General features: G+C 47.0%; 1 protein-coding gene across 1 annotated transcript; it reads left to right on the top strand.

The window, feature by feature from the left end:
- Positions 1 to 14,707: 14,707 nt before the first annotated feature.
- Positions 14,708 to 66,979, top strand: LOC141193932 (high-affinity choline transporter 1-like). The gene is made up of 8 exons (XM_073662185.1): positions 14,708 to 15,082; positions 21,609 to 21,722; positions 26,609 to 26,764; positions 38,826 to 38,974; positions 52,183 to 52,326; positions 58,491 to 58,644; positions 60,398 to 60,615; positions 62,313 to 66,979. Exons 1-8 carry the CDS (start codon positions 14,905 to 14,907, stop codon positions 62,811 to 62,813), a joined length of 1,614 nt encoding a protein of 537 aa, XP_073518286.1. The 5' UTR covers positions 14,708 to 14,904; the 3' UTR covers positions 62,814 to 66,979.
- Positions 66,980 to 72,089: the final 5,110 nt, after the last annotated feature.

Below are 72,089 nucleotides of genomic sequence, written 5' to 3'. Positions count from 1 at the left end.
CCAGTGCTGTAGGGGCAGATAGGGGTTGGTTCCCGAGCGTAGTAAGGAGCCCATTGGTTGCTGGTCACCTGGGCTCATGGTCAGAGGGAGGTATATAAGGTGGGCACCATCTTAGTTCTGAGAGTAGAAGAAGAGAAGTCCAGTCAGAGAAGACAGGGAGCAGAGGCTCTGTAGGAGCTCTGCTCAGAGGCAGGCCTAGAGAAAAGGCCAGAGCCTGAGAGGAGAAGGAGAAGTGGGCCTGGAGAAGAGGCCAAGGGAAGGAGGAGAAGACAGAACAGGAAAGAAGGAGAAGAGAGAGAAACAGAAGGGCTCAGGAACAAGAAGGTGGAAGGGACCCTAAGAACCCACGAGAATCCAGGGTGAAGGGTCAGGCAGATTAAGGGTGCCGGATCCCAAGTTGGTGGAGGAGAAACTACCCTCAGCCAAAGACCGGACGTCGTAATCATTTATTGGTGCGACACCTCATCAAACCTGCTAGGAAGGCACCATATAGGACAGCGGAGGACGGGGCCCACGTTTAACCGCACAAGTCCGCGGCAGCTGGACAAAAGTGGGTCACTGGTGAGGCAGGCCAGAGAAAGGACAAAAGGGGGTCTTGAGCCATACTCCTGAGCTGCCTGGGAGTTGACCGAGCCGCTCACCTGGTGGACGCCGCACGGCTCGGGCAGTCATTCCCTGCAGAAGTGACTTGGATATTAACCGTGAGTAAAGACCCTGGACTGCAGTACGTTGTCTGTGTGCTTTTTCGCTCCTCCGGCACTACCGGTACTGGAACTCTTACCACCATCACTCCCACCATCCACTACACTGCCCTGGGGCCGCACTCTTCCCGTGGGGAGTCACACCATCTCAGCTGCATACATCATCGGCCCTAGCGGTCTGCCCTGCAGCGGCGGTTCCTAATAACCGCAATCCACGGTTGGCGTAGTCGGACATTATTTCAAACATCTAAAAGACTGCCACGGGTCTGACCACCCTGAGCCCCGGAACCGGGTCGCCACTACTACCCCCATCGTCTCCCTATTGCCCGGTTCCGAGTACCCCACGGCCCAGGGGGCGAGTCAACTTTGGCGTAGTCGGCAGGATTTCGTGCCCGCTAACAACGGGTACTGCGCGCCTGAAAAGAGACTGTTTCACTGTACTAAAGATGGCGCCCGCCCCAGAAGAACGAGCGCCATAATGTGCGCGCCAAAAGACCACAGGAGGCCGCCTCCCATCGTGGGCCGGGTCCCGGAATGGTGCCAAAGAGGAGGCCCGTACCCAACAACCATGAGCACGGCTGTAGAAATGTCCATCAACGTGGGGGGGCTGCCCCTGAGAGTGATTGTCAGCAGAATGCCCCAGGACCACCCCCCATGGGGGTGGAAAGAGAAGAAAACTGCGGGGCAGGGGGTGGTCTGGATCAGTCCAGACAGACCGCACCAGGGAATGGACGCCTTCAGTAGCACCAGCCTCCTGGCCCGAAGCCTGCTGTGGGCCGAACCACCCTGCAGCTTAGCAGAGGTCTTAGCGCAGCTCCCCCGGGAATCGGAGCGTGCGTAAGCTGCACTGGAGGATCTGGAGAGCAAGATGGTCCAAGCGCAGCGGGGTGCGCTCAGCGAGTGGAGAGAAGAACTGGCCCAGCAGGCTGGAATCCACAAGCGACAAGCCTCAACCGCACCCCGGAGTTTGCCTGCCTCTGAAGACGGCGCAGGAGGAGAGAGGACCGGAGGCGACGCCGCGGAGGGAGCCACGAGGACTGAGGCAAGTGAAGGGGACGTCACCACCCCAGGCCCAGCAACCGCAAGCCTGCCCCGGCCTCCCGTCGCGGCACCCGAAGCCCCACTCACCGCACCTGTTGCCGCGCCGCCACTGCTCCCAGCTAGGCCTTAAGCGGCGAGCGCCGCGGCCACGCCCTGCCCGACGCCACGCCCCTTGACCCCGGGCGCCGTAAAGCGAGAAGCGTCATCGGCCCGGTCGCAAGGCCTGGATGACCCGGGCGCCATTGCTCAGCCTGCGCTCCTGTCCCAGATGGGACTACCACCTAGCGCAGCCAAGAGACCCCCGGCCTGGTCGCAAGGCCGAGTGCCCCCGGGCGCTGCTCCCAGATCAGGTCCCTCTACTATACCACGGCTGGGTGTGGACCTGATTGCACATCATTCCGGTCCGGATGGACTGCCGCTGGAGTGGCCGGCTGAAGTGACCAGCAGTCAGCCATGGAAAACCCAGCCCCCGCGCGAGCCTCTGATACCGGCTCCAGAACCCGTAGAGGTCACCCTACCCCCACTGGAGGACGTCCAATTTGAGTGGGACCCCGCCGGCGAGAACTTGATGGGGTTCACTCAAGAGACCCGGGCAGACGCGGTCCGTCGTCTGGAGGCCTGTCATCAACAACTGGCGACCTTTGAGCGGGAACGACGAGAGAGGCGCGTCAGAGAGGAGCGGCTGCAGGCCCAGAGTGCCGAACAGAAATGCAAGACCCGCCAAGACCCCCGAGCTGCCCGTGGTCCCTGAATCACCGGGACCATAGTCAAATTCCACATGGAAAACGGCTGGGGTTTCATCAGGGGCCCAGAAACCGCAGGCGACGTCTTTGTGACCCGCAGGGACATTGAGAGTCATCTACCTGAGGGACACCGTGGCCGTGACTTGTACCCTGGTGATGTGGTCACCTTCACCCACCACGTAGGCGCAAAAGGACCGTACGCCCTACATGTTCATCGGCTCACTGAGGAGGAACTACAACACCGCGGCCATGAGGAGAGCCAAGAGGACCCGGACGGGTCTGAAGAACCATATGAGGAGGAAGTAGGAGCATATGGAGGACACCGCTACTAGTAAGTAGCCACGTACCTGTGTAAATAGTTACCCGTCAGGGTACAGAGAACTGATTACTGTTAAGAGACTGTTACCTGTGTGCCCCTCATCCCCTACCAGGCTGAGGACTGTGAGCAGCCATTCCCCTTCCCAAAACTGGCCGAGGACTGAGAGCGGCCAATCCCCTGTAAATAGTTGCGCTTCCTAAAGCGCCCCCTACTGGTTTTATAAAAAGACTACCACGTCTACCTCGGGACAGCAAGTCCCTCGTGTTTACAAGTTTGCCAAAGTTCCTGCACTTACAAGAAGAAAGAACACCTGGTCGCAAGTTGCACCGCGGCCATGATTCAAGAATACAAGAATGTGCTTTACTTAAAAAAATGTTTGACATGAGAAAGTTTTATATGCTGCTAGGTGATAATGCAAGAGTTTTATAAGATGTTTTATGTCAAAAGAGTTCCAGAAGTATTAGTAAGCGTTTTATAATAGTGTGACAAGAAAAGAAAAGTGTTTCCCATAAAGGGAACTGAACCGTGTTGCCTGTTTCCTGATGTGAAAAGTTTTAAAAAGTTTGCATGTCCTGTAATTAACTGTTTTTGCTCTTTTCCAGCCCGAGGACGTGCTGTGCTTTACCAGGGGGGAATGTAGCGCCCTGAGGGTTCGGCCGCTACAGGGGTATTGCACCTCTGCCAGAGGTGTGGTATTCCACTCCCGGGTAAGGATGGAGTATGGACCAGGGCTCAGTTAGCTGCGTACAGCACACACACCCCATTTCCGAGGGACAGCTTAACGGTGCTCCCACTAGACAGAAGTGCAGGCACGACCGACTATGTCCCTGACTGGAGTGGGGAGGGGGGTGGAACACCCAGTGCTGTAGGGGCAGATAGGGGTTGGTTCCTGAGCGTAGGAAGGAGCCCATTGGTTGCTGGTCACCTGGGCTCATGGTCAGAGGGAGGTATATAAGGTGGGCACCATCTTAGTTCTGAGAGTAGAAGAAGAGAAGTCCAGTCAGAGAAGACAGGGAGCAGAGGCTCTGTAGGAGCTCTGCTCAGAGGCAGGCCTAGAGAAAAGGCCAGAGCCTGAGAGGAGAAGGAGAAGTGGGCCTGGAGAAGAGGCCAAGGGAAGGAGGAGAAGACAGAACAGGAAAGAAGGAGAAGAGAGAGAAACAAAAGGGCTCAGAAACAAGAAGGTGGAAGGGACCCTAAGAACCCACGAGAATCCAGGGTGAAGGGTCAAGCAGATTAAGGGTCCCGGATCCCAAGTTGGTGGAGGAGAAACTACCCTCAGCCAAAGACCGGACGTCGTGATCATTTATTGGTGCGACACCTCATCAAACCTGCTAGGAAGGCACCATATAGGACAGCGGAGGACGGGGCCCACGTTTAACCGCACAAGTCCGCGGCAGCTGTACAAAAGTGGGTCACTGGTGAGGCAGGCCAGAGAAAGGACAAAAGGGGGTCTTGAGCCATACTCCTGAGCTGCCTGGGAGTTGACCGAGCCCCTCACCTGGTGGACGCCGCACGGCTCGGGCAGTCATTCCCTGCAGAAGTGACTTGGATATTAACCGTGAGTAAAGACCCTGGACTGCAGTACGTTGTCTGTGTGCTTTTTCGCTCCTCCGGCACTACCGGTACTGGGACTCTCACCACCATCACTCCCACCATCCACTACACTGCCCTGGGGCCGCACTCTTCCCGTGGGGAGTCACACCATCTCAGCTGCATACATCTTCGGCCCCAGCGGTCTGCCCTGCAGCGGCGGTTCCTAATAACCGCAATCCACGGGTGGCGTAGTCGGACATTATTTCAAACATCTAAAAGACTGCCACGGGTCTGGCCACCCTGAGCCACGGGACCGGGTCGCCACTACTACCCCCATCGTCTCCCTATTGCCCGGTTCCGAGTACCCCACGGCCCAGGGGGCGAGTCACAACACTTTCCTGGCTCCAGACCAGCAAGGGGAGCTCCTCCTCTTAGCAACTGGGATCTGGAGGCTGGGTTACTTAGAGTTAGTGAGAGGACTTGAAGACAGGAGATCGAGGAGGAAAGACCTGGGGAGTGGAGCTGCACGGCAGTTCACCCCAGAGAGAAGCGCAGAAGAACCGGACCCCGGAGTCTGAGGTTGTGGGGCACTGAAGGCACAGCAGCAGAAACCGGAGGGCAGAAGACCGGAGGTCTCCTGGCTCCATCAGATGCCCGGAGGCTCAGCAGCTCCATAGGGCCCAGCACCGCCACGTGGGAGTGACACTCCAGGAAGGCCCGAGCTGCCTGCCATACGGGTGAGCACAAAGACGTTTTACTCAGGAACGAGGGCCACAGCACAGCTATAAGCAGCAGGGCCAAAGACATTAGCGCAGAGGGAAGGCTTACAACTTCACCTGGCGAGGTTGATTCCCAACTTGCTTCCTGGCCGCCTGGACCTCTACTACCAGCTAGTACCCGTGCCCCGGTCTGCCTAACCACCGCAAGTAAAGATAAGAGGAAACCGCCATTAAGTTGTGGACTGGTCATTTTCTGCTCCATCCCCTGCACTACACTGCACAGCAACATCTATAACATCACCACTTCCTGTCCTAGAGCTAAGCTCTGCCTACTGAATCAACTCTGCTGCGTCATCATCAGCTCCAGAGGATCTGCACCGCAGCGGCGGCTCCATATAGCCGCATACCACAGGTGGCGTCACAAATGTTATATGTATAAAACTTTAATTCCCCTTTTCTCAACATCCCCTTTTATTGACCACCCTGGCTCTCGGACCGGGTCACCGCCACTGTGACACCCCCAGCACCGACCGGCTACCGAGTACCCCACGGCCCAGGGGGCGCGTCATTAACCCAGTGTGCCGTCAGCGAGATGTGCCGTCCCTGCCCACAAGCACTTGCCCACGTGTTCGTGGTTAGGTGGACTTTCCCTGTAACTGTATTGCTGAGGGCACAGCTAATGTTGCGGGACACGTGCTTGTGTAATGCGGGGATGGCACACCGGGAGAAATAGTGGCAGCTGGGGACCGAGTACCAAGGGACAGCTGCCGCCATCAGGTTGCGGAAAGCTCTCCACGAGCCTAAAAGGCAACATTTCGATCGCAAGCAGTCGCGAAATGTGGGAATTTAGTAGCGTGGCCTGTGGGGCGTTGGCTGCGTATTTGCACTTGCGTTCCAAGGACTGGGGTATGGACAACTGAACGCTGCGCTGGGACAAGGACGTGCTTGATGATGGTGCTAGTTGAGAATGTGCAACGACAGGTGCAGGGCAGGAAGCATCTTCGCATGCACTATGGACAGGGGATTGGCTTGCACGCACAACAGCGGAAGAAGCAGTGGTGTCACCCACAGACACTGTTCCTGGACCCTGGGGTTCGGCCCACAAAGTCGGGTGCTTTGCTGCCATGTGCCTGATCATGCTGGTGGTGGTCAGGCTGCTAGTTTTGCTACCCCTGCTGATGCTGACCTGGCAGGTGGTGCAAATGGCCTTTTTGGGGTTATCGGCAGAGTCTTTAAAAGCAACCAGACTCGGGAAGACCTAACAGTTGTACTGTCAACTTCCGTCATGTTGGTGTTACGGGGATCAATTGCTCGCCTTCTGTCTGCGGCCACCACACTGCTTCTTCCTGCCTGTGGTGTGCTCTGCCTTCCTCCCCCTGTGTGCTGCTGTCCTCGCTCTGCATGTCCCCCTGCCAGGTTGGGTCAGTTACTATATCATCCACCACCTCGTCTTCCACTTCCACACCCTGGTCCTCCTCCTGACTTTCTGGCATTTGTGTCTCATCATCGTCCACCTCTTGTGACACTTTCCCACCGTCGCCTTCATATGACCGTGGCTGCTCAAATATTTGGGCATCGCTGCATGCGATCTCCTCTTGCCCCGCTTCAAGTGGACCAGGCGAGAGGTGCGAATCTATAAATGGAAAAGTGAACAGCTCTTCGGAGTGTCCAAGTGTGGGATCAGTTGTCTCTGGGCACTCGGCATGGTGGGAGGAAGGAGGATCAGGGTGAGGAATATGCGGTCCAGACTCACGGCTACTGAGACTTGACCGTGTGGAAGACAGGGTGGTGGTGGTGGCTAATTGACTGGAAGCATTATCTACTATCCATCCAATAACCTTTTCACACTGCTCTGTGCTCAATAGTGGTGTTCTGCTGTCCCCTATTAATTGGGACAGGAAGGTCGAGCGAGAAGATGTGGGTGTTTGTTGTGGCACAATTTCAGCTTGCCCACGGCCTCAGCCTCTGCATGCACCATCACCATCACGTCCAGTTCCCCGTCCCTTGCCACATGCCTTGACCATTTTAAATGGAGGACAATATCTTCCATGCTCACTACAAATGGCTGAATTTGGAGCGAACTTATATGTGATCCGTGTCACGGACAAAGCACAGTTTTAAATAGCTGACCTGTAGGTAACTATTTTTAACAGCAAACTGGTGTCAATAACTTCACTGACACACTGAAACAAAATTTTAATGGAGGCCAGAAATGGCAGAATTTTCAGCGCAATTATATGTTTTCCGTGTGACAGACAAACCACAGTTTTTAATAGCTGGCCTGTAGGTAACTATTTTTAACATTGCTGACCTTGTGTCAATAAGGTCGCTGACACACTGCAACAGAATTTCAATTTAGGCCAGAAATTACAATATTTTCTGCACAATTATATGTGATCCATGTCATGGACAAACCACAGTTTTAAATAGCTGGCCTGTAGGTAACTATTTTTAACAGTACACTGGTGTCATTAACTTCACTGATACACTGAAACAAAATTTTGGAGGCCAGAAATGGCAGAATTTTCAGCACAAGTTTTAAATAGTTGGATTTTTAGCGCTGTAATATGGAAAGGACCTGGCTGTATTCTGCAGTGCCAACAAGCAAATGGCGCAGAAAAACTGTGTTCTCTGGATTGCTTTTTAAGAAAATAATCAGGATTAAGATAAAAAAAAAATTATTCCTGGCCCTTGATACCTGGGGCTATTTCTACAAATATCTGTAAAAGCAGCAGACAGAACTGGAATGGAGCCTCTTGCTATGTGCACTGCATTCGGCTATATACCCTGCCTGCCTGCCTATATACACTGCCTAGCACTGATATCTGTGCAGCTGGATTAGTCCTCAGAAGGACTGTTCGTTGAGATGGATATGTGTCTCTAATACAGTTTGGTACACCTACACTAACTAGAAACAAGCAAATCTCTCCCTGACACAGCAGCACCTCTCCCTACACTGTCTGATTCCAGAGTGACTGTGACCAGCACGGCGGTGCCAGGTCTGATATAAACCTGATGACGCTGTGCGGCCAGCCAATCACTGTAATGCCCACAACCAACATGGCTGTGGCATTAGTGTGTGGCAGACAATCCCTGTATGTTGATTGGCGCTCTAAAGAGCGCCAAACATGCAGGGAGAAGACCCGAGCTCCCACCGAGCAACCCGGGAAATGCTCGGCGAGCGCCGAGCATCTCGAGCAGTGAGATGCTCGGGCGAGCACCGAGCAGTAGTGAGCATGCTCGCTCATCACTAGTGGTTAGGGCTATCTCAGAAACCGCTAGGGACTGAGGGGTCAAGATCTCTAGTCTGTACAGGAACCGGCAGGGTCAGTTGAAGTGTTTAGATTTACCTATTATTCCGAGTGAGTAGCTACACTAGCATAACATATGCAACAATGTCCATCATTGAAGACGGGGATAACTCTTTAATGCCTATGAAACAGCACAAAACCTTTTTTCTTTGTTCAGTCCTACCCCATCACTAGTACTGTATCCAATGGATTTGCCTCCCTGGTGTAACTACTGCAAAAATAGACTCATCCATCGTCAACGTTTTGGCTGCTATGGGTAACTGATCTGTTCTTATTTACCAGTCTTCATAAATAGGCCCTAATATACGTTTTAGTTCAGTATGGCAGGAGGCCAGACCAGCATTGTGTGTACGGGTTAATGATTGCCGAAATGAGATGTTGATCTGATTTTGTACAATAAGGACTAACAAAGAATTCTTGTGCCTCGAGCTCGTGTACAAAAAGTTAAAAAGCAACTGTTAATTGCTGGCAGACGTCGACACTTCTGAACACTGCATGTATTATGCTGATGAAGAGGATAATCCCCTAACCCTGGTATCTACCACTGGGGGATGGAAAGGGTCTGTAGTTACTGTTGTGTTTTGTGATTTTTTGGGGAAGTTTTGTAACTTTTTCTTTGTTACCATTCTCGGGGGTAATTGCAATTCCTGGCTCGTATCGTGTAGCAGTGAGGCCAAGTCACTTGTCACAGTAAATTGTGGTAAATGAATGCGGTTTCATCCTTTATTTGTGTTGTAAAGCAACGCGGATTTTGTGATTTAAGAATAGAAGGTCCGTTTATGAGATGCTCTTTTAAAGGGATACGTCAGGAAAAAGCTGTGTGATGAGAAGAAGAAGAAGCTGACATAGCATAGGGCTTCAAAGGGCAAAAAACCCGAAAATCTCTCTGTCATGCAGCACGCTGCAGTAGGCATGCTATATGGACAAAAGTATGTGCCACCTCCACATTTTTCCTACAGCAACTTTTCTGACCTCCTATTATAAACCCACAGGCATTAATATAGAGTTGGTCCCTTTGCAGATATAACGGCTCCCACTCATCTGGGGAGATTTTGCAGGGGTCTGAGAATTTTTGCCCCTTTATCCAGAAGAGCATTAGTTAGGGCAGACACTGATGTTGGAGGAGAGACCGAGATCACAATCTCCGTTCTAGTTCAAGGTGTTGGATGGGATTGAGGTCGTGGCACTGTGCGACCGGTCATGTTTTTCCAACAAACTCCCCTCCATGTGTTTATGGACCTTGTGCACTGGGCACAGCTATGGGGAACAGAAAAGGGCCTTCCCCAAACTGTTCCTGACTCGCCCCCTGGGCCGTGGGGTACTCGGTAGCCGGGCCGGTCGTTGGGGCTGGGGATGTCACAGTGGCAGTGACCCGCTCCATGACCCAGGGCAGTCAATTCAAAGGGAATGCTTTAATAAAGGGAATTTAAAGTTCTTTTAATGTTCGTGACGCCACCTGTGGTATGTGGCTAAAGGGAGCCGCCGCTACAGAGCAGGTCCTCTGGAGCTGTTGTTAATGCAGCAGTGTTGGTTCAGCTCTTCACAGGTAGAGCTTAGCTCCAGGGCAGTGTAGATGTTGTAGATGTTGAGGTAGCGGTTGTGGTGCAGTGTAGTGCAGGGGGTGATGGCGCAGCAGTAATAATTCACAGAGACAGTGGGGTGCAGTCTTCCGGATTTACTCAAAGTTCTTACTTTGCTCCTGGTTACAACTGCAGATCATAACTTCCCACGTTGTGCTGCGTTCACCGGGCAGGGGTTCAGCAATCCCTCAGGTATTTCTAGAGTGCCTGACAGGACCTCGTTCTATATGCCCGTCTCAGCGTCTTCCTGCACTGGCTCTCACCCTTCTTGCCCTGTTCCTCGCAAACAGTGTCCAAGCCGGTATCCTCGGATCTTGGTGGGCAACCTGGAGTTCCCTGAATCCTAAGTGGTTATGTGTCACCCTGGCCTGGATGCCACAAGTATAATAAAGCACACAGCTGAGAGCAAGGGGGAGGTTCTCTAGTCAGGGGAACATTAGCATGCAGTACCTCCTGTCTCAGGCCAGTAGGGGGAGCAGGCTGCCCCTATAAAAGCTGGAACTGGGGGCAGGGTTAGAGAGAACTGGACGACCTGTCTCAGCACTGAGAAGTGTCCCAGAGCAGAGAGGGACAGCTGTATTGCACCCTAAGAGGAAGTGTGGCAGAAGGAGAGCCACAAGTCAGAGACAAGAGGCAAAGTGAGCCTGTCTTGGCAGACAAAGAACACAATTTACCAGACTTTGGTGTCTGAGGCTGGGAGGATTCCACATCCCACAGCAGATAACCAGTCCGCAGGGGACTGTATGTTCCTTTGCCTAAGAAACCTGGAGGCTCTGCCACAACAGGAGGGACCAGTAAAGCCGTACCAGGCCGGGAGCAGAAAGGAACCCACGTCGCAGGCCATACAGGCGAGAGTACACGGAAAGCTCGGAAACGTGGGCTGTTACCCTATAAGGAGGAGATAGCCAGAAGGAGCACAGAAAGCACGGTAGGCCTACACCCTCACCCTGACCAGGGCCAATTTCCCAATTGCTCTCAGACATCCAGGTCCCCTCCTAGCCGGGACTGTTTGTGGGTCAGTTCATCTGTTTTAGTAAAGACCCTGGACTGCAACCTGTTGTCTGTGTGCTCCTTGCTCCTCCAGCACTATCAGCAAGGGGACTCTCACCACCATCACTCCCCCCATCCACTACACTGCCCTGGGGCTGCACTCTTCCCGTGGGGAGTCACACCACCTCAGCTGCATACACCATCAGCCCCAGCGGTCTGCCCTGCAGCGGCGCTTCCTAATGACCGCAAATCCACGGGTGGCGTAGTCGGACGTTATCAACAGCACTTAGCAGACTACCATTGGCCTGACCACCCTGAGCCACGGAACCGGGTTGCCACTACTACCCCCATCATTCCCCTATTGCCCGGATCCGAGTGCCCCACGGCCCAGGGGGCGAGTCAGTTACCTTTTTGGCGACTTGAGTGCGGATGTGGCAACTGCACCCTGAAATTACAGAAGCCTCCGGTTTCTAGTTGAACTTCGTAATTCTCACTAATTAGGGGCCGGTCCCCTTCTGCGGCTCGATCCCTCCACTGCCTGGTAGATTCGGGCATACGGGTGGCCTCCAGCAATGCCCATACCCCTGGGATCCCTTCTTCACTCCTGGAGCCTTCCCTCTGCTCCCGTTCCTTCCTCCTCTCCTTCTCCTGGGCCTCCTCACTCAGGCCCGCGCCTCCCTGAGCAGAGCTCCTGCTCCCAACTCTTCCTCTGACTCAATCTCCTCAGACTGGAACCCTTCTAGATTGTTCCACCCTCTCTTTTATATCGCTTCTTACTGAGCTCCCCTGAACTACTTCCTCCACCCATACCCACTACATGGTTCCCCCTACTTTCGTTCCCCCCACTCCAGCCAGGGACAGGGCTCAGCAGAGGAGCAGCGCATCTTGCCCCTCCTGCCGGTCTGGAGTAGTGTAATGTTGGATGCAGGTGTTAGGGTCCCGGGCAGCACTCAATCCATACCTGAGAGTGAGATACCACATCTCTGGGTGAGATGCAGTACCTCTGTGGCGACTGAACCCGCAGGGGCGCCACATTCCCACAAAAGTTACAATTGTCCACAATGTCTTGTGCTGAAGCATTAAGATTTCCCTCCAGTGGCACTAAGGGACTGAGACTGAACCTGGATAACAAGCCCATTGTTATTCTCCTCCACCAAACTGTACAGCGGGCACAATGCAATCAGGCAGGTAACGTTCTCCTGGCATTCACCAAAAGCATCAGACAACAGATATAGAAGTGTAATCCGTCACTGCACAGAACACGTTTCCTCCAGAGTCCAGTGGTAGCGGCTTTACGCCAATCCATCCGATGCCCGGTATTGTGCTTGGTGATGTATGGCTGCATGCAGCTCCCGTGGGGGCGCAGTGTTTGTGCTGATGTTAATACCAGAGGAGGTCTGGACTCTGGAGCGTTGGTGACTTTTCTGTCCTCTGCTCCTCAGCACTCGGCCCCCCGCTCTGTAACATTACGGGGTCTCCACTTTGTGGCTGAGTTCCTGTGGTTCCTTCCACTTTTCAATAATATCACTTCCAGGTGATGGGGGAAGATTTAGGAGGGAAGACATCTCATAAATGGACTTTTGTACGCGTTGTGTATAGTACACTGTATCAGTTTTATGTGAAATGTTCCTTTAAATTTTGACAAGGTATTTGATTTAAAAGGTTTTTCTAAAATTTAAAAACATGGTTACATTGTTCCAAAAATACTTTTAATAAAATCAAGCTTTGAAATTGAACAGTGGTTAAAACAGAGAAGAGAGATCCATGATGTTGGTGCAGGCCTTTGAGTATATCATGGGTAGCGTAATGAATTTACAAGGCCTGGCCAACCAGAACACTTCTAATGATTCTGAGGCTTAATTGGGACAATCAGTGGCATAACTAGAGTCCGATGGGCTCCGGTGCAAAATTTGAACCTGGGCCCCAAACTACATGTTGGACAGATGTATGGGCCATTGTAACGTTCTAGATCCTCTAAAGACATACATGTTCACCCCCCATGTAATAATGTGCTCCATCCTGTAATAATGTCCCCCATCTTGGCCCCATCCTGTAAAAAATGTCCTCCATTCTGAGCCCCTTCTTGGTATAATGTCCACCTTCCTGGCCCCATCCTGTAATAATGTCCCCCTTAATGGGCCCCATATTGGTATTATGTCCCACATCCTGGTATAATGTCCCCCGTTCTGGGATCCTTCCTGATATAATGTCCCCTATTCTGTAATAACATCCCTCATCATGGGCCCCTTTATTTAATAATGTCCCCTATCCTGGTATAATGTCCCCCCATGCTGGCCCCTTACAATAATAATTTCCTCAATTTCCGCCATCATGGGCCCCTTTCAGTAATAGTGTCTTCCATCTTGGGCCCCTTCCAGTAATAATGTCCCCCATCCATCCTGGGCTCCTTCCTGGTATAATGACCCCCACCCCCGACCCTTTCTTGTTAAATTGTCACCTATCCTGACCCCCTTCCTTTAATCATGTTCCCCCCTCTTCTCCAACACACTTTAAAAATGTGTTACCTTCTTACCTTCCCCCGCTCCCACGATGTGTGGCATCTTCTTCTCCAAGGAGGTTTCTTCACAGAGGCTGGCAGCTAAGTTCATCAAGCTAGCCATGGGTGGCGCATGTCGTCACTGCCATGCGCCGCTCAACGTCAGCTGCCAGCCTCCGATTGGCCAATGGTGTGTATTGTAGCGTAGGGATCCAGTGGGTTTCTTTTCTGCAATATATTTCACCTGAAATAGGTGATAGAAGGGGGCTGGTTTTGCTATTGAAATGAGCCAACTGAATGCAGTTTACCCTATTTTGAATATATTAAGACCACTCATTGGAAGAGAAACTGGACAATGCCAGTTTGTTGGCCACTCAGTGCTGGTCTCACGTAGGTTGGGTTCAGTGTAGTACCTTCTTATGGTGACTATCCTCATCTCCATATTGTCTGCTGTTGTACAGTGTATTGTTCACAGATGGAAGATCCAAGCCCTTAAAGGGGTTTCTCAAGTTTAAAGGTTATCCCCTTATCCATGGGACAGGAGATAACTTTCTGATTACTGCTGATCAAACCGCTGTGGCCATCACCGATACAAAAAAACAGGGTTCTGAAGAATCCCAGCAGAATGGAATAGAGGTTGATCATGCCCACTGCCGCTCTATTCATTCTTAACAGGAGTGCCGGAGATTACCGAGCACTCTTCTGTTCTTCACTGCTTCTATTAGAATGAATGGAGATCAAGCGTGCATGATTGACCATCGCTGCATTCACTTCAGCCCAGTTCTTGGGATTGGTGGTGGCCACGAATGTCAGACAACCAGCATTTGGAAAGTTATCCCCTATGTTTTGGTTAGGAGATCAACCTTGATCACACCTCTTTAACTGAACATATGGTCACAGATTGGGACAAGACCCTAACTCCCACCAATTTACAATATATCAAAATTATTTTACCATTCAAAGAGGTCCTATGAAGACAACCCTTTGGGTATAGAAGCTGGCTTTCCCTGCTATCCCAGGTACGAGGGGTAGGAACCATTGTGATGTTTTTGTCAATTGCCACCTGCTCCTGAATTCGTCTTTGCAGTAGCGCCTTGAATTGGTCCTGAATTTTGAGCAAGGGAAAAGTGAAAGAAACAAAGAAAAGACAAAAAAAAGAGACAAACATAAAGAACATAAACACAAGCTTTCTTCTACTTCGTCCACATCTGAATGAAGCTCCTGGGCTTCCAGCCAAAAACGTCCCCCCCTGCCAGTTGTTGTTGGAGGGACTAGAAAAGTTTTTTTCTTGCACAAGTACAAGAGGTCCAGGAGATGAGCTGACCCAGCACTACTGCAGCACATGGTGACCCAGTATATACATCACTCAACCACAAGTGGGTAAATTTCAAAGGATTTTCTACCCCAGAAGCCATCGGGAAATCTACTATGCTCGCCTCTGTCTATCCACTTTAGAAAATTGTTGGGAAGATGGCTCTGAATGTTCCCGGCTTGATAGCTGTCATAATTTTCTACACTATGACTTTAGTGACCGGTCTCTGGGCTGCTTGGAAAGCCAAACGAAGTGAGAAGAACACGAAGCAAACCGAGGTGGCCATTGTCGGGGGAAGGAACTTGAATATATTCGTAGGACTATTCACAACTACAGGTAAGTGTAGGAAATGACTAATGTCTATAGGATCAAGAAGAGAATTTGAAAAATTATGACATTTTTCATTTATACTTTTTTGTATTTTCTCAAATAATTTCCTCATTTTGCTTTCTTTTTGTGTGCAATTTGGGATAGATAAACCAACATTTTTATCCAGGAAGATCTCATATGTCACGTTCATCCTTGAGGGAGGTGGCAGCTGAAGGTGACTTTAATTATCAAGTGATAGTAGTAAATTTCCGTCATTACCATTAATAATGAAGGCATAGTCCAATAAATCCAAATGGATACTAACAGACCCAGGATTATGGATTTTAATGAGATACCCCAAACTAGAAGAATCACCAATGTGTCAGATCTATTTTCCAAATAATCCAAGTAGGCACTGGTGGACACTTCCTAATTGACTTTTTGGGGGTCTGTCGAATTCTGGTATTTTTATGCACTTTTCTTTCCATCAGAAATACTAGAAAGCTTGATGGGAGACACAAACAGAACCCCCAGAATATTGTGCCCCATATTTGTTATTCTGTAATATACAAATTTCATTACTAAATCCAATAATATACTTGGTATTTTTGGGATGTTTAAACCTCTCTGTCATCTATTCTAAAGTCATCTAATGAACTGTGTCATTCAGTCCATTCTTCAGTCTTTATATTGTTATTGTAGTTTCCGGTCTTAAATTCATTAATTAAGTTTTAAATTCTTGTCAATTATGTATTCTGTGTCTTGAAATAGTAAATTGATTAGGAAGTTCAGGATCTTCTAAGTGAAGTGGAAGGGATTATGTCTGTGGATCTCAGGAGATCATTAGTACAAATAGTCAAAGATACATTAATTAATCGGAAAGACAAACAGGTAGGTGGATGGAATAGACATATAGACAGACAGACAGATAGATAGATAGATAGATAGATAGATAGATAGATACAGGATAGATAGATAGATAGATAGATATGGGATAGATAGATAGATACTGTAGATAGATAGATAGATAGATAGATAGATGGATAGATAGATAGATATGGGATAGATAGATAGATAGATAGAGAGATAGATAGATAGATAGATAGATAGATAGATAGATAGATAGCTGGATAGATAGATAGATAGATAGATAGGTAGATAGTTCAAAAAGAAAAAAGAAGGAGAAACACCAAAGAACATGTGGGTCCAAAGTCTCCCTGGCAAAAACCAAAACATCCAGACAAAAAGCAGCAACTGGAGGCAACATACCAACGGAGTATGCTACCTCCAGTTGCTGCTTTTTGTCTAGATAGATAGATATGAGATAGATAATAGATAGATAATGAGAGATAGATAGTGGATTGATATAAAAGATAGATATGAGATAAATAGATCTATAGATCAATTGATACATAGGTAGAAAGATATTCATGAGAAACTTTAGATACACAGCTAGCTTGATATAAGATTGATAAATGATAAATAAAATGTGAAATATAAGGTAGATAGATATATACAGATACTATAGATAGATAGATATTAGATAGATGATAAATAGATAGATAATAGATAGATGATAAAGAGATAGATAGATAATAGATAGATGATAAAGAGATAGATAGATAGATAGATAGATAGATAGATAGATCTGGGATACATTGATATAAGATATGTATATATATATATATATATATATATATATACAGTTGAAACCAGAATTTTACATACACTATATAAAAATACACATATACAGTACATGTTTTTCTCAATATCTCACATGAAATCAGAATAAACCTTTCCTGTTTTAGGTCAATTAGGATTACCATCCTTTTTAATATTTGCCAACTGCCAGAATAATGAGAGAGAGAGAATGTTTTAAAGCATTTTTATTACTTACTGCAAAGTCAAAAGTTTACATACAGTACATTTCATTAATATTTGGTACCATTGCCCTTAAAATGAATGACTTGGGTCAAACGTTTGGGATATCCTTCCACAAGCTTCTCACAATAGTTGGTTGGAATTTGGGCCCATTCCTCCTGACAAAACTGGTGTAACTGATCCAGGTTTGTAGGTCACCTTGCTCGCACCCACCTTTTCTGCTTTGCCCATAAATTTTCAATAGGATTGAGATTAGGGCTTTGTGATGGCCACTTTAAAACATTGACTTTGTTATCCTTAAGCTACTTTCTTACCACGTTGGCAGTGTGCTTCAGGTCATTGTACATTTGGAAGACCCATTTCCGCCCAAGCTTTAACTTCCAGGCTGAAGTCTTGAGATGTTGCTTCAGTATTGCCACATGATCTTTTCTCATTATGCCATCTATTTTGTGAAGTGAATCAGTCCCTCCTGCAGCAAAACAATCCCACAACATCATGCTACCACCCTCATGTTTCACAGTTGAAATGGTGTTCTTAGGCTTCCAAACTTCTCCCTTTTTCCTCCAAACGTAACTATGGTCATTATGCCCAAAAAGTTAAATTTTAGTTTCATCAGACCACTGGACTTGTCTCCAAAAATTAAGGTCTCTGTTCTTGTGTGCATTTGCAAACATTAATCTTACTTTTTTATGTTTCTTTTGGAGTAATGGCTTCTTCCTGGCAGAGTGGCCATTCAGCCCATGTTGATACAGTACTCGTTTCACCATGGTTATTGACACAATCTTACCACCTTCCGCCATCATCTTCACAAGGTCTTTTGCTTTTGTCTTTGGGTTTATATGCACATGTCGGACCAAAGCATGTTCATCTCTGGGACACAGAACCCGTCTCCTTTTTGAGCGATATGATGGCTGGACATTCCCTTCTTGTTTATACTTGCGTATAACTGTTTGTACAGATGAACAAGGCACCTTCAGGTATCTTGAAATTGTACCCAAGGATGAGCTAGACTTGTACAAGTCCACAATTTTCTTCCTGATATCTTGGCTGATTTTTTTAGACTTTCCCATGATGCTACACAAAGAAGCAGTGTTTTTAAGGTGGGCATTTAAATACATCCACTGGTGTCTCTAATTAACTCCGATATTGCCAAAAAAACTATCAGAAGCTTCCAAACACATGACAACATCATATAGGCAGTCCAGAATTGTTTAAAGGCATAGAAGTTGACGCACCCCCTGGGCCTTGAGGTACTTGGTAGCTGGGCCGTTCCTGTATTGGTGTAGTCATGGTGGCAGTGACCCGGTCCGTGGCCCAGGGCGGTCAAATAAAGAAAAGTCAATTTTGGGGAAATAAAGTATTTAGGGATAATGTTCGTGACGCCACCCGTGGTATGCGGCAATATGGGGCCGCTACTGCGGTGCAGATCCACTGGGGCTGATGGTGATGCAGCAGAGATAGTGCTGCTCTCCATGGGCAGAGCTAAGCTCCAGGGCAGTATATAGTGATTGATGAAGTAGATGTTGCTGGTGTAGTTCAAGGGAGGTGGCGCAACAATTAGGCAAGGACACAGTGGGGTGCAGTCCTCAAGTATTTACTCACAGTTGTCAAGCTGCTCCAGGTTACACTTTCCGGATTATAACCGCCCATGTCGTCCTGTGTCCTCTGGGGAAGTGATCCAGCTAACTCTCAGTTAATTTGGGTGCACTCGAATGGGACCCCTTTCTGTGTACCTCTCCAGGTCGTCTCTCTCCCTGCGCTGGCTCTCGCACTCCTGCCCTGCGCCTCACACACAGTGTCCCGATCCAGTGGCCGCGGGGCTTGTCAGGCGATGTCCGGTCTGTCCCCTTGGTCCTATATGGCCACCTTTTCAGCGATTATGTGTGGATTGTGGCTACGGCACATGAAGATACCGCACTTCCGGTTTGCTAGCTGAGCCTTAAAGTACTCCACTAGTCTGGGGCCGGTCCCCTACAGTGGCCTGATCCCTCCACGGTCAGCGTGAACTCGGGCGCACGGGTGGACCCCGCACTTCCCGTGCCCCTATGATCCTTTCTCTCTCTGGAGCTTTTCCCACTGCTCCGGTGTTCTCTCCTCAGTCTCCTCCTGCTGGGCCCCTCTCATTGGGCCCTACTCCTCACTCTCCACTGAACTCCTGCTCCAAGCACTGGAGCCCTTCTGCACTGCTCTCCTGAGCAGGACTCCCCCTACTGCTCTCCTGAGCAGAACTCCTTCTAGCTGTTTCTATCTGTCTTTTATACTCTTTCTGTCTGTGCACCCCTAAACTTCTTCCTCCACCCACACCCACTACATGGTTCCCTTTCCTTTGGTTCCCCCTCCTCCAGCCAGGGACAGGGCTCAGCCGTGACCAAGTGCATCTTGCCCCGTCTGCTGGTCTGGAGTGATGTAGTGTTGGATGTGGGTGTGTGGGTCCCGGGTAGTGCTCCCTCCTTACCTGAGAGTGGGGTACCACACCTTTGGCTGAGATACAGTACCTCTGTGGCGACTGGACCCGCAGAGGCGCCGCATAATCTTAGTGTATGCAAACTTTTGACTTTGCAGTAAGTAATAAAAATTCCTTAAAACATTCTCTCTCTCTCTCATTATTCTGGCATTTGGCAAATATTAAAAATTTCTTGTAATCCTAACTGACCTAAAAGGGGAAAGGTTTATTCTGATTTTATGTCAGATATTGAGAAAAACATGCAGATGTGTCTTTTTATATAGTATATGTAAACTTCTGGTTTCAACTGTATATATATATGTAGATTGTGTACATCTACAGTACAGACCAAAAGTTTGGACACACCTTCTCAATTAAAGATTTTTCTGTATTTTCATGACTATGAAAATTGTACATTCACACTGAAGGCATCAAAACTATGAATTAACACATGTAGAATTATATACTTAACAAAAAAGTGTGAAACAACTGAAAATATGTCTTATATTCTAGGTTCTTCAAAGTAGCCACCTTTTGCTTTGATGACTGCTTTGCACATGTGTTAATTCATAGTTTTGATGCCTTCAGTGTGAATGTACAATTTTCATAGTCATGAAAATACAGAAAAATCTTTAAATGAGAAGGTGTGGCCAAACTTTTAGTCTGTACTGTACATGACTTTTACACTTCTGGATATCCGGTTTGTCATCGCTTTAGCAAAGTAATCTAAGCCATCATGATGAACCATTGGAACTTCAACGTTTGAGTCATAGGAGATAAAAGGACTCCAGTATAAGTTTCAGGGGGCCGCCATATACATACTGCTGACCACCGGTCCTGTGCAGATCTGCATGTTCATCCTACATTATTCCGATGTGAGTGATGTCACTTTGGTCACATGTCTGTCGGCGGGTGGAATTAAACTGATGCCAAGGGCAACCAGCAGAATCTTTAATGTCAGATTTTGTCCATAGTGAATACAAAGTGATGTAACCTCCAATTTTAAGAGGAGCTACTGTGACGCCCTGCTGTGCATGGAGCCACAGATCCTGGATGGGTGCATTAAAGGATTTCTCCACAAGAGGCCCTCAGAGCATACACACACCTCCACCCTACCTCAGTCCACCAGAGGGAGCCCGGATAGGGATATATAAAGGAGGGTGGAGTTAGAGAGTTAGTTAGTTCTCCTCAGGAAGTGAGTGGAGACAGAACAGTCTGGAGTCCACAACCAGTTCCTGCAGAGTGAGACACAGAGAAACAGTCAGTCTGCAGTGGAGCTCAGTCAGACTCAAGCAGCTCGAGTTAAGTGAGCTAGGAGCATTGCTGACGCTCAGAGAGCAGCAGAAGAGGCAGCCAGCTAACTGCCAGTATGTATAGCCTAGCGAGGGCCCGAGTAGGCCGAAGGCTAGAGGAGCGAGCAGCATTGGGGACAGAGGAGCTTTACCAGCTCACTCCAGTAACCATATACCGGACACCGGGTCCGAGTCTGCAGGGATTCTTGACACCCAGCAGAAGACGACTGGAACCCCTGGCCAACTACATGTCCCAGGAATACCAAATGCTGACTGTTATACCAGGGTCAGGAGTTACCGAGGCCCCATATACCAGGGAGTGTGTACTCCAACAGAAGGCCCTACCACAGGATCAGCCAGTACAGAACAGAGACTAAGTTAGGCCTAGCTCCAGGCAGGCCAGAGACTAACACTAAGCGGCGAAGAAATAGGAGGCCCTACACCTGCTCACTGGGGAGAGTCCTGCAGTGCACCCCTCACCCTACAGTGCTCCGGACGGTACCTGCATTTCTACCAGTAAAAGGTACAGAAGCAAACCGTGTGTGTCCCCTGTTCTTCCTTGGACCCGGCTGGGTCACCGCCATATCGTGCACCTCATCAAACATCACTGCCCTGAGGCCTAGCTCCACCTGTGGGGAGCTACACCATCAAAGCTGCCGTAACACCGGCCTCAGTGGACTTCCGCAGCGCTGGTGATCCTCACCACACACCACAGGTGGCGTCACGAACTTTGACATTTAATTTTCCCCTTTTTAAGAGAGACCCCAGGGTACGGGCCCGGGAGCCGACCACCGCGACTTCCCCCAAGACCAGGCATTAAGGCCCGGGCGCCGAGTAGTCCCCATCCCCCGGGCGCCACACTATACTTTCAGTATCATTGTGAGTGACATAAAGATTTCCATGGCACAAATGCCTTTTCTCTGTTTTGTTTGCACAGCCACATGGGTTGGAGGCGCCTACATCAATGGCACAGCAGAAATAGTTTACCTTCCTACAAAAGGACTTGCATGGGTTCACGCCCCACTAGGATTTGCAGCAACATTCATTATTGGTGAGTGGGTTGCCTCGTGGCCTTGTTCTATTCTTTGTGCCTGGACTGTAACGTTTGGACTATAATTCCCAAAAAAAGAACCAACATTGATATCTGTTTGGCCCAGTATTATTTAGGCCCCACGTCCATTATTTGATTTAAAACAGATCTGTCACCAGATTTTATAATATATTGGACATACTTTATTAAATAGATCTTGTATACCTGATGCGGCTGGTGTACTTACTTTGATAATCTACATCAGAATGGCTACAGAATCCTTTTTAGAAGTATAATCTCAATCTCTGCTGCTGTTTCTCTACTCACCTAGCCTGATTGATAGCTCCTCAGTGTCCCTCCTCCCTGCTGCTACTAAAATCTCACACAGCTCAGTATAAGCTGCAGCTGTTAGACTGGATGGGTAGAAACCGATCTAGACTTATGGACTCATAGCGTGCTCATTTATTATCAGAAAGAATCTACCATTCTAGCTTAGATTTTAAGGGTGAGTACACTAGTCTCATCAGGTCTAAGAAATCTGTTTAATTAAGCATGCAGTTTGTTTTGTGAAATCTGCTGACAGATTGGCCCTAAGATTATGAAATTGTTTTTTTTTTAACATTTGGTCCACATTGAAATGGATTAAAAAATTACTTTATGTTAACAATTGCAATATGTGCTAATTTACTTAGTTATTGTGCTGTGTCCATCTATGGTAATTTTATTTTTCATTAAATGCATGTATTTGGGACTGTAAATCATTTTTACAATTGGGTTTCACTAAAAAGTTTGTTTTCTGTAGCCTCTGTGTTGCACTGTCTATTGTTATCTGCTCAATGAGTTGTGAGCTCATTCTGACGGTCCAATGGGTGAGTTTGTAAATCTTTTTTTTTCTTTTTTTCTGATCTCCTCTCTGTTGAAAGATAACCATAGCTCACATCAAAGCTAAATGTGCAAGAAAATAAAGAACCTGTAAAAGACAAACAGTGCAACATTTTTAATGAAGCCCAATTTAAAAAATAATTTTAGCCCCAAATACATGTATTTAAGTAAAAAGAAAAAAATGATCACAAAGGTAGATAATGCCTTTAACACTACCTGTTTATCATGCTTAAAGAGGCTATTAACTGTTTTTTTAAAGAGGAATTTTCAGCAAGTCAAAAGTGTCTAGTTTATGCTCTTGTTTTATTCATCAGTCTTCATCTACTTTCTGCTCCAGACAATTGCCTGAATAGAGAGAGAATTGAATTTGGTGTTGCACTGTCTAGTGTTAGCTACAAAATGAGTTAACTAATAATCTATCAGTGTGTGCATTCTGACAGTCCAATGGGAGAATTTGTAAATATTTGTTTTTCCTTCTTCTGAGTTCCTCTCAGCTGATTGGTGACCATAGACCACATCAAAGTTGAATGTGCCGGAAAACAAAAAGCTTTTAAAAGCCAAACAGTGCAAAATTTGTATTGAAACCCAATTGTGAAAATGGGCAAGATCTGCTGGCAAATCAGGCAAGATCAGTTATTACAAAGTTTGCTTGTATGGACACAGTGGTGCTCTTGGGGAAATGTGCAGGCACCTTCTGCTGCAGGGGTGCAAAATGTAAATTTTTTGGTCCAAACACCACATTGTCATACTGAACCAATCCCAAAAGCTGCAATTTTTTTTAATGAAGACTTATAATTTACATGAACCCATCACCAAAACTACCGTCACTACATGAATCAACTCAAGAACCACCGACAGTACATGAATCCAGCACGAGAACTACCATCAGTACATGAATTCAGTGTCAGAACCATCATCAGTATATAAATGAAGCTCCATGCTTAGTACTTGGATCATTGTCTTTACACTGTCCCCCCATATAAATTGAAACCACCACACTGTCCTCTATTATAAACTATAACCACCACACACTCTTCCCTTATGAACTATAACTGCCACACTATCCTTCCTTATGAACTATGTCCTCCAAACTGTTCATCTTCATGCTGTCCCCATCTTTAGTGTCCCCCCATGCTTCTACCTCTCCATACTGTTCCCCCATGCTGCTCCCCTCCACTGTCCCCTGATGCTTTCACCTCTTCCAGGGGCGTACATAGGAATCATGGGGCCCCATAGCAGAAGTTCTAATTGGGCCCCCCCCCCCCAAAAAAAATGAAAATAATTGTCGTGGTCACACAAGAGCAGATCTCACAACTTTCCATCCATTACATAGTAATTTTCCCCCTGCTGTAGTCCTAGATCCCTCTTTCATTGCCCCATAAAGTGTCATGCCAACAAAGTGTCCCCCAAACACAGTATGATACCCCCATGGTGAATTCCTCCACATGCGCAGTATAATGTCCCTACTGTACCCCACCTCAACTCCCAGAGCAAAGTATGGTGACCCCAACACAGTATGATCCCCCAACTGTGACCCCTTAGAGCTAGAGAGAATGATACGTAATAAGGGAGGGTGTTATACATAAAAAAAGGTCAAACTATATAACTAAGGACAGCGCTATACATAATAAGTGAGTACACTATATACTGAGTATGCTATACATAATACGGCTACATTCCTGCATCTGTGTGCAGTGTCAGTGTGCTGCCCACTTTTACAGACGCATTGAGCATGTCCTATTCTGATCCTCAAAATTGGATCAGAGCAGGACAGTCTCTGACCCTCACAGATTTCATTCTCAGATCTGTGATTTTCATGGATGTGTTATGTATCTATAAAACTCTACGAGTCCGTGGACCAGGCGATAAAAAATTCTGGCAGCACACGGACATTTCACACAAATGTGAGAATGCAGCCTAAGGGATTTTACAGATAACATTATCACTCCAAGTCACACAGTGCTGATACAGAATAATATTTACATCCAGGAACTTACCGCTAACGTCTCATCTGATCAGAGTCAGTTTCTGCTGCTTCTTCTCCATCTGGTCAGACCTTCATGTCGACATCTCCCAGCCACGACTCATCTTGTCACGATGATCTGTACAGCCCTAAAAATAGCAAGGTCACATATATTGTATATATACTTGTGCCTCCCCAACACTGCACCCCTGAATACAGATATGTACCCCACCATTAATATACTATTAGCCACTTAGTAATCAAAATACAAAGTGATCAACAGCACTGTGCCCCCCATTAACTATAATCTCTGCCGCCCAATAATATAAATTATTCAGTCTCTGTGACTCTCCCCAATTGACTGTAAGGCTATGTGCACACGGAAAATATACAAGGCTTTGCAGTACAAGCAAAGTGAAACCCCCATCATTGCTTTCTCCCAGCACCCCCATCATTGCTCTCTCCTAGCACCCCCTTCATTGCTCTCTCCAGCCCCATAATTGCTCTCCCCATTGCCACCATCCCCATCATTGCTTTCCCCAGTCCCACCATCCCCATCATTGCTTTCCCCAGCCCCATCATTGCTCTCCCCAGCCCCACCATCCCCATCATTGCTCTCCCCAGCCCCACCATCCCCATCATTGCTTTCCCCAGCTCCATCAGCCCCATCATTGCTCTCCCCAGCCTCACCATCCCCATAATTGCCCTCCCCATGGCCATCATCCCTATCATTGCTTTCCCCAGCCCCACCATCCCCATCATTGCTCTCCCCAGACCCACCATCCCCATCATTGCTCTCTCCAGCTTCATCAGCCCCATCATTGCTCTCCCCAGACCCACCATCCCCATCATTGCTCTCCCCATCACCACCATCCGCATCATTGCTCTCCCCAGCCCCACCATCCCCATCACTGCTCACCCCAGCTCCATCAGTCCCAACATTGCTCTCCCCAGCCCCATCATCCCCATCATTGCTCTCCCCAGCCCCATCATCCCCATCATTTCTCTCCCTATCCCCCTCATTGCTCTCCCCAGCCCCACCATTGCTCTCCCCACCTCCCCTCATTCTCCTGTTCCTCTCCCCAGCGTTTTAAGTAAAAAAAACGTACCTCTCAGCACGCTCTCCTGCAGCATCCTCCTAGTTGCTGGAAACTTTCTTCCTGACCCAGGCGAGCGCTGCATGATGATGTCATCAAGCTGCGCGCGTCCGTGTCTAGGAGGAAGCAGAGAACGGATCCCTCCAGCTCCGCTGCCATTTTCCTCCTGTCAGCCGCAGAGCTGCAGGGATCGCTCCATGCCCTCGCATCATGGGCCCCATAGCAGTCGCGTGGCCTGCCGACATTGGCGGTACGCCACTGACCTCTTCATACTGTTCCCCCACTCTGTTTCCCTCCATGATGTCCCCCACACTCCCATATCTCCATACTGTTCTCCCACAATGCCCATCTACACATTGCCTTCCTATGCTTCCAACCCTCCATACTGCCCTTCTCCTTAATGTCCCTCCACACTACCCCTATCCATAATGTTCCCACACTGCCCCTCGATATGCAATGCCCCCGCTCACAATTATCCCCCACTGCCCCATAATGTGCCGCCACAGTAACACCACCACACCCTCCCATGTACAATAATAATCCACACATTCAACCTTTGGCTCCTTCATAGAGGGCTTACAATTCCAGGCCGTCTCATCTGTGTCTTCTGACCATAGACTACATCAAAGATGAATGCGCAGGATTACAAAGAGCAATTGAAAAAAATATTTTAAGCTCAAAATACATGCAATTAAGTAAAAAGAAAAAAAGAAAGTCCCCAAAGTTGGACGACCAAATGAGCCAAGTGATGTATCAATCAGTTCTTCCAACTTCTCAACCCCCCCAATCATCTGACGTTCTGTTAAGGATTGTGGTCAAGTTCAGTGCCTAGTTTTTTTCCATCGAATCTCCACCAATGCTAAAGCTTTGTATCATGGTCCCACTACTTTGACATTCTATCTCATTAGTCTCAACCACTTCTATCATATATGAATCTGTTCTTTGATAATCTCGTGTATTTTCAGGTGCACTTTTCTTTGTTAAGCCAATGAGGTCTAAAAATTATGTGACGATGATGGATCCTCTCCAGGAAATGTTTGGAGATACAATGGGGAGTATTCTGTTTATCCCACCACTGCTGGGAGACATTTTTTGGTTTGCGTCAATTCTGGCATCACTGGGTGAGTCATAATTTCAAATTGCTAGTAAATGCCAGGTCATATATGGAGGATGTCATCCAAACAGGTCCTGGTATCAGGTCTGGTTTTAGACAAGGTGGGGCCCTGGGCAAAAGTTTAAAATGGGGCCCCAAATGCTAACATATTGCACCATCGCACAGAAACATTTACGTTGCATTTACATGGGCTGAGTTCAGGCTGTTAAACTAGCGTAATCGACAATATTGAAGTCCTTTGGCGCTTATTTCTCGGCCTCGTTACACCGGCTGAGGAAGAATGATGGGGACAGAACGATGACTAATAGATCAATCTGTCCACATACATACAGTATCATGTTATCAGCAGCACATCTGCAGTTTGCACTGGGCTTGTTTGCTTCTGAGAACAATGATTTCTGTTCCAGCATAAACAATAGGCAGCATTTTGCTCGTTCGTTGGGCGACTGCTGATGTTTACACCTATGGACTCGCATGTGTGCTACCGGTATTTATAAATGTGTGTTACGGGTCCGGGTGGTGGAACCTCTGTGCCGAGGTGCAAGGAGGGACCCAGAGGGGCGTGACTAGGTATCCACCCGAACCGACCCTGGTCGTACGGCAGCTAACGACACCATGACCAGGGAGGATCCGTGCAGAGGGACCAGGTGCTACTCTGGGGACGACCTTGTAAGAGAGCAGGTGGCTCCCACGGGTCAGAGGGCTGGGACTGACCGGTATGGTGGATGGGCACGGCAAGCAGGCGGAAGTCTCTGGTAGCTGACAGGAGGTCACAGTTCGAGAAAGCAGGGCAAGTAGCAGTCTTTAGGTTTACCAGGAAGGTGGTCACAGAAAGTGACGGCAGGGTCTCCAGGCAGGCTGGCAGAAAGCAAGCAGGTGATCCCAGGTGAGCGGGCTGACAGACACAGCAGGTAACAGGCAGGTAACTGGTGGACGCTCCGAGGTGAGCGGTCTGACAGACGAGACAGGTAACAGGCAGGTAACTGATGGACGCTCCCAGGTGAGCGGTCAGACAGACGAGACAGGTAACAGGCAGGTAACTGGTGGACGCTCCCAGGTGAGCGGTCTGACAGACGAGACAGGTAACAGGCAGGTAACTGGTGGACGCTCCCAGGTGAGCGGTCAGACAGACGAGACAGGTAACAGGCAGGTAACTGGTGGACACTCCCAGGTGAGCGGTCTGACAGACGGGGCAGGCGGATGCTCCCAGGTGAGCGGGCAGATAGCCAAGGCAGGTAACGGACGGATAACAGGCTGGCAGGCAGGACGAGAAGTCAGGCTAGCAGCGGAACCTGAGGGCTGAAGCACAGGTAAGACACAGTGCAAACAACTTTGCTCGGGCACCTCCATTTTGGAGGAGGTGCCTTAAATGTGGGAAGTCCTCTGGCCATTGGCCGGGGAATCTTTAGGAAGACGCGTGCTGTCCCTTTAAGAGGGGGGGAGTGCGCGCGCGCGCCCTAAGCACTCTGCTGGAGGAGGAACGCGCGCCGGCCACAGCAGGGAACGGAGCGCAGGGAGAAGCTGCGCTAGGAGCCGGGGGGCGGGAGAGACGGTGTCCCTGTCTGACATGGGGCAGGGACGCTGCTGCGCCGACAGAGCCAGGAGCGCTGGAGGGGCCCACGCAAGGAGCGCGGAGGTGAGAGGGACGGCGTCCCTGCCTAGCAGAAGGCAGGGACGCCGATGCTACAGTACCCCCCCTTACGCCCCCTCCTCTTTAGGCCAGAAAGAAATTTATCAAGGATGAGCGGGGCATGGATGTTCTCCCGAGGCTCCCACGTTCTCTCCTCAAGACCAAACCCCTTCCAATCCACTAGAAAAAAGGTCTTTCCTCTTACCCTCTTGGTGGCCAGAATGCTCTCTACCTCAAACTCGTCTTCAGCGGAAACCGGGGCAGGAGGCGTACCTGAAGACTTGGAAAAAGAGTTAAGTACCACGGGTTTGAGGAGAGATACATGGAAGGAGTTGGGGATCCACAAGTTGGCCGGGAGTTTCAATTTATAGACCACCGGGTTGATTTGCTTGATAACTTCCAGTGGGCCAATGAACCGGGGCCCTAACTTGTAGGAAGGTATCTTGAGCCGGACAAATTTGGACGAGAGCCAGACCTTATCTCCAGGACGGAATTGAGGCGGATCCAGATGTCTCTTGTCAGCCTGTCTCTTCATCCGCTCGGAGGACAGAAGAAGTGCGGATCTGGTACTCTCCCAAATGGTGGAGAATTCGCTAACAAGAGATTCCGCGGCCGGGTTGTCCACCGAGACGGAGATGGGAAACGGGATCCGGGGATGTTGGCCGTAGACTGTAAAAAACTGGAATTTGGAAGAGGATTCGCTCTCGTGATTATTGTAGGAGAATTCGGCCCACGGTAAAAGATCCACCCAATCGGAATGGTGGGCATTAACAAAGTGCCGGAGGTAACTGGTTAAGATTTGGTTGATCCGCTCTACTTGACCATTGGACTGTGGGTGATAAGCAGAAGAGAAGTCCAAGGTGACCCCCAGCAGTTTACACGTGGCTCTCCAGAAGCGAGAGGTGAACTGAACCCCTCGATCGGACAAGATGTGGAGAGGAAGACCATGGAGACGGAAAATATGATGAATAAAGTCCTTAGCCAACTCAGATGCAGACGGAAGACTCGGCAGGGGAATGAAGTGAGCCATTTTAGAGAAGCGATCAGTGACCACCCAAATGACCGTACAACCAGCAGAGACAGGGAGATCCGTTATAAAGTCCATGGCGATGTGTTGCCATGGGGTAGCAGGTACGGGAAGAGGCAGAAGGCGGCCGGCTGGCAGATGTCTAGGAACCTTGTTGCGGGCGCAGGACCCATAGGCCGAGACAAAGTCTATTACCTCCTTGCGCAGGCAAGGCCTCCAGTAATGCCGGGCAATAAGCTGGAGGGTCTTCTTTTGGCCAGCATGGCTGGCTAGCTTAGACGAATGTCCCGAGTGCAGAACCTTCTTTCGATCAGGTACTGTCACGAACGTCTTACCAGGTGGAAGACGATTCAGATCCAAGGGAGCCACTTGCATTACCTTGGCGGGGTCGATGATGTGCTTAGGCTCCTCCTCTAGATCGGAGAACAGAAAGGATCGGGACAAGGCATCGGCTTTGATATTCTTGTCTGCTGGGCGGAAATGAAGAATGAAATCAAAGCGGGCGAAGAACAAGGACCACAGGGCCTGGCGCGGGTTAAGTCTTTGGGCACTCTGGAGGTAAGCCAATTTTTTGTGGTCTGTATAAATTATTACCGGGTGAAGAGCCCCCTCAAGCAGGTAACGCCACTCCTCCAGTGCCAATTTAACGGCTAACAATTCTTGGTCTCCTATAGAATAATTGCGCACAGACGAGGAGAAGAGTTTGGAGAAGAAGCCGCAGATTACCATTCTCCCGGATGGCGACTTTTGGGTGAGCACAGCTCCGGCTCCGGAGGAGGAAGTATCTACTTCTAAGAAGAATTGTTTGTTGCAGTCCGGACGGTGCAGCACAGAAGCGGAGGAGAAAGCTTGTTTCAAAGAAAGGAAGGCCCCTTCAGCCTCGGGCGGCCATTCTTTGGGACTGGCGCCCTTATGGGTGAGCGCGGAGATAGCGGCAGTCCGGGAAGAGAAGTGCGGAATGAAGAGGCGGTAGTAATTGGCAAAGCCCAGGAACCGCTGAATAGCCTTCAACCCCTCCGGTCGGGGCCACTTCAGGATGGCAGAAAGTTTCTCAGGATCCATTCGTAGGCCGGTCTGGGAGATGACGTAGCCCAGAAATGGAAGCGAGGACTGCTCAAAGAGGCACTTCTCAAATTTTGCGTAGAGGTGGTTCTGCCTGAGCCTGAGCAGGACCTGACGAGCGTCCCTCCGGTGTGTGGGAAGATCCGGAGAGAAGATCAAGATGTCTTCCAGGTACACCACCACGCAGGAGTAGAGAAGGTCACGGAAGATGTCATTGACCAACTCTTGAAAGATGGCGGGAGCATTACAGAGGCCGAAGGGCATTACGAGATATTCATAGTGGCCATCCCGGGTGTTGAATGCCGTCTTCCATTCATCCCCCTGGCGGATACGGACCAAGTTATACGCCCCACGGAGATCCAGCTTGGTGAAGATACTGGCACCCCTCAGACGGTCAAATAATTCAGGAACGAGCGGAAGGGGGTATTTATTCTTCACCGTGATCTGGTTAAGACCTCTATAGTCTATACAGGGACGGAGTGAGCCATCCTTCTTTTTAACGGAGAAGAAGCCTGCTCCCGCCGGGGAGGTAGATTTCCGGATAAATCCCCGTGCCCGATTTTCCTCGATATATTCAGACATGGCCCGGGTCTCGGCAGCGGACAACGGGTAAATACGCCCACGGGGTGGAGTAGCGCCAGGTACCAGGTCGATTGGGCAATCGTATGGTCTATGGGGAGGTAATGTCTCTGCTTCTTTCTTGCTGAAAACATCAGCATAAGACCAATAAGGAGCCGGTAGGCCGGCTAGATTGGCTGGAGTAGGAGAAGGACGAGCAGGACGAACAGGAACTAAACAAGTCTTATGACAGTCCCGCCCCCAGCGAAGAACCTCTCCAGTCTGCCAATTCAGCACGGGTGCATGTCTCTGGAGCCAAGGAAGGCCTAACAAAAGGGCGTGAGAGAGTCCAGGTAGAACATGGAAGAAGATCCTCTCAGAGTGCAGCATTCCCACCTGCAGAGTCATGGGTTCGGTGATGAGCTGGATGGTTAGTGGTAAGAGCCCTCCATCCACAGAGACGACAGATAAGGGTTCAGCCAAAGGTTTAGTGGGAATGCGGTATTTCTCTACCAGGGACTGGGAAATGAGGTTTTCGGCAGCTCCAGAATCGAGTTGAGCTAGTTCAAAGTAGCGGTTCTCCCCGCAGATAATAGAGACCGACAGCATAAGATGGAGGGGGTTTACTTTTGTCTAGGACGACCTCTCCGAACGATCCTAGACACTGGTGTTTCCCGACCTCTCCGGGCAGAAACGGATCCGGTGCTCCTTACTGCCACAGTAGAAACAGCTCCCCTCGGTACGGCGTGACTCTTGGAGGGATTTGACCATCTTGGTCTGGTCGAGCTGCATGGGCTCTGGCGAGTGCGCCCGGGGAGTTACAGAGGAAGAGACGGGTCTCTGGAAAATGGGAGCAAGATGGGGAAACCTCCTCTCACGGGTGACCTCTTTGGTACGCTCCTGGAACCGGATGTCAATCCGGGTGGCAAGTGTTACTAAGTCATCCAGGGAGGTAGGAATGTCCCGACCGGCGAGTTCATCTTTAATCCGGCCGGATAGGCCTTCCCAGAAGACGGACACTAGGGCCTCGTTATCCCAGGCAAGCTTGGAAGCAAGGGTACGGAACCGTATGAAATATTGGCCCACGGTGAGACTCTCCTGGCGGAGGCGTAGCAGAGAGGAGGCAGATGAGGTCTTTCGCCCTGGTTTGTCGAAGACTTTCCGGAAAGCCGTGAGAAAGGCTGGCAGGTTGGATACCAGGGGGTCTCCTTTCTCCCATAGGGGATTTAGCCAAGCCAGTGCCTCCCCAGTGAGATGGGACATAATGAATGCCATTTTGGCCTGGTCGGAGATAAACTGGTGAGCCAAGAGTTCAAAGTGCAGGGTGCACTGGTTTATGAAGCCCCGAGCTTGAGCGGGGTCGCCTCCGAAACAAGGAGGTGCAGAAAGCCGGGGTCCGGGACAGGATGCCATGGTATTGGTGGGCAGCGGTGCTGCCGGGGTGCGAGTCGTGACACTAGCGGTGGTTGCTGGTGGAGCAGTCAGTGTGTCCAGGCGGGAGTTGACATTTCGCAGGTGGTTCAGGATGGACTCCTGCTAGGATCTCTGACGGGAGACTTCATGGTATAGGTCAGAGAGCGAGGGAGCTTGGGTGCCACCGGGTTCCATGGCCCGAGCAAACTGTTACGGGTCCAGGTGGTGGAACCTCTGTGCCGAGGTGCAAGGAGGGACCCAGAGGGGCGTGACTAAGTATCCACCCGAACCGACCCTGGTCGTACGGCAGCTAACGACACCGTGACCAGGGAGGATCCGGGCAGAGGGACCAGGTGCTACTCTGGGGACGACCTTGTAAGAGAGCAGGTGGCTCCCACGGGTCAGAGGGCTGGGACTGACCGGTATGGTGGATCGGCACGGCAAGCAGACGGAAGTCTCTGGTAGCTGACAGGAGGTTACAGTTCGAGAAAGCAGGGCAAGTAGCAGTCTTTAGGTTTACCAGGAAGGTGGTCACAGAAAGAGACGGCAGGGTCTCCAGGCAGGCTGGCAGAAAGCAAGCAGGTGCTCCCAGGTGAGCGGACTGACGGACACAGCAGGTAACAGGCAGGTAACTGGTGGACGCTCCCAGGTGAGCGGTCTGACAGACGAGACAGGTAACAGGCAGGCAACTGGTGGACGCTCCCAGGTGAGCGGTCAGACAGACGAGACAGGTAACAGGCAGGTAACTGGTGGACGCTCCCAGGTGAACGGTCTGACAGACGAGACAGGTAACAGGCAGGTAACTGATGGACGCTCCCAGGTGAGCGGTCAGACAGACGAGACACGTAACAGGCAGGTAACTGGTGGACGCTCCCAGGTGAGCGGTCTGACAAGACGGGGCAGGCGGATGCTCCCAGGTGAGCGGGCAGATAGCCAAGGCAGGTAACGGACGGATAACAGGCTGGCAGGCAGGACGAGAAGTCAGGCTAGCAGCGGAACCTGAGGGCTGAAGCACAGGTAAGACACAGTGCAAACAACTTTGCTCGGGCACCTCCATTTTGGAGGAGGTGCCTTAAATGTGGGAAGTTCTCTGGCCATTGGCCGGGGACTCTTTAGGAAGACACGCGCTGTCCCTTTAAGAGGAGGGGAGTGCGCGCGCGCCCTAAGCACTCTGCTGGAGGAGGAACGCGCGCCTGCCACAGCAGGGAACGGAGCGCAGGGAGAAGCCGCGCCAGGAGCCGGGGGGCGGGAGAGACGGTGTCCCTGTCTGACATGGGGCAGAGACGCCGCTGCGCCGACAGAGACAGGAGCGCTGGAGGGGCCCACGCGAGGAGCGCGGAGGTGAGAGGGATGGCGTCCCTGCCTAGCAGAAGGCAGGGACGCCGATGCTACAATGTGCATGCTAAACATACACAATATGTGACACTTTTATAAACAAACTGCATGTTACACATATGTATATACACATAGCATATACACATAGAGCACGTACATACAGATATATGTATACACAGAGCACATACATACAGGTACATACGTACAGACAGATACATGTATACAGAGCACATACATACTGACACATGCATGGACGTGTAAGAGAATGATAAGTCCTAATATTCTGAACAGCCATGTTGGACCCAGCAGTTATCTTGGACAATCAACTAACTTTGTTAAAAGAGCTGAGGATCTCCCTAGAATAGAGGTATAAAATGACCTCAGTGCCATTAGTAAGTATGGATGGAGTCCAGGGAGATTAATTGGAACAGCTGCAGGGCACTGTGATAGTTAATAAATGGAATTATATGGTAGTGAGTAGTGTATATATTGAACTGATATAGAAACCAGAATCAGGAGATGTCAGTGTATGTGAGTTGGCTAAAAGCAGTGATATGAGTAACGACATTAGCTAAGAGGAACATAGAGATTCATGGGTTTTTAATGTAGTTTGGGGAAAATGTTCATTAATGTACTTATATTGTGTCATCTTTTTCTTTATTCTAAAATGCACATTCTCATCTACAGTATGAGGTTATCAGCTATACGCTCTTTCGTTTCCATGTTCTTTCTATGTCTAACTATGTATAAAAAGTCCCTGATGCTGTTGTTCGGGGCCACACCATCGCCACATCACGGCCAGGATATATAGTATAATGTACCCCCATAGTCGTCCATATAGTACAATGCACTCCTCAGTCCTCATATAGTATAATGTGCCCCATAGTCCTCCATATAATATAATGCACTATGGAGTCCTCCATATAGTATAATGTGTCCCAAAGTCCTCCATATAGTGTAATGTACCCCATAATCCTCCATACAGTATAATGCACCCCCCATAATCCTCTATACAGTATAATGCATGGCCCATAGTCCTCCATATAATGTAATGCACTCAATAGTCCTCCATGTAGTATATTACACAGCCCATAGTCCTCCATATAATATATTGCACACCCCATAGTACTCCATAAAGTATAATGCTGCCCGGATGGATTACTGAGAGAGCGTCTACCGGCAGAAAATGAACTTACTTCCTGCCGGGAGCTGCCAGCTTTCAGTTATGAGGGCATGCACGGAGCAGCTACAGTTTAGCGTCAGACAGGATCATTCTTGGGGCCCACTATGCTCAAGTGGTACTAACTGCAGAGTGTACCCTTATAATAATAATAATATTTATTTATATAACGCCAACATATTCCGCAGCGCTTTACAATTCAGAGGTTCATATACAACAGTCATAAGTAACAGTTAAAGATAATACAATAATTAAAGCAAAAATAATGACGACCCTGCTCGTAAGAGCTTACAATCTACAATGAGGTGGGGGTGACACATTTACAATGATGGTCCAGGCATCTTGAGGGAATGAGGGATAGATAAAGGCTGCATGAGCTCGTCACCAGCCAGTATTTGTAGTGCTTTTGGGTGCAGTGGAGTTTGGTGGAGACTTTTTTTTTAGAGAAATAGTGAATGGTCTATATATAAAGAGAATTTGATTGGGGAACGTGATAGGCCGCCTAAACAGATGTGTTTTTAGGGAGCTCCTAAAACGGTGTAAGTGGTGATTAGTCTTAATTTTTTGGGGAAGAGCATTCCAAAGGATAGGTTCAACTCAGGAGAAGTCCCCTTCTCCTTATCTTCCATCTTGTAAGGCCGATAATCGGGGAAGAGCATTCATAGGAATACCTGTTCCTAACTATCGACCTGTCCAAACAGTCCATTATTCACAACACAACTTGTATAAACACGATAAGTGCTGCCGAGAACAATGATACTCTATGCGCACAGAAAGATCATTAACGATCAGTGAGCATAAAACTATATTGGCGCTAAACAGGGTATTAGCTGACTGCCGATTGGCTTGTATGTTGTTTAATGTCGTTTCATCCTTTAGAATGCAGTCCGTGGCACAACCGCAGCAAAATATTCAAGTAACACATGTGGACTTACTGCAGAGATCCTGAAGATTTGTTGTGAAAAAAAGTTGCAGCAAATCTACTGTGAACATACCCTTATGCAGGGACGGTCACGGACAGCTTATGGACCCTGTGCAAAGCATGCATCTGTGCCCCTCTTCTTTTATGGTGACAAAACTCCAAATATATAATACAAAAGTAGCAGAGCAGCACAATCTGGTGCAAAAAAAATAGCCAGCACTTGAGTACATTGAGTACATCAGTGAAAACAAAAAAGTGGATTCTTTACACTGTGTGCAGAATTATTTGGCAAGTTGTATTTTAGAGGATTATTTTTATTATTGATCAACAACTACGTTCTCAATCAACCGAAAAGACTCATAAATATCCAAGCTTAATATTTTTGGAAGTTGGAGTGGAGTTTTTTTAGATTTGGCTATCTTAGGAGGATATCTGTTTGTGCAGGTAACTATTACTGTGCAGAATTATTAGGCAATTTAATAAAAACCAAATATAATCCCATCTCACTTGTTTATTTTCACCAGGTAAACCAATATCAGTGCACAAAATTTAGAAATAAACATTTCTGACATGCTAAAACAAAAACCAAAAACATTAGTGATCAGTATAGCCACCTTTCTTTATGATGACACTCAACAGCCTTCCATCCATAGATTCTGTCAGTTGCTTGATCTGTTTTCGATCAACATTGCGTGCAGCAGCCACCACAGCCTCCCAGACACTGTTCCGAGAGGTGTACTGTTTTCCCTCCCTGTAGATCTCACATTTTATGATGGACCACAGGTTCTCTATGGGGTTCAGATCAGGTGAACAAGGGGGCCATGTCATTAGTTTTTCTTCTTTTAGACCTTTACTGGCCAGCCACGCTGTGGAGTAGTTGGATGCATGTGATGGAGCATTGCCCTGCATGAAGATCATGTTTTTCTTGAACGATACCGACTTCTTCCTGTACCACTGCTTGAAGAAGTTGTCTTCCAGAAACTGGCAGTAGGACTGGGAGTTGAGCTTCACTCCATCCTCAACCCGAAAAGGTCCCACAAGTTAATCTCTGATGATACCAGCCCATACCAGTACTCCACCTCTACCTTGCTGGCGTCTGAGTCGGAGTGGAGCTCTCTGTCCTTTTCTGATCCAGCCTCTGGCCCATCCATCTGGCCCATCAAGAGTCACTCTCATTTCATCAGTCCAGAAAACCTTTGAAAAATCAGTCTAAAAAAATTTCTTGGCCCATTCTTGACGTTTTATCTTATGTTTCTTGTTCAAAGGTGGTCGTTTTTCAGCCTTCCTTACCTTGGCCATGTCCCTGAGTATTGCACACCTTGTGCTTTTTGATACTCCAGTAACGTTGCAGCTCTGAAATATGGCAAAACAGGTGGCGAATGGCATCTTGGCAGCTTCACGCTTGATTTTCCTCAATTCATGGGCAGTTATTTTGCGCCTTTTTTGGCCAACACACTTCTTGCGACCCTGTTGGCTATTTGCCATGAAACGCTTGATTGTTCGGTGATCACGCTTCAAAAGTTTGGAAATTTCAAGACTGCTGCATCCCTCTGCAAGACATCTCACAATTTTGGACTTTTCAGAGCCCGTCAAATCTCTCTTCTGACCCATTTTGCCAAAGGAAAGGAAGTTGCCTAATAATTAAGCACACCTTATATAGGGTGTTGATGTCATTAGTCAACACCCCTCCTCATTACAGAGATGCACATCACCAGATTTACTTAATTGGTAGTTGGCTCTGAAGCCTATGCAGCTTGGAGTAGGACATGTATAAAAAGTATCAGGTGATCAAAATACTCATTTGCCTAATAATTCTACACACAGTGTAATCATCCAAATGCTATGTTTCAAGCAGAAAAGCTGTTTTTCAGCCAATCAGAGTGAGGCTGAATAATGGCAGCAGTGGTGCTCTCCATGTTTTACAATCCAGGAAAGAGCAGTAATAGCAATCAGTTGACCAGAGAGGGCAGCGATCTGCTCAGTCTGAAGTGAGCTGCAGTGGTTCAGGTTTTATAACTGCATCACAGTCCTCCTGGGTTGTGCAGGGAAGAACGGTGGGCAATTAGCAGTATTTGAACTGCTGAAATGCAGTGTCAGTTGGGGCCCACCAGAGCATCCTCTGGTGGGCCAGTCCGATGCTGGCTACAGTCACCCGCACACAGAACCACTCACTATGCTGTGAGTAGAGGCTGTAAGCATGCCCTAGCGCTTTGATTGACAGCTTGTTCTGCACATGTGCGCTGTAGAGCTAGCTGTCAATCAAAGTGCCGGGATGTGCTTAAAACCCTCGGCTCACAGTATAGTGAGCAGTGATTGAGCCACTCCTCGTACGCCTCCATGACTGAAAGCGATCGGCCCCCGGGAGAATATAAGTTCATTTTCTCCTGGTAGCTGCGCTTTCAAGAAGTTGGCCGGGCAGCATTTTATTGCTATTAAAGGGGTTGTCTGGCCTTAGGGTACAAGTCTGCAGTCACTCTATGTGGCTGCAGACTTGTGAATCCTCCCATGAAATCACAGTATGCGATTTGCATACTTCCGGCCACATTCAGACTAGACACGTCCAGCCTTGCTCAATATGCTTGCATTGAGCCAGGCTGCTTCCAACTAGACGGCACATGACCGCATGTATGCAAATCACATACTTGCGGTCATGTCGTGCCTACCTCTTTAGACGCCAGCAGTGGAGAATCCTCGCAGTGCGCGTGATGTGAGGATGCACAAGTATGCAGTCACAGAGTGACTGCAGACTTGCCCTCTAAGGCCGGACAACCACTTTAAAAATGACGCATATTAAAAGAATATTTTGGCGTAATTCAAAAACAGGAGAAAAATACCAAAATGCAGAAAAAAAAGGCACAAATGCAATAATGAATCGTGCCCTCTATGTATAAAACAACAGTATAGGTAAAAAATATCTCACCAGTCCTGTGTTCTCTCATAGGAGCCACAGTCAGGGTTATCCTGGATGTCAAAGGATACTTATCTATTATAATCTCGGCTTGTACAGTCATTCTGTACACTTTGCTCGGTGGCCTCTACTCCGTCGCCTACACAGATGTCATCCAGCTACTCTTTATGATCGTCAGTCTGGTGAGTGATACGTGAGAACAATTTTATTTATTTAATATGGAAATTTGGAGTACTAGGCAGTGGTGTAACTAGAGTCCGATGGGCCCCAATGTGAAATTTGGACCTGGACTCTCCCTTCTTGTTGGTCAGATGTATGGGCCCTTGTAGTGTTCTAAGTCCTATAAGGACATACGTGTTGCCTTCACTCCCCCATTATGTAGTAATGTCCCCCATCCTGGGCCCCTTCCAGGTATATATATGTTACCCTTCCTGGTATATACAGTATGTCCCCCATAATGGGCCCATCCTGGTATATATGTTCCCCATCCATAGTCAAATGTCCCCCATCCTGATATACGTACATGTCTGCCATCCTAGTATATATGCCCCCCATCCTGCTATAAATGTCTCCCATCCTAGTATATATGCACCCCATCCTGCTATATATGTCTCCTATTCTGGTATATAGGCCCCCCTATCCTGCTATATATGTCTCCCATCCTGGTATATAGGCCCTCCATCCTGCTATATATGTCTCCCATCCTGGTATATAGGCCCCCCTATCCTGCTATATATGTCTCCCATCCTGGTATATAGGCCCTCCATCCTGCTATATGTCTCCCTTCCTGGTATATAGGCCCCCCTATCCTGCTATATATGTCTCCCATCCTAGTATATAGGCCCTCCATCCTGCTGTATATGTCTCCCTTCCTGGTATATAGGCCCCCCTATCCTGCTATATATGTCTCCCATCCTGGTATATAGGCCCTCCATCCTGCTATATATGTCTCCCTTCCTGGTATATAGGCCCCCCTATCCTGCTATATATGTCTCCCATCCTGGTATATAGGCCCTCCATCCTGCTATATGTCTCCCTTCCTGGTATATAGGCCCCCCCTATCCTGCTATATATGTCGCCCATCCTGGTATATATGCTCCCCATCCTGCTATATATGTCTCCCATCCTGGTATATAGGCCCTCCATCCTGCTATATATGTCTCCTATCCTGATATATATGCCCCCCATCCTGCTATATATGTCTCCCATCCTGGTATATAGGCCCCCCTATCGTGCTATATATGTCTCCTATCCTGATATATATGCCCCCCATCCTGCTATATATGTCTCCCATCCTGGTATATAGGCCCCCCTATCCTGCTATATATGTCTCCCATCCTGGTATATAGGCCCTCCATCCTGCTATATATGTCTCCCTTCCTGGTATATAGGCCCCCCTATCCTGCTATATATGTCTCCCATCCTGGTATATAGGCCCTCCATCCTGCTATATGTCTCCCTTCCTGGTATATAGGCCCCCCTATCCTGCTATATATGTCGCCCATCCTGGTATATAGGCCCCCCTATCCTGCTATATATGTCTCCCATCCTGGTATATAGGCCCTCCATCCTGCTGTATATGTCTCCCTTCCTGGTATATAGGCCCTCCATCCTGCTATATATGTCTCCTATCCTGATATATATGCCCCCCATCCTGCTATATATGTCTCCCATCCTGGTATATAGGCCCCCCTATCCTGCTATATATGTCTCCTATCCTGATATATATGCCCCCCATCCTGCTATATATGTCTCCCACCTTGGGTTCCTTCCTCGGATGCACATCCCGTTGAAATATGCTCTGGCATTGACGGGCTCACCTCCGGGCGCGATCGCACACTCTGTGACCACAATCGTTACGACCCTGGTTCTAGGACGTACTAGTATAGTATTTAAAGTGATACAATGTAATACTAATTATCTAGAAGCAAAACACAGTTAAAAATGTGATAAATGGTAGATATGACTAAAGGTTATCAATAGTTTGATCTAGAGTAGCGCAGTGGTTTCTTTCTGTATAACAGCTTTGGTGCATAGTTAGACAACATTATCTTACTTTACAACCATATTTTGAGCCAAAATTTTGGTGCAAATTTTGCAAGATGTTTTAGGTCTTTTCACTTTTTCTTTTCATCTATCCACTGCCTAAAGAGGTGCAAAAAATATCTAAAATACATAGTAAATCTGGAGAAGGGCACATATAGCAGGTTTGCAGTGCAAATTGAAAGTTTTCCTTCGCGTATTTGCCTTAGTAAATCTTCCCGTCTATATTATTTAATGTCCCTCCCATTTGAGATGGAGTTTCTTTTTAAATGTTTATATATCTTTACATGCGACGGACCATAGAAGACAGTATACCAACAATGTAAAAAAAATAGAACTGGGGGCATTGAAATGTTACATACAGTACTAATCAATAGTTTTAGGCATTGAAAAAATGCCGCAACGTAAAAATGCGCTCAAAAATAGAAGTGTTAATAATTTATATTTTAATCATTTAACAAAATGGTAAGTGAATGAACAAAAGTCTAAATGAAATCAATATTGGATGTCACCTCCCTTTACATTCAAAACAGCAGAGGGACTGGAGACCGCAGGCAGGTAGGCAGGATGTAAGAAACCACAGGCAGGCGAAAAGAAGTCCTGTAAACCGCGCGCAGGAAGGTGGGATGACGGAGACCATAGGCAGACGGGCGATGTCCAGGAGACCACAGGCAAGCAGATTGGATGCTTAAAACCACTGGCTGGTGGGAGACGTTAAGGAAACCACAGGCAAGCAGGCAGGAGACGTTCAGAAGACCACAGGCAAGTAGACGGGATGCTGAAAACTGCCGGTAAGTGGGAGACATCCAGGAGACTACAGGCAAGCAGGTGGGAAACGTCCAGGAGACCACAGGCAAGCAGACTGGATGCTGGAAACCACTGGCAGGTGAGAGTTGTCCACGAGACCACAGACAAGTAGGCGGGAGATGCCCAGGAGACTGCAGATAGCAGCTGAGTAGGTCAAGGTGTGTAGAGTAAGCCAGAGTCTAGCAACACTGAAGTCTTAATACTAAGACACAGCTATGTGTCTTGGTGAGCCCGATTGAGGCCCAGGCGGATGCTCACATGGGATCACGCCTGGCTATTTGCAAAGCCTGATGTGGAACACAGCAGAGTCTAGTGGAACGGGGTGTGGGAAGCAAGTCATGGATCCGGGGGGACAGGTATATAACACTCAGCTTTGAGGACACCAAGAAATGGCAATGTTGAGGACCATAGCTACGCCCTTGCAGACCTCTTGATGCTGGTGACTTTGGCTGGCCAGGCCTAGATGTTGAGAGGTTCAATGATGGAGACCACCAGTAAACAATAAACCTTATTTTACTGAACAGTAACTTGGTGGCAATTATGTACAATATATAGTGGGTTAATAACTTCACAAACGTTTCCTATACAACATGACGCATCTTTACACACAATTGTTCTATCTCTTCCAAGCTTACTTGTTTCTGCCCCCAAATTCCTCTGCCTTCACCACAACCTAGCACAGTACTACAGTCTAGTATGTGAGAGTCCTGTTCTCAACCCATGGTTCCCCGTCCTCTTTTTCCCTTAAGGGAACTAGTTTGTCACTCTGGTCGTTACTTAACTTCTTTGCTTGCTGATGCCTTGGAACTACGGCCAGTGGCACTCTCTTTGTCTCACATTTCCCTGTTCCATCTTGGTCCATTACCTATCTATCTTGTGGACTTGTGGCCATACTGCTAGGCATCCTGTCCCAGGTCCCGTCTCTGGGTAATCACTCTGTCCTTCTATCGCTTTTCTTTTCTCTGCTCAGGATCACGCTATCTACTGCCTCGATCTCCACTCACTTTGGGGACACCCAACCCACGTGGCTCTGCTGAGTACTCAGACTACATAGCCCCTCCCTCTCTGGGTTAGCCCCAACTCTTACCTCTATTGATGGCTACTTACTACCTGCTGCTGGGCATAACACATCTTCATCACATGACAATGCAAAACATAAAACAGGCAAATATTATAATGAATCACATCACAACAACACACGTGTCTTCAAAGGGGAACGTAGGCAGCATGTCCATCTCTTTACATCTTCAATGCTGAGAAATACAGGCAGATACTTACCCATCATACATTACCATAAAGGAGGTGTCTGATTATTATTATTATTTATTATTATAGCACCATTTATACCATGGCACTTCACATGTGAAAAGGGGAATACATAGCAAAAAAACAAGTATAATAATCTTGAACAAAAACAAGTCAGCCACTGGTACAGGAGGAGAGAGGACCCTGCCCACGAGGCCTCACAATCTACAAGGGATGGGTGAGGATGCAGTAGGTGAGGGTAGAGCTGGTCGTGCAGCGGTATGGTGGGACAAGGGTTACTGCAGGTTGTAGGCTTGTCGGAAGAAGTAGGTCTTCAGGTTCCATTTGAAGGTTTCCACGGTAGGAGAGAGTCTGATATGATGGGGCAGAGAGTTCCAGAATAGGGGGGATGCACGGGAGAAATCTTGTATGCGATTGTGGAAAGAGGAGATAAGAGGGGAGTAGAGAAGGAGATCTTGTGAGGATCGGAGGTTGCGTGCAGGTAAGTACCGGGAGACTAGGTCACAGATGTATGGAGGCGACAGGTTGTGGATGGCTTTGTCTGCCAAGGTTAGGGTTTTGAACTGGAGTCTGTGGGCAATGGGGAGCCAGTGAAGGGATTGACAGAAAGGAGAGGCTAAGGAATAGCTAGGGGATAAGTGGATTAGTCAAGCAGCAGAGTTTAGGATAGATTGGAGGGGTGTGAGCGTGTTAGAGGGGAGACCACAAAGCAGGAGGTTTCAGTAGTCGAGGCGAGAGATGATGAGGGTGTGTGTAGCACCCTGAGGATTCGGCTGCTACAGGGGTATTGCACCTCAACCCAGAGGTGTGATATTCCACTCCCGGGTAAGGATGGAGAGTGGAACTGAGCTCGGTAGGCTGCATGCACTACATACATCCCATTTCCGAGGAACAGGCCGACGGTACTCCCACTTAGAAATGTGCAGGTACGACCGAGTCTGTTCCTGGCTGGAGTGGGAGGGGGGGTGGTACATCCCAAGTAGTGTAGGGGCAGATAGGGGGAGCAGCCTGGGTAAAGATAGGAGCTCATTGGGTGCTGGTCACCTGAGCTCACACATAGAGGGTGTATATAAGGTGGGCACCAACTAGGATCAGGGTCAGATGCAGAGGATCAGATGCAGAGAGTCAGCTGCAGAGAACAAGTCAGGAGCAGAGGAGAGAAGAAAGACCAAGACCCAGAGTGAGAGAGGAGAAAAGAGAGAGACCCAGAGCACAGCAGAGAAGGACTCTGAGATCCCAACTAAAAGCACCGGGTGAAGAGTCGGCATCAGGGTACCGGAACCCAAGCTGGTGGGGGTAAAAACATTCCCCAGCCAGAGACCGGAGACCGTGGGCAGCGTTTGCCACGGTCACCCATCACATCCACCCCGAAGGCACACCACATGAAGGGTCAGGGAACCCAGGGCCAAGGGTGTCCCAACAGAAGGCCCGAGGGAGCTGGACCTAGGTGGATTACTGGTGGGGACGGCCAGAGAACGGGACAGAAAGAGAGCTCAGGGCCACGCTCCGGACTTGTTTGGGGGTTGGCTGGATCCAGGACCTGGTGGACGCAGCACGGCTCGGGTGGTCACTAGCAGCTGGAGTGACCAGTACAACATCTGCAGTAAGTAAACACCCTTAACTGCACAACCCGACTCTGTCTTCACTGCCGTCTGCATTACACCACCACAACCCCCATCCTCTGCGCCTGTCCCCTCTGAGGCTATACCCCTCCCGTTGGGGGTTATCCCACCAAGCTGCGCACCCACCATCAGCCTCAGCGGACCCTGCTGCAGCGGCGGCCACAGTGACCGCATCCCAACGGGTGGCGTAGTCGACACAAAAGAACTCTTAATAACATCTGTAGGACTGCCACATAACACTGAGCTTGACGCCCTGGGCACGGGCCGGGTCACAGCCGCTCGGAGACTACAACCCCCCATCTGATCCGGTGCCGGGTATTCCCCTCAAAAAGGAATATGTCCCAGGGGGCGCGTCAACTTTGGCGTAGTCGGCAGGATAGCGTGCCCACAACAACCGGGTACTGCGTGCCTGAAGAAAAGTGCAAGTTTACCTCAGAAAGGAGTCTCCCGCCGGTTCCGGAGGGTCCACGCCATCGGACTCCATCACCAGTCGTTTCCCGCCGATTGTCCGCCATTTCCAACTTGTTCCCGCCATCTGCAGAGTTTCCCGCCACTGGGCGACGCTTCCCGCCAAAACCGCAGATTTCCCGCCTTGGAAGAGCAGCGGACGCCATTATGGGCGTGCCAAAGGAGGGCAGGAGGCCACCTCCCATCGTGGGCCGGGACAGAAAATGGCGCCAAAAGTGGAAACCGCCCCCACCAACAGAGACTGTGATGCTAGAGGTGTCTGTCAGCGTGAAAGAACTACCCCTGGAGCTGACAGTCACCGAGTTGCCCCGGGACCGCCCTCGAAGTGGGAGGAGACGAAAGAAAAGAGCGAAGATGGGTGCCGCCTGGAGCAGTCTGGAGCGAGCGCACCCGGAGGCAAGAAGTCTAACGAGGAGTAGCGGAGGAGCTTACCCGGATATGGAGAGAAAGCAGAACAGCACCGGCCCGCTGGCCAGGAGTCTGCTAAAGACCGAGGAAGGAGAGCAGAGCAGCACCGGCCCGCTGGCCAGGAGCCTGCTGGAAGAAGAGCAGAGCAGCACCGACCCGTTGGTCAGGAGCCTGCTAGACACCACGACCCCACTAGGCCTAGTGGAGGTCCTTGCACAGCTCCCCCGAGACCGGGAGTGTGCACAGACTGCCCTGGAGGGCCTCGCACGGAGGATGGCCCGGGTACAGCGCGAGATATTGGCGGAATGGAGCCGGGAGATGGCCCAGCAAGCTGAAACCAAGACCCGGAGCACGCCAGCCGAGACGAGGAAGGATTACGCCTCTGAGGATGGCGCGGGAGGACCCAAGGCCGGAGACGGCGCCGAGGAGGGAGCCGAACGCATGAAGGCAGGTAAATGGGACGCCTATACCCCAAGCCGTGACACCGCTTACCTGCCCCAGCTCCCCGTCGCAGAGCCCGAAAGTCCCCCTGCTGTGCCCGAAAACGCCATGTCACCGACGCAGACTAGGCCCCAACCGGAAGCCGCCGCCGCGACCCCTGTGACGTCACACGTCTCGACCCCGAGCGTGACCAAGCAGGAAGTACCACCAGCCTGGTCGCAGGGCCTAGAATTCCCGGGCGTCGCATCACCAACAGCGCCCCCTACCTCCGCGGAGCCTCCGGCCTGGTCGCAAGGCCAGGTAGCCCAGGGCGCCGCCGTATTAACGGTGCCCTTCACCTTCCAGGTGCCCCAGGCCTGGCCGCAAGGCCTGGGCAACCCGGGCGCCACCACCACCGCGCCCGCACCCGTAAAACCAAGGGTGCCGCGTCTGGGAGAGGACTTGTTTGCCCAGCACACGTGGCCGGACGGGCAGCCTTTCATCTGGCCCCAGAAGTATTACGAACTGGAGCACCAGAGGAGGGTTGGGGCCATGTGTGCACCCCTGATTCCGGCTCCGAAGCCCGTGGCACGGATCTCGCCCCCGCTAGCGGAAGCACAGTTTGAGTGGGACCCCGCTGGAGAAGATCTAATGGGGTTCACTCAGGAAACCAGGGCAGCTGCAGCGGAGCGCGCTGAGTGTTGCCGACAACAGCTCGAAGAGTTCGCGAGGGAGCGGAGAGAGAGGCGGGTCCGGGAACAACAGGCCCAAATAAGGAGCGCCGAGCAAAAGAGCCGGACCAGGAGGGACCCCCGTGCAGCGCACAGTCCCCGTACCACCGGGACTGTAATAAAGTTTAATCTGCAGCATGGGTGGGGCTTCATTCGAGACAACAACACCCACGGCGACGTCTTTGTCACGCGCAGAGACGTGGAGTCCCAGCTGCCGGAGGGGCACAGAGGTCGTGACCTCTACATCGGAGACGAGGTCACCTTCACCCGGCACAAGTGTGCCAAAGGACCTTACGCCCTCCACGTACACCGCCTGATGGAGGAGGAGTTGCAGTGCGGGGAGGAGGAGCAAGAGGACCCGGACGGGTCTGAAGTTACAACCAGCTATAAGCAAAGAGCAGGAGGAAGACGCCGTTGAGTGCGGCAGAGAAGTGATGTAAATAGTTACCCGATCGGGGTATAAAGAAACTGTTGCTACATATATATAGTCCCCGTTGGGACCAGCTGAGTGAACTGTTTACCCGTTAACCCCTTAATCCCACAGGCTGAGGACTGTGAGCAGCCATTCCCTTCCCTCTACCTGGCCGAGGACTGAGAGCGGCCAACTTCCCCTGTATATAGTTGCGCTTCCTAAAGCGCCCCCTACCGGTTTTATAGGAAAACCAGTTTTCCAGTTTTTCTAAGAGACTGTCGCATTTTTCCCGGACACACGTTGCACAGTGTCCGGAGGAGGAACCTGAAACAAGAGACGACGAGAATGTTTATATGAAAAGTTTTATATATATATAATGTTTTATATGTTTTATTATGTTTATGAAAAAAAAAAAAAAATTGTATGTTTTGGTGTTTTTGTCTTTACAGCCCGAGGACGTGCTGTGATTTACCAGGGGGGAATGTAGCACCCTGAGGATTCGGCTGCTACAGGGGTATTGCACCTCAACCCAGAGGTGTGATATTCCACTCCCGGGTAAGGATGGAGAGTGGAACTGAGCTCGGTAGGCTGCATGCACTACATACATCCCATTTCCGAGGAACAGGCCGACGGTACTCCCACTTAGAAATGTGCAGGTACGACCGAGTCTGTTCCTGGCTGGAGTGGGAGGGGGGGTGGTACATCCCAAGTAGTGTAGGGGCAGATAGGGGGAGCAGCCTGGGTAAAGATAGGAGCTCATTGGGTGCTGGTCACCTGAGCTCACACATAGAGGGTGTATATAAGGTGGGCACCAACTAGGATCAGGGTCAGATGCAGAGGATCAGATGCAGAGAGTCAGCTGCAGAGAACAAGTCAGGAGCAGAGGAGAGAAGAAAGACCAAGACCCAGAGTGAGAGAGGAGAAAAGAGAGAGACCCAGAGCACAGCAGAGAAGGACTCTGAGATCCCAACTAAAAGCACCGGGTGAAGAGTCGGCATCAGGGTACCGGAACCCAAGCTGGTGGGGGTAAAAACATTCCCCAGCCAGAGACCGGAGACCGTGGGCAGCGTTTGCCACGGTCACCCATCACATCCACCCCGAAGGCACACCACATGAAGGGTCAGGGAACCCAGGGCCAAGGGTGTCCCAACAGAAGGCCCGAGGGAGCTGGACCTAGGTGGATTACTGGTGGGGACGGCCAGAGAACGGGACAGAAAGAGAGCTCAGGGCCACGCTCCGGACTTGTTTGGGGGTTGGCTGGATCCAGGACCTGGTGGACGCAGCACGGCTCGGGTGGTCACTAGCAGCTGGAGTGACCAGTACAACATCTGCAGTAAGTAAACACCCTTAACTGCACAACCCGACTCTGTCTTCACTGCCGTCTGCATTACACCACCACAACCCCCATCCTCTGCGCCTGTCCCCTCTGAGGCTATACCCCTCCCGTTGGGGGTTATCCCACCAAGCTGCGCACCCACCATCAGCCTCAGCGGACCCTGCTGCAGCGGCGGCCACAGTGACCGCATCCCAACGGGTGGCGTAGTCGACACAAAAGAACTCTTAATAACATCTGTAGGACTGCCACATAACACTGAGCTTGACGCCCTGGGCACGGGCCGGGTCACAGCCGCTCGGAGACTACAACCCCCCATCTGATCCGGTGCCGGGTATTCCCCTCAAAAAGGAATATGTCCCAGGGGGCGCGTCATGTGCACTAGTGTTTTTGAGGAATTGTGGTTGACGAATGTGTGGACCCGGGAGATATTTTTGAGTTGGAGTCTGCAGGAAATGGAAAGGGCTTGGATATGTGGTTTGAAGGAGAGATTAGATTTCAGGGTTACCCTGAGACAGCGAGCTTGGGAGAGTGGGCAGCCATTGACTTTGATGGATAGGTCAGATGGGGAGGTAGAGTGAGAAGGTGGAAAGATGATGAATTCAGTTTTATCCATGTTGCGTTTTAGAAATATAGCGGAGAAAAAAGATGAAATAGCAGACAGACATTGTGGGATTGGCTCCAAATTTATTCTGCAACACGACAAGGACCCCAAAACATCCAGCCAATGTCATTAAGAACTATCCTGAGCGTAAAGAGGAACAATGAGTCCTGTAAGTGATGATATGGCCCTGATCTCACATCATTCAGTCTGTCTGGGGTTACACGAAGACACAGAAGGATTTTCACAAGCGACATCCTCAGAAGATCTGTTGTGGTTAGTTCTCCAAATTGTCTGCTGAGTTCCTTACAGTATTACTGCATGCAGGTGTCCTGAGAAGAACTGATGCTTCAATACTGTTTTAAAGGTAAAGGGCGGTCACTAAGTGTTGATTAGATTTAAATTTCTTTTTTGTTCATTAATTTAGCATTTTATTAATTGATAAAAATAAACTATTAACATTCTATTTTTGAAAGCATTCTTACTGTGCAGCATTTTACCACACCTGCCTTAAACTTTTGCACATTACTTACTGAGATCACATAGGAGTGCTGGCTGTCACATTGGCCATAAACATGATTATATTTACAGAGGTTTTCCTGGAACTGGATTTTATGAAGCATTTTTTTAGATATCAACATATGAAATCAGTTGGTGCCTGTTATGTGGCACTCCTAAATGGTTTGTATTAGAGATTATCAAATCTTTTGAAATTGAACTCGCCGGGTTCGAGGAATTTATCCCAAAAATTAGAATTTCAGGAAATCACAATTCTGTAAAGCCTCTAATTGCTCTGAAAAGATGCGTGTAATCATCTGAGATCTCCTAGGACTGTATCTAAACCCTTTCAAGCTGTTTGGCACAAACACAGCCTTTGTAATGTCACAGAGACGTCATCATCATAGAAATGGATAGTAACTCGGTAGTAAACAGCAGCCCATCAGTGCATGGACAAACTTTTTAGTTTTTTCTAGAAATTAAAAAATGGTCCAAAAAGATCCCTTTTAGTCTTTTGTGAACAGGCAGTTAATTGTGAACAGAACACTGACTCAAACTGATGGTGTTGCTGTCAGAGGTAACATCCTGATGTGACTTAAATGAGTGATGCACTATATACTCCATATTCTCCACACTAATGTGCTTGCCAGAGGCAAAGAAAACTAGCTGTGACCTTTGTAGCTTTACAGCTGTGATGGCTAATGCCAGTAGTAGTGGTGAGGGAGCTGCTGCTGTTTGCAGCTCCTTCATTCTTATTAAAGGGAATCTGTCAGCAGGTTTTTGTTATGAAAGACAAAGACAGCATGCTGTAGGGGTTAAAACAAAGATTTCAGCGATGCCTCTTATAAAGCTCCAAGTTTTGTTTGCTTACAATGATTGTTTTAGCTCCAGGAGTTTCTCATTGTTGTGACTAGCTGGTGCTTGAGCCCTGGTCCGACACGCCCCCTCCTGTGATAGGCACCTCACTGTCTATGGACTTTGTACACTGAGAGCCTGGGGTGGGCGGGGTTAGCTTTCTCAGCTCTGCTTCATGCTAAATCTAAAAGCTCTGATTGTGTCAGAAAGGCTGCATCCAGTAATCTAAGTGATACATCGTTGAATTCAGCTTCTCTTTGCCTACATCAGGCTGCCCTCAGATGAGGTATCAAAAACCGGCTGACAGGTTCCTTTTAGTGGTATGGATTTTCTTTTCTTTTACATTGCCATTGCCACTTTTTCTGACACCATACATTTTGTACAACATTATAAATAACTTTTGACAATCTTTCTAACTCCAATTATGTAACCCTTGCCAAAAATAGCATAACAAAAAATGCTAGGCAGATAGGTACACGTGCAGAATGAAAAATATAGCATCAGGTGGGAGTATAGATGTGACATGTACAGTTGTCAAATTGGACTACTAAAGAACAAATGTGAAAAAAATATATATTTTTAACAAAATTCAACCCATTTCCCTTTCCAAAAATGACATAAACAAGAAATGATAGGTAGTTGTATATAGAAATCAAAATACGGCAGCAGATCACAGTATCTGTGCGGCATGTACGGATGTAAAATGTGACTATTAAAACAGATGTACAAAAAAAATAGTTTGTGACACGCACAGTTAAATGTCTGGATTTTGGGGAATTTTCTTTTGTATTATTAAAGAAACAATATTCTCCCCTTCACAAAAAGAATTGCACAACAAATGCAAAAATTTGGCACAGTCCTTTGTGACAAGCTAGTACACTCTTTCTGACTGACGCTGATTTTAGATTTTTTTTTCTGTAAAAAAATATTGTGTTGCCTTGCTGCTGATTTTTAGTGCAATACGAATTAGTAAAAGAAAGGACAGGCAGCAGTACAGATGCCAAATACACCATATCACTGATCAGTCACACTGAATCTGGCACTGCTGCTGGCACATTTCCTATCTCTCATTCCATATCAACTGACTATCTGTATTATTTGCAGACTATTTCAGTATTCTACAACACATTGCAGGCTGGCATATTTATCCAATGTTTTAGGGCTTTCTCTTATTTCTATTGCTGAGGTGTGACCTCTGATGTCAACTCACTATCATAAAGCTCCTTAAAATAGTTACTGTGTTCCCTGCCTTGGCTTTTATACAGGCTCCTAATTGGCTGTACTATATACAATGTGATGTGATAGCTGCAAGGTATTATGTGGAAGCCCATGTGGCTATGTTTGAGGTCATGTAAACCCTCTGTGGCTGATGTATCTTTATGAAGATTCACAAATTGTTAAAATTCTCCCGGTCCAGTGAATTTCCAAAAATTCAACATAAATTTGATTACCATTTAATCTATTCACTTATCGCTACTCTCTATGTTAATATATGCATGGCTACCTCTTCAGGGACCAGGAGCCTCGTGAAATTGGTTCAGGCCTCAGCAACCGGTGTGTTTTACCTGTCATAAATGTCAGTTTCGGAAAACCCTTCTAAGACAATATCCTCCCAAAATGTAAAATTGTTCAAACTGATTATACATATTTTTTTGAATCCATAAATCACAACTACCTCCTCCAACAGCCACCTACCACCCTCCCATCCCCAGTTTGGCCTTGGTGAAAACTAAGATGGCTGAACTTCCTGTTTGTTTTTCAAAATGGCCACCATGATAACACTATTTTAAGGCTGTTTCTATATTTTGGGTGGACATGGTCTTTGAGAGACATGAAATAAATAATAGACAGGCTCTAATCCTTATTGTTTTTAACTTTTATTACATATGAAATGAATACTAATCATTTGTCTTATTTTAAACTTAGTGGATTTGTGTACCATTTACTCTTCTAAATTCTGCATCTGAAAACATTGCTTACACAGCAGTGCATGAAGTGTACCAAGGACCCTGGATTGGTAATATACAACCAAAGTACATTGCAAGATGGTTGGATGATTTGGCCTTTCTGGTAAGTTATTTTGTTATTGAGTAGAGGCCGGCATCAGATCATGAGACTTTTATTTACGATGTATTATATACATTATATATACACCTCATTTAAAGATTTTTCTGTATTTTCATGACTATGAAAATTGTACATTCACATTGAAGGGATTAAAACTATAAATTAACACATGTGGAATTATATACTTAACAAAAAAGTGTGAAACAACTGAAAATATGTCTTATATTCTAGCTTCTTCAAAGTAGCCACCTTTTGCTTTGATGACTGCTTTGCACACTCTTGACATTCTCTTGATGAGCTTCAAGAGGTAGTCACCGGAAATGGTCTTCCAACAATCTTGAAGGAGTTCACAGAGATGCTTAGCACTTGTTGGCCCTTTTGCCTTCACTCTGCGGTCCAGCTCACCCCAAACCATCTCGATTGGGTTCAGGTCTGGTGACTGTGGAGGCCAGGTCATCTGGCGTAGCACCCCATCACTCTCCTTCTTGGTCAAATAGCCCTTACACAGCATGGAGGTGTGTTTGAGGTCATTGTCCTGTTGAAAAATAAATGATGGTCCAAACCGGATGGAATAGCATGCCGCTGCAAGATGCTGTGGTAGCCATGCTGGTTCAGTATGACTTCAATTTTGTCACCAGCAAAGCACCCCCACACCATCACACCTCCTCCTCCATGCTTCACGGTGGGAACCAGGCACGTAGAGTCCATCCGTTCACCTTTTCTGCGTCGCACAAAGACACGGTGGTTGGAACCAAAGATCTCAAATTTGGACTCATCAGACCAAAGCACAGATTTCCACTGGTCTAATGTCCATTCCTTGTGTTCTTTAGCCCAAACAAGTCTCTTCTGCTTGTTGCCTGTCCTTAGCAGTGGTTTCCTAGCAGCTATTTTACCATGAAGGCCTGCTGCACAAAGTCTCCTCTTAACAGGTGTTTAAGAGATGTGTCTGCTGCTAGAACTCTGTGTGGCATTGACCTGGTCTCTAATCTGAGCTGCTGTTAACCTGCGATTTCTGAGGCTGGTGACTCAGATAAACTTATTCTCGGAAGCTGAGGTGACTCTTGGTCTTACTTTCCTGTGGCGGTCCTCATGTGAGACAGTTTCTTTGTAGCGCTTGATGGTTTTTGCAACTGCACTTGGGGACACTTTCAAAGTTTTCCCAATTATTCGCACTGACTGACCTTCATTTCTTAAAGTAATGATGGCCACTCGTTTTTCTTTACTTAGCTGCTTTTTTCTTGCCATAATACAAATTCTAACAGTCTATTCAGTAGGACTATCAGCTGTGTATCCACCAGACTTCTGCAAAACACAACTGATGGTCCCAACCCCATTTATAAGGCAAGAAATCCCACTTATTAAACCTGACAGGGCACACCTGTGAAGTGAAAACCATTTCCGGTGACTACCTCTCGAAGCTCATCAAGAGAATGCCAAGAGTGTGCAACGCAGTCATCAAAGCAAAAGGTGGCTACTTTGAAGAACCTAGAATATGACATATTTTCAGTTGTTTCACACTTTTTTGTTAAGTATATAATTCTACATGTGTTAATTCATAGTTTTGATGCCTTCAGTGTGAATGTACAATTTTCATAGTCATGAAAATACAGAAAAATCTTTAAATGAGAAGGTGTGTCCAAACTTTTGGTCTGTACTGTATATATATATACACTGCTCAAAAAAATAAAGGGAACACTGAAATAACACATCCTAGATCTGAATGAATGAAATATTCTCATTGAATACTTTGTTCTGTACAAAGTTGAATGTGCTGACAACAAAATCACACAAAAATCATCAATGGAAATCAAGTTTATTAACCAATGGAGGCCTGGATTTGGAGTCACCCCCAAAATTAAAGTGGAAAAAAACACTACAGGCTGATCCAACTTTGATGTAATGTCCTTAAAACAAGTCAAAATGAGTCTCCGTATTGTGTGTGACCTCCACGTGCCTGTGTGACCTCCCTACAATGCCTGAGCATGCTCCTGATGAGGTTGCGGATGGTCTCCTGTGGGATTTCCTCCCAGACCTGGACTAAAGCATCCGCCAACTCCTGGACAGTCTGTGGTGCAACGTGACGTTGGTGGATGGAGCGAGACATGATGTCCCAGATGTGCTCAATCGGATTCACGTCTGGGGAACGGGCGGGCCAGTTCATAGCTTCAATGCCTTCATCTTGCAGGAACTGCTGACACACTCCAGCCACATGAGGTCTGGCATTGTCCTGTATTAGGAGGAACCCAGCTCCAACCGCACCAAGGGGTCTGAGGATCTCATCTCGGTACCTAATGGCAGTCAGCCTACCTCTGGCGAGCACATGGAGGGCTGTGCGGCCCTCCAAAGAAATGCCACCCCCACACCATTACTGACCCACTGCCAAACCGGTCATGCTGAAAGATGTTGCAGGCTGCAGATCACTCTCCACGGCATCTCCAGACTCTGTCACGTCTGTCACATGTGCTCAGTGGGAACCTGCTTTCATCTGTGAAGAGCACAGGGCGCCAGTGGCGACTTTGCCAATCCTGGTGTTCTGTGGCAAATGCCCAGCGTCCTGCACGGTGTTGGGCTGTGAGCACAACCCCCATCTGTGAACGTCGGGCCCTCATGCCACCCTCATGGAGTCGGTTTCTAACCGTTTGTGCAGACAAATGCACATTTGTGGCCTGCTGGAGGTCATTTTGCAGGGCCCTGGCAGTGCTCCTCCTGTTCCTCCTTGCACAAAGGGGGAGGTAGAGGTCCGGCTGCTGGGTTGTTGCCCTCCTACGGCCCCCTCCACGTCTCCTGGTGTACTGGCCTGTCTCCTGGTAGCGCCTCCAGCCTCTGGACACTACGCTGACAGACACAGCAAACCTTCTTGCCACAGCTCGCATTGATGTGCCATCCTGGATGAGCTGCACTACCTGAGCAACTTCTGTGGGTTGTAGAGTCCGTCTCATGCTACCACGAGTGTGAAAGCACAACCAACATTCAAAAGTGACCAAAATATCAACCAGAAAGCATTGGTACTGAGATGTGGTCTATGGTCCCCACCAGCAGAACCACTCCTTTATTGAGGGTGTCTTGATAATTGACAATAATTTCCATCTATTGTCTATTCCATTTACACAACAGCATGTGAAATTGATTGTCAATCAGTGTTGCTTCCTAAGTGGACAGTTTGATTTCACAGAAGTTTGATTCACTTGGAGTTATATTCTGTTGTTTAAGTGTTCCCTTTATTTTTTTGAGCAGTGTATATATATATATATATATATATATATATATATATTTATATATATATATATATATATATATCTATACTGTATATATATATATACTGCTCAAAAAAATAAAGGGGACACTCAAATAACACATTCTAGATCTGAATGAATGAAATATTCTCATTGAATACTTTGTTCTGTACAAAGTTGAATGTGTTGACAACAAAATCACACAAAAATCATCAATGGAAATTACATTTATTAACCAATGGAGGCCTGGATTTGGAGTCACCCCCAAAATTAAAGTGGAAAAGCACACTACAGGCTGATCCAACTTTGATGTAATGTCCTTAAAACAAGTCACAATAAGGCTCAGTATTGTGTGTGGCCTCCACGTGCCTGTATGACCTCACAACAACGCCTGGGCATGATCCTGATGAAGTTGCGGATGGTCTCCTGTGGGATCTCCTCCAGGATGGCACATCAATGCGAGCTGTGGCAAGAAGGTTTGCTGTGTCTGTCAGCGTAGTGTCCAGAGGCTGGAGGCGCTACCAGGAGACAGGCCAGTACACCAGGAGACGTGGAGGGGGCCGTAGGAGGGCAACAACCCAGCAGCAGGACCGCTACCTCCGCCTTTGTGCAAAGAGGAACAGGAGGAGCACTGCCAGAGCCCTGCAAAATGACCTCCAGCAGGCCACACATGTGCATGTGTCTTCACAAACGGTTAGAAACCGACTCCATGAGGGTGGTATGAGGGCCCGACGTCCACAGATGAGGGTTGTGCTTACAGCCCAACACCGTGCAGGACGCTTGGCATTTGCCACAGAACATCAGGATTGGCAAAGTCGCCACTGGCGTCCAGTGCTCTTCACAGATGAAAGAAGGTTCACACTGAGCACATGTGACGAACGTGACAGAGTCTGGAGACTCCGTGGAGAGTGATCTGCTGCCTGCATCATCCTTCAGCAAGACCGGTTTGGCAGTGGGTCAGTAATGGTGTGGGGTGGCATTTCTTTGGAGGGCTGCACAGAGGTAGCCTGACTGCCATTAGGTACCGAGATGAGATCCTCAGACCCCTTGTGAGACCATATGCTGGTGCGGTTGGCCCTGGGTTCCTCCTAATGCAGGACAATGCCAGACCTCATGTAGCTGGAGTGTGTCAGCAGTTCCTGCAAGATGAAGGCATTGAAGCTATGGACTGGCCCGCCTGTTCCCCAGACCTGAATCCGATTGAGCACATCTGGGACATCATGTCTCACTCCATCCACCAACGTCACGTTGCACCACAGACTGTCCAGGAGTTGGCGGATGCTTTAGTCCAGGTCTGGGAGGAGATCCCACAGGAGACCATCCGCAACCTCATCAGGAGCATGGCCAGGCGTTGTAGGGAGGTCATACAGGCACGTGGAGGCCACACACGATACTGAGCCTCATTTTGGCTTGTTTTAAGGACATTACATCAAAGTTGGATCAGCCTGTAGTGTGTTTTTCCACTTTAATTTTGGGGGTGACTCCAAATCCAGGCCTCCATTGGTTAATAAATTTGATTTCCATTGATGATTTTGTGTGATTTTGTTGTCAGCACATTCAACTTTGTACAGAACAAAGTATTCAATGAGAATATTTCATTCATTCAGTTCTAGGATGTGTTATTTGAGTGTTCCCTTTATTTTTTTGAGCAATGTATATATATATATTAGGATTCCATGGATTTATACAGATAATACTTTGGTCTATAGTAGCTGTGTACAGTAAATCTAGCTATAGTGTGTTCCTTCTAGTGGTCACTTCAAAATCACAAGTTATCCCTTATCAATGGGAAATAACTTGATGATTGCAGCGGTCTGACAGCTGGAGCACTCATCTTGAATGGAGTTCTATAATAGCTGTATCCACATGTCCAGAAAATCTGCATCTAGTGAGCTCCCTGTGGTTGTCTCTCCATGCAACTAAAATTTTAGCTCCTTAGTGCTCCCCCTCCCTTATGAGATGATGTGTCACAGATCAGGCTACTTATTTCTTATGCAAGCCAGCCCCCTTATAACTTTTCCCATTCAGTCACATATCAAGGGGAGAACGTGTCTTGATCATTGGTTGTTACATAAGCCAGTCCCCTGACCAAGTCTGATATATTTTGTACTCTGCCTGCCAAACTCCGCCATCTCTTGTCCGATCTATGTCTGCTAATTCATAGCTTTTTTTGTGACAGTTACAGCTTCCTATTACACTCCTGGACATGTCACAGAGAAGCTGTGAAGATACAGGCTGTGATCGAGTACTGAACAAGCCATGAAACTGCACTGTACTGTCATGTGTCAGGCAGGAAGCGGAGGCAGAGAGCTGATCGACACATGTCAGAACTCAGAACACATTATAAGTAACATAGTCAACTGATATCCCTCCCACCTTACTCCTTCTGTAGTTTCTTGCTTCACGCATTCCTCCTCTGGTGGGGAAGAGATGGAGGGGTGGCAATTCTAGATCTTGGGGTTAAAGGGTAAACCAGGGGTGAATATGGCATCTCTAGGTAAAGTTTTAAAGAAGACCTCTCACGAGATCACATAGAGCTGCTCTAAAACTGCCTGAGCTGATTGTCAATTTTGTGGCACACAACTAGTCCTTTTTAAACCCAGTCCGAAGTGAGTCTAATGGTTGAGGAGTATTTATTTTTTCATCCTTCATGTGGGTCTTTTATCTCCAATACGGCTCACTTCAGATATCATACATACTTTGGAGCCAATTTTCTAGAAACCTGGAGGACACAGAGGGGTCCTCTAACATGAGGCCCCCTTCTGGTCATCATCTTCCTTGTAATCATTCAGTTGGTCGTCTTGTGAACTTCTCAAGAATGGCCTGGTTGGACAATGCTTTAAAAAATATGGATGATGGATCAACTTGATGTCAGTCTTTTTTCTCTAGAAAATAGAATAGAATATCTCTAGATTGTTAGTGCTTTTATTTCAGAGTCTGGGAGGCATTGCATGGCAAACTTACTTTCAGAGAGTCCTTGCTGCATCGTCTTCCAAGCAAGCGATGGTGACATCCTATCTCTCAGGAGTGCTTTGCGCCATCATGGGTATTCCATCTATTCTCATTGGGGCTGTGGCGGCCTCCACTGGTAAGTAGATGATCAATGTTATCAATAGTGAAAACTTAGGCTGAATTCACAAGACAGTTTTTGTTCTCATATGTAAAAAAAAAAAATGACTGAATTTCATTAGTTTGCCCGATCCAATTTTTTATCTGTTTTTGGTCCGATTGTTAATTTGTACCATCCGTCAATCATCCTTTTTTCCCAAGCTTCAATCAGTCAGTCAAAGCTGGACATGGAATTGAATTAATACAGACATTCCTCTTTTTTTTGTGGAACAATGGTGTGCAACAATAAAAATGTAGGCACGTGAAAAGGCTGATGTACTATAATGGACGAGTGCTCCATCGGTAAAAAATAAGGATAGAACATATTCCCAAAAATCAGACGTGTGAATGAGGCCTAACAGAACTACAATGTAGGTCTAACCACGTAATAATACACCACATCCATGGTACATCACAAAGTTCTCTGTATTAATAACAGTCTTATAGCCTGTTTGGAAAAACATTCAGTGTTTTAAGGTTATGTTAAGAAATGGGGAAAAAAAAGCACATGGGAATCAGAGATTGTTTAATCTTGTACGGAAAAGCAGCAGATTTTCTTTTTCACCCTTTGCAGGGTACATGGTAAAATCTCTCCACACTGATACAATCCCTCAGGCTCTTAAATCCCTTAGGGTATGTGCACATGACATCTTTAAGATGTCGGCGTACCCGCCAACTTTTTCAAACAGAAGACATTTCAGGAAACTCTGGCATTTTTTTTCTTGAAGCATCTTTTGCAGCTTCTTTTCGGTCCTTTTTTGCAACGTCTTACGCCGATGGTGTATTTTTTTTTTAACCCGTTTAAATTCCCACCAATGACAACATCTGCAATGAGTTTGTGTGGGTTTCCTCCTAGTTCTCCGGTTTTCTCCGACAGTCTAAAGACTTGCTGCTAGGGAATATAGATTGTGAGCCCCAATGGGGACAGTGATAATAATGTCTATAAAGTGTTGCGGAATTAATGGCGCTGTATACGTGAGTAAAATAAAAGAATGGACCACTCATTTCTTGTAACCGCTGCTTGTCTTTAGAAAAGTGAAACTGTTAAAAGAAGCTCCAAAGACTGAAAATATGCACAGCAAGTCATTTTTACATTGCTGTGCATACATTCATTCTTCTTAACACTTAAGTGCTTTTTCAGCCATAGTGTGCACACACCCTTAGGTTCCAAACAACACTAGGCTCCAAAATCTCTTAGGTTGCACAGTTCCTGACTTCAAAATTGTGCTGGATATAATCACGCTAATTAGAGTGATACGGTAGGAAGAGCTTAGCTCACTCTCAAAAGTCTTATCAATATAGTCTCTGATAATTGAAGAATTCATAGGTGATTTCCTGTCGGCCATTCCTACGGTTTTCCTGTACTTCTCAGGGTCATGCAACAGATACATAACATGCCTCGAGATATGGGTGAGTAATAACTCACTGCCATCCCGGTGCTCATCGAGTCCGGGACCTGTAGTAGCAGGCTGAAGTAGTAGCCAGCCAACAGACATATAGGTAAGACTTTCTTCTTGGGTTGGGTGCCTCAGGGAGATCTGTCCATTAATGTTTGGAAGTGGTGGACATCCAAGAGGCTGGACCCTCTCCTATCAGAATGATATGGTGCAAAATAGTGATATAGAATAACATTTTAAGATGAAAATACCATTTTAAGTGTGAAGGATACTATTGTACAACTGCAGATTCCATGTTATGATGCCGCCATCTGCCACTTGCTGTATTTCTTTCAGATTGGAACCAGACTAGCTACGGCTTGCCAACGCCATATGAACGAAATGAGGCAAATATGATTCTTCCTCTGGTTCTCCAGTACCTATGTCCAACCTATGTGTCAGTCGCCGGGCTGGGAGCCATCGCTGCAGCTGTTATGTCCTCTGCGGACTCTTCGCTTCTGTCAGCCAGCTCTATGTTTGCCTACAATATCTACAAGAAGATGCTGCGGAAAACAGTGAGTTGTCAGATAATTGTCAGATAGCCCTAAACTGAGGATCTCTTGTACTGTGACACAAACTAGTTATTATCTGCCAGTCTGCTATGGGGACGTCTGTCAGATCTTGAGCAGAGGAAGGGAAGGTGACTAACATGGGACCTGTGATGGGAGGAAGCTGGCACTAAACTGCTATCCATCTTGCTGTGACATCGTAGTATCTACAGAAATAGTTGTGTAGCACTCAATAAACTTAAAGGGGTTTTCTCCGACTTTGATATTGGCCTGCTATTGAACTAGATTGTGATTGAAAAACCAGTGGGATACAAACAGTCCTGGGAGGGATTCTACAATACATACCAAAAGGAGAGAACCCCCACTAAATAACCCTCACTAACAGGACCAAAAATTTAGCTTTTATTAAATATATATAAAGGAGGGTGTAGAAATAAACCAATTAAAATTTCTTTGCCCCCAGTTTGCTAATTTGACACTTTATATTGAGCAAAATTTGCTGCTATTCCTAAATAAATGGCATCCTGGTTGACATAGTTCATAAGCAAAACAAAGCAAACTATTAAAATATGGAAAGAAAGAAAGAAAGAAGAATTTTCCTGTCCTCTGGAAAAATGCTCGAGTTTGCCATTCACTTCCATAATGCTCGCTACTCGAGTCGAGCCTGTCCGAGTGTCTGACGTGCTCGATTCGAGTACCGAGCACTCCAGCATTTCACTGCTTGATCCTCACTAGTATCCATCAAAACATATGGCATAATTACCAAGAATTCTTAAGCACTGGTCTATATGCTAAGATTACATACATCCATTACGATCCTGAAAAAATGGGTGACCTCCCAGACTCCCAAAGGAGTTGATAAATCTCATGAGCATGCCTCCCAGGAAAGAGAGACACCTTGTGTGACGAAGCGAATTCAGGATGTATGAAGCCCCTAAGACCCCTTCCATTTATTATAATGCTCCCCATACACAGTATCGTCCCTCCCTTACAGTGCCACCTTCTCACCCCCCAGTATGGTGCCCCTTCACTCCACCGGCAAGTATAAAAAGCAATACTCAATTTGTACTGTTCTGACGATCAGCGAATCAGATCTGAATTCTGTGCTTTGTCTTTTCTTGCACAGCAGGCACAGTGTAGTGACATCATTGCGCCTCCTGTGCTGACCCTCAGATGGCACAGATGAATGCTCCCCCTCCACCACAATATATATATATATATATATATATATATATATATATCTTTTTCTGCGTTCAAAAGACGCAGATGCAGTTGAAAGTGGGACATATCCCAGGAGAGCAAGACCACTCTCCACACCTTGGATTATCCCGCTGGTTCCGGGACAGTTGGTAGACATGCTCACACCTAACATACCGCAAGGCAGCTCTATTCCAAGACTTTCTTTGTCCTGGGGCAAGCCCTTCTAGTACTACCCGGGGACAGGAAATGGATGTGGATCAGGGGGTGACCTGTAATGATGGTGTTTTATTCCCTCATCCATGCCATTTCCTTGCCCTTTGAGTCACTTCTCCAACACCCTGTTTTTAGTCAGTCACCACCTAATGGTTAAGAAGATGGATCTAAAAACCCACAGCAGCTGCAAATTCAATGTCTCTCAGGGCATGGTTGCCACAATTACTGTGATGGACATTATTTTAGTTATATTTGAATGAAATATAAGTATTTCTCTCTCTAATTTGCAGGCCTCTGAACGAGAAGTCTTATGGGTCATGCGCCTCTCGATGATCTTGCTGGGTTCTGCAGGCATGGGATTGGCCTTCCTCTCCAACTCTGTGTATGACCTTTGGTTCCTGAGCGGGGAGCTTGTATATGCTGTGCTGTTCCCACAGCTTTGCTGCGCCCTCTTCATCCCGAGCACCAATGTCTATGGCTCAGCAGCCGGATTTTTTTTAGGTTTTCTATTACGACTCCTCGGAGGAGAAAATTCTCTAAAAATTCCTCCGATTCTCCACTACCCGGGATGCATCCTGGTTGATGATACGTATGTGCAGTTATTTCCCTTTAAGACGTTTACCATGTTGGTCAGTCTGATCACTATCATAGTCACTTCATATCTGGCGCAGGTTCTATTCATGAAGAAGATTTTGCCCATTCGGTGGGATGTGTGCCAAGTATTTCGGAAGAATCCATGTCCCCTCAGTGAACATGAACTAGAGGAGCGGGTGGGCCTGCCGACCACATAGAGTTGAGAGAACTTTTCCAGAGGACAATTGTCCATATATTTTTCCAAAAATAATTGTATGCAATATTAATACTACGATGTAAATAAGAGCAGAGTGATAATCTGTTACATAGGCCGCATGGATGTAAAAGGCTAATAATCAAATCTGCTTTGCCTAAATTCATCATGCTAGATGCAGTGACTACATCATATGAACGATACTTTCTACCCAAAATTGAGATATGAAGATCCAGACCTAATGGTTGTAACCAGCAAATTTCCAGGCCTACAAGGCTCAGTGTATGTATGACGCCAACTTTTGAGAAGGAATATTGTGGATATTCTAACAAGGGGAAGAAAAAAGTGAAATTCTTGTTGCTTATACCACACCCTTTTATTTAGGACACTCTGCACCCAAGGAATAGCACATATGATACCCTTCAGCACACCCCAAAATTAATACAGAACACACACCATACCCCTAAAATAATACAGACCAAACACCAAATCCCCTAAATACACACCTAGAACCCAGGCATGACCTCCCTACATTTTTACTGATACCTCCTAAAAATACTGTCACATGAATGAGTGTACACATGAATGGTACCAGCCATAGTGTCCTTATGAAAAGTGCACCCAGAATGCCCTTATGAGTAGTTCCAGCTGCAGTGTCACATAACAGGGGAGGACATAATATTGGTGCAGCCACACAAAAGCCCAAGAGGTAAGGGGTCCGCTTCCATCTTCAAAGCTGAAAGCAGCTTCTGTCACAGACACATTAAGGCTGCATTATGATGAGTTATTGGGCCGCAAAGAGCCCACATACTGTTTTTGCAGAGGGTTCCTCTTCTGTCAGTGTCCGCCCCTTATACATATACAAAATGTCCACATACATGGTGACAATTATTGTACCATTGTGAAAAGTAAGAGCTGGAGTGTCGCCGTTAAAAAAATTTGTGCCAAATTACTCCCATGAATAGTGCCAGCAAAAGTGCGCTTATAAAAATCTAGGTGGTGCATGGTCCTCAAGAAAATTGTGGGCAAGCGAACCCCTGTGAATAGTGCCAGTCAGAGTACTAAAATAAATAGTGCCAGCCAGCATGCATAGGGGCATAGTGCCCTCATGAATGTCCGTAAGTCCCAGTTCCCATATGAATAGTACAAGCTAGAATGCCAACATAATAGTGACCTTGTAAGGGTAGCCCTGGTCAAAATGTACCGCTAAAACCCCAGGCACGAGTTAAAAGGGTTCCTCTGAGTGTGTGTTGTTAGTGCTTTCAAGCTGCAGACCCTCAGATTGTGCAGGAGCCACCAATGTATCATGATCACAAGGAAGGTACCAGTCCATTTTCTAAAAATAAAATAGTCTTTACTGATTAAACTGGTCTAGCATATGTACAAGAGAGAGCAGCAGGCACAACAATTAGTGTTCACATCTTCATCTTTCTTAGACAGAGGCACAGACATATTGGTTACACGTGGCGGCATTTCACTGGTGATTGACATTTCAAAATTGTGACTTGCCTGACCTGAATACTCCATTTCTTTTTTTCTGTCCTTCACTAACCACAGCCCTCTCTAGTGATACCTTTGTCCCAGCCTGGCATGTCCAGTATTTATTCACTATGACTTCCAGATTTGGTCTACACATTGCTTCTTCAGCCACAGTTCACCTGTGCTGTCTCAAGGTTACCCAGTAACCCACAGCTCTACCTCCTCTGGGCTCCTGGTCACTGAAGCTGAGCTCTTAATCTGTCTCTAGTCCACACCACTGCACAGGGTCTTGGATGTTCCAGCCGTATTACTCTGCCACTGGATCCATTTACAAAATCTTGCTATCTGTGTTCTGCTTCCCTTCACACACTCACTTCCTCTGTGTTCTCACACTAACTTCTTACAGGAAAACTACTTAGCTAACAACTTTTCCCACCAACTGGGCTGGCCCCTGCTAACTCTTCCTTTAATAGCTGCAAAATCTATCACAGCTCTAATGGGAGACATTGCAATAAATTCAACATAAAACAGTGCTCAACGATAATACTGCACATGTTATAATATCACATAAAAGTCTCCAGTGAAGGTGGCAGACATCTCCTCACTCCTTTACAACCCTATGAAGAATGCCAACTAGAATGCCCAAATTAACGGTGCCAACCATGAAACAGCATGCATATTGCATTGTTCAGATACTCACTTCTTCCTGTTTATTGTGGCAGGACTCGGCGTCAGGATGTTGAGCTCAGAAATTTTGTAGTTTTTGACTCCCTCAAAAATCTCCATTAGCACATAGCATAAGACTACTTGAGATTTTAATAGACGAATTGGCGAAGCTTCAGTCACTGAGCAAAGCATGGTCCGAATGGAACAGAGGTAAAAAAATGATACTATTTGGTGTCTTAAGGAGCCAGCCAGTGTGATGGCTGTATTTACAGAACCTCTTCCAGAAACAGCGCCACAGCTGCCCAAGGGTTGTCTCTGTTACTGCAGCTCAGCTAATTGATATGAATGGAGTTCTACCGCAATACCGCATGCAACCTGTGGACAGGAGTGGCACTGTTATTTAGACGCAAGCAGCCATCTTTTTTTATAATTATGTTAAAAAATGTTCAGCCAATAAAAGCTTGACCTGATAAATTCTAGGGAGTCGAGAATGGAGGTTGCTTAGGTCATTCTCACACTGTACGTAGTAAGGTCAGAAATGGCTCACCTTAGGTGTGCTAATGTTCAAAAAATAGGATTGTGGGAATCTGAAAATCAGAATGGCTGCAACAACCGTGTGTTTTTCTTCCAACAATTTTTTTTCATATAAATTTACCAAAATTTCATTGGGATATAGAAAAGTTCATGGACAGCAGAGCAATGATGGAAATAGTTATGAATAGTTAGGAAAACTTTTAAGAGGTTGCACAAATCCACGCCTTATTACAACCCCTGCATGCCCCCCATTCTTTGCCCCTCTAATGCATGATTAGACAGTGCTGTTTTTGAGAAGTTTCCGAAAGTCTTAGGAGGCACATAGAATATTTGCTAAATCTTCCAGTATATAGAATGTTTCATTCCTGTACATTTTACAGTCAAATTTTTGTCATCACTTCCTATTATAATTTTGTTTTAGTCTTTTATGATGAAGGGAGTCAGTCAGTACAAAATGACTTTCAAACCCAGCCTAGGTGCTCGGTGCACCCTTAGCATGACCAAACAGTTCAGTGCACCTTCCCACTTACTATCTATCTCTAATCTCTTCTGGATCCTGTTAAGTCAGAGCTGTCAATAAGGGGGGCAGAGATAGATGGAAAACAAATAGGGGAAACGATGCACTGAACTGTTTGACCATGCCAAGGGTGCACCCAGCGCCTGTGCTTGATTTGAACAGTCTTTTTCTGTTGCTAGACCACCCTTAATTTATGGCAAAGCAAATATGTAGGCCCATCCTTCACTACATCAGGTCATTCATGCATAGCAGTGATTCAACTAATGCAGGACAAATTAAGAATTTATCGTCTGAGAACGGGACTAAATTTTTGGACACATGGCTAAAAAATTCTGGCTACCACCAATGTTGCACAGAGTAAATGTTCCATTATGGGGGCAAAAGTCAAATATGATTGCAAATATCTGGTCTATGTCTTTTTGATTAATTAGCGTTTGTCACGTGGTAGGTGACACCTGATTTTATCACAACTATTGCAATAAAAAAAAAATCAAGGTAGAACCCTAACCTCCAGGTTGTGGTAATTTTGCACCATTACTAGGATTTATGCCATAACTTTAATCTTTCTGTACATTTTTTTGCAATGGTCACAAATTGGCTTGGACTTTTTTTTTCCCAATTAGGAAATATGGTTCTGACTGAAGTTTTGGTAACGTTGCGATTTTACTCGAGCCATATCTTCCAAAATCATGTCAATAAACCAATTTCTATAAAAAAAAATATGTTTAATACATACAAGTATTTAACTGGACAAATGTAATCTGCTAAATGTGATCATGTAGAGATAAGTCCATATCCTGTCCATGCATTTCTCCAAAATTTACAATTTAATGTAATTACCGTAAATGCACGAATTGTCCTACTTCTTACATTGCTCTTCTTACGCTTCTTGGCTTATTAATGGATTATGTTCTAAATATATGTACACTGTGTAATGATATTTAAAATCACATATAAGAATAAAAATGTATGAGACCTGGAAGGAAGAGAAATTGGATCTGTTACTGGAAAGTGACCCAAAGTCATGGCTTTCTTTCCCCAAGGACAAAAATTTAGTTCACTACCCTAGTCCTGCATCTAAATATCCTGGACAAGGATCAATAGTTTAATTGCGCACCCTGAAGGCTAGCCGCCAGGCAAATGCTCCTCCAGCCCCCAATCTGCACCCCTGATGCCACCAATATATGCAGCGAAACATCTCCAAAAGACCACCCTCTCCGATTCTACTGGGATCCCCAGCTAATGAAAGCAGCTAATGAAAATCCGCAGACTGACAATACTCAGTCTCATAACACGAGTTTATGTCCTGTTTACCTCGATTAAGCATTTGCACTTTTATTTAAAGAAGTTATCCACTACTTGGACAACTCCTTGTGATACCCCATGCTTGGCCCCGATAAAATAAAAAAGCCTATACTCACCTCCTGCTCTGGCGCTGTTCCAACGGTGTCGGCACTCACGGTCCTGGGGCCTTTGTGCTGTTGTTGTGACACGTGACCCCGGTTCCCAATCGGCGCTGGCGTCACTGTTCCCAGTTCCTGTTGAATTGAACATGAAGAGGAAGTCCGGGCTGCAGCTGATCTCTGACTTCCTCTTCATGTTCGATTTGTCCGACGGTGGGGACAGTGACTCCAGCACTGATGGGCACAGCAGTCACATGTCACAACAACAGCACGAGGGTCCGAGGACGGTGAGTGCCGACACTGCTGGAACTGCACCAGCACGGGAGGTGAGTATAGATTTTTTACTTTACTCAAGAAGGGGTTGTTCAAGTAGTGGACAACCCCTTTAAGTCACTTTTCATTTTTTGTAGGCACACGCGGTTTATGAATTTTACCCAAAAAATTAAAATCCTCTTTTTTTGGCCTTTTACCTTTTTAGAACAAAAAAAAATGGAATGTTCTGCTAAAATATCACAATATTTGAACAAAAATTTGAGACATACATGAAATCACTTCAGGGAAGGGACTGGAGTACATTTGTACAAAATGTTTGTGACTTTAAAAAAAAAAAAATGTAATTAATGCCTTTAAAAAAAAAATTGCAATTAATGAATCAGCCTAAAACATCTGGAAACTTCATACTTTGTCCACATAAGCAAATATTTTTTTAAAAAAAGTCAATCGCGAATAAAATGGTCTTTAAAAAAAAAGAAAAAGGTGCAAATTAAAAGAAGAATAAGGTGCAAATGAAAAACAGGCGTCAAACAGCAAAAGCTGGACATAAAAAGGGCGCATGTGCAATGATGAATCCCGGCCTTTATGTTCATTACACCCTTGTATTTTGCAGGTATTCTGCTTTACTACTATTTAAAATCAGCATAAAACCCGAATGTTTAGTCTAAATACTCAAAACACAGAATTGCAATGTAATTTAAGCCATTTTCAGAAATCAACACTTATAAATAAATTGCCCCCAATAATAACCTATAGGTGGTCAATGAAATCATATGTCACGTCTTGGAAAAAAAATCTGCCCAGAAGATCTTATCACCTATCTATGGTATATATTGGTCGAACATGCTGATTTCGACAGGACCAGCCAAACATCTATTGTGTATGATGGTGTCCTGACCCATTAACAACAACAGACGAGAAGGAGAAGAAGAGTTGGACATGTTGAATTTTGATAAGCTAAATGGTTTACTTCTTAACAGGAATGGAAAGATCAGTCATCTGGGGAAGTCCACCACTGGCTTCTCGCCACCCATCTAGTTGTGTCGGGAGGGGAGAAGTCAGTAGGGATCCGCCCAGATGACTTTTATCCATTCCTATTTTCTTTTAATGTTTGTTTCCTCTGAAACCTTGCAAAGTTCCAGACTAAAACATCACTATCTACAATTATGAAGCACATCCCTTATTCTTTGTGCCAGTGGTTTGGACATCATGAATCACCTGTCAGGTTGCCTTTAAGAAGATAAGCCTCACCAAGATAAGAATAAATGTGTATAGGCAATTCAGGAGGAATATCTGTCAGCCAAATGAATGAAACATCTCCGTCCTCAGAATCAATTATGTTAATAAGAAACAGCCTCCAAAAGAAACTAATTTGCTGCTTTCCTGGTGTCACGAAAAACAAAGCTATTACATGGGTAATAGAAGCAGAATCAAAATCAATATCTCCTTTAAAAGGGGTTTTCTTATGTTTCATCTTCATGAGCATACCACTCCCCAGTCTTTAAGCTTCCTGTTTGCCAGGGGTGGTGCTACCCTGAAGACTAACAGTTCAGACCAGCAGCATGGTTGAGCCTTTGGTCCGAGCTTTGTGATGCTGTAAGCAGAGGCAGCTTTGCCTATCCAACATCAGAGGAGAGGAGAAATCGCGATATATTTCCAGCAAACTTTAGATCAGAGCTTACAAGCTCTATTAAAAAAGAGCTTGTAAGCACTGCACATGTTCGACTACTGCTGCCAGGCTGCAGCAGTGGTCGGTAACTTAGACAATGAACAGAAAACAATAGAATTAAAAATCCCTGCATGCTTGAGAACAGATAGGATTTTTAATAAATAAATTGCACACTTGCTTATCTTTACAAGCACTTTGAAATTTTAACCTCTAATGATGTGGAGACTAACACTTTAATTTATGCATTTCCTAGTTATATAGTTACTTAGATCCACTTACAGTTATATGAAAAAGTTTGGGCATCCCTATTAATCTTAAGCTTAATGTTTTATAAAAATTGGTGTTTTTGCAACAGCTATTTCAGTTTCATATATGTAATAACTGTTGGACACAGTAATGTTTCTGCCTTGAAATGAGGTTTATTGTACTAACAGAAAATGTGCAATCTGCATTCAAACAAAATTTGACAGGTGCATAAGTATGGGCACCTCACCAGAAAAGTGACATTAATATTTAGTAGATCCTCCTTTTGCAAAAATAACAGCCTCTAGTCGCTTCCTGTAGCTTTTAATGATTTCCTGGATCCTGGATGAAGGTATTTTTGACCATTCCTCTTTACAAAACAATTCCAGTTCAGTTAAGTTTGATGGTCGCCGAGCATGGACAGCCCTCTTCAAATGATCCCACAGATGTTCAATGATATTCAGGTCTGGGGACTGGGATGGCCATTCCAGAACATTGTAATTGTTCCTCTGCATGAATGCCTGAGTAGATTTGGAGCGGTGTTTTGGATCATTGTCTTGCTGAAAGATCCATCCCCTGCGTAACTTCAACTTTATCACTGATTCTTGAACATTATTGTCAAGAATCTGCTGATACTGAGTGGAATCCATGCGTCCCTCAACTTTAACAAGATTCCCGGTGCCGGCATTGGCCACACAGCCCCAAAGCATGATGGAACCTCCACCAAATTTTACTGTGGGTAACAAGTGTTTTTCTTGGAATGCTGTGTTTTTTTGCCGCCATGCATAACACCTTTTTGTATGACCAAACAACTCAATCTTGGTTTCATCAGTCCACAGGACCTTCTTCCAAAAAGAAATTGGCTTCTCCAAATGTGCTTTTGCATACCTCAGCCGACTCTGTTTGTGGCGTACTTGCAGAAACGGCTTCTTTCGCATCACTCTCCCATACAGCTTCTCCTTGTGCAAAGTGCGTTGTATAGTTGACTGATGCATAGTGACACCATCTGCAGCAAGTTGATGCTGCAGCTCTCTGGAGATGGTCTGAGGATTGTCGTTGACTGATCTCACCATTCTTCTTCTCTGCCTTTCTGATGTTTTTCTTGGCCTGCCACTTCTGGCCTTAACAAGAACTGTCCCTGTGTTCTTCCATTTCCTTACTATGTTCCTCACAGTGGAAACTGACAGGTTAAATCTCTGAGACTGCTTTTTGTATCCTTCCCCTGAACAACTATGTTGAATAATGTTTGCTTTCAGATCATTTGACAGTTGTTTTGAGGAGCCCATGATGTCACTCTTCAGAGGAGATTCAAACAGGAGAACAACTTGCAAGTGGCCACTTTAAGTAGCTTTTCTCATGATTGCATACACCTGGCTAAGAAGTTCAAAGCTCAATGAGGTTACAAAACCCAAAAAAGTGCTTTAGTAAGTCAGTAAAAAGTAGGTAGGAGTATTTAAAACAAGAAAATGATAAGGGTGACCATACTTATGCACCTGTCAAATTTTGTTTGAATGCAGATTGCACATTTTCTGCTAGTACAATAAACCTCATTTCAAGGCAGAAACATTACTGTGTCCAACAGTTATTACATATATCAAACTGAAATAGCTGTTGCAAAAACACCAATTTTAAGAAAACATTAAGCTTAAGATTAATAGGAGTGCCCAAACTTTTTCATATAACTGTATGTAGTGCAACATATTACTGCACACAGGAGGAATTCTATCTTAGGGAACAAATAGAACATTACAATACGTGGATTTTTGTTATACAAACACTAGCTAATGAACCCGTTCTACGCCCGGGTGGCGAGCATTTTTATTGGTATATGGTCCCCTATCCTGGTCCATGCTCCCCCCATCCTGGTTCCCCATTCTGTTATGTGCTCCCCCCATCCTTGTATATGCTCCCCCATCCTGGTCCATGCTCCCCCATTCTGGTCCATGCTTTCCCATCCTGCTATGTGCTTCTGTGACGTCCTCGTTCTCAAAAGAGCCCTTTTAGTTTTGAGTTTACCCTGGGTGATGGGGGACTCGGTGTCGGGTCCTGAGGTGAAGAGATGGAGTGCAGCCGTGGCCCGGACCCGACCCGTGCTCAGGGCCGTCACATGAAAAGGAAGAAGTTGTGGGCTCATCCGGGTTGAGTGGCTTATTTAAAGACTACGCCACCTGTGGTGCCTGGTGAAGGGTCACCAGCGCCGCTGCAGTCCGCCGAGGCCTGGTGTCATGGCGGCCTAAGTTCTCATTGCTCCCCACAGGCGGAGCAAGGCCTCGGGGCAGAGGGACAGGATGAAGGGGGAGTAGTAGTAGAGGAAGAACGGAGGCCGCGTTGTGCGGTGTGGCGCAGGAATAACAGTCCGGAGGCCATAGGGGTGAACTTCCAAGGCTTTACTCACATAGCTGGCAAAGGAAGGCGACTCCCTGCTCCCCGCGGAGTCCTGCGGTCACCAGGGACGGGGGTCCGGCAATCTCCGAGTAAGTCCAGCATTCAGTCGGG

The sequence above is a fragment of the Phyllobates terribilis genome, unplaced genomic scaffold, assembly GCF_046119375.1.
Source record: "Phyllobates terribilis strain yellow unplaced genomic scaffold, ASM4611937v1 Scaffold_2__4_contigs__length_985480577, whole genome shotgun sequence".
Taxonomy (NCBI): domain Eukaryota; kingdom Metazoa; phylum Chordata; class Amphibia; order Anura; family Dendrobatidae; genus Phyllobates; species Phyllobates terribilis.
The sequence above is the reverse complement of the archived record's forward strand: the minus strand, read 5'-3'. Positions and strand labels throughout refer to the sequence as shown.

Coding starts and splice junctions, on each gene's coding strand:
- LOC141193932 (XM_073662185.1), top strand. CDS start 14,905: ATGGCTCTGAATGTTCCCGGCTTGATAGCTGTCATAATTTTCTACACT. Junction 21,723..26,608: donor TGCAGCAACATTCATTATTG/GTGAGTGGGTTG, acceptor GTGTATTTTCAG/GTGCACTTTTCTTTGTTAAG. Junction 60,616..62,312: donor AGAAGATGCTGCGGAAAACA/GTGAGTTGTCAG, acceptor TCTAATTTGCAG/GCCTCTGAACGAGAAGTCTT.